The sequence below is a fragment of the Oncorhynchus masou genome, chromosome 15 (assembly GCF_036934945.1).
Source record: "Oncorhynchus masou masou isolate Uvic2021 chromosome 15, UVic_Omas_1.1, whole genome shotgun sequence".
NCBI classification, from domain to species: domain Eukaryota; kingdom Metazoa; phylum Chordata; class Actinopteri; order Salmoniformes; family Salmonidae; genus Oncorhynchus; species Oncorhynchus masou.
In genome coordinates, this window is record NC_088226.1 from 54,850,197 (window position 1) to 54,901,442 (window position 51,246).

Sequence of the window (51,246 nt, forward strand, 5' to 3'; positions counted from 1 at the left end):
TGTGTATATTTGTTCCTAACTTCCCTGAAAAGTTGTATATCACGGGGGCTATTCGATGCTAATGCAGAATGCCACAGGATGTTTTTGTGCTGGTCAAGGGTAGTCAGGTCTGGGGAGAACCAAGGGCTATATCTGTTCCTGGTTCTACATTCTATGAATGGGGCATGCTTATTTAAGATAGTGAATAAGGCACTTTTAACCAGACATCTTCTACTGACGGGATGAGGTCAATATCCTTCCAGGATACATGGGCCAGGTTGATTAGAAAGGCCTGCTCACTGAACTGTTTTAGGGAGCGTTTGACAGTGATGAGGGGTGGTCGTTTGACCGCAGACCCATTACGGATGCAGGCAATGGGGCAGTGATTGCTGAGATCTTGGTTGAAACCAACAGAGGTGTATTTGGAGGGCAAGTTGGTTAGGAGGATATCTATGAGGGTGCCCGTGTTTACGGATTTGGGAAGGTACCTGGTGGGTTCATTGATAATTTTTTTGAGATTGATGGCATCAAGCTTAGATTGTAGGATGGCCGGGGTGTTAAGCATGTCACAGTTTAGGTCACCTAGCAGCACAAGCTCTGAAGATAGATGGGGGCAATCAATTCACATATGGTGTCCAGGGCACAGCTGGGGAAAGAGGGTGGTCTATAGCAAGCGGCAACAGTGAGAGACTTGTTTCTGGAAAGGTGGATTTTTAAAAGTAGAAGCTCAAATTGTTTGGATACAGACCTGGATAGTAAGACAGAACTCTGAAGGCTATCTCTGTAGATTGCAACACCACCCCTTTTGGCAGTTCTATCTTGTATGAAAATGTTATAGTTAGGGATGGAAATTTCAGGGTTTTTGGTGGTCTTCCAAAGCCAGGATTCAGACACGGCTTGGACATCCGGGTTGGCAGAGTGTGCGAGAGCAGTGAATAAAACAAACTTAGAGAGGAGGCTTCTAATGTTGACATGCATGAAACCAAGGCTTTTACGTTTACAGACGTCAACAAATAAGAGCACCTGAGGAATAGAAGTGGAGCTAGGCACTGCAGGGCCTGGATTAACCTCTACATTAACAGAGGAACAGAGGAGGAGTAGGATAAGGGTACGGCTAAAGACTTTCAGAACTTGTCGCCTAGTGCGTTCGGAACAAAGAGTAAAAGGAGCAGGTTTCTGGGCACGATAGAATAGATTCTAGGCATAATGTACAGACAGGGGTATGGTAGGATGTGAGTACATTGGAGGTAACCTAGGCATTGAGTAATGATGAGAGAGATATTGTCTCTAGAGACGTTTAAACCAGATATATGCATATGTGGAGATTTACATTTACATTTAAGATGGAACTAAATAATTGGTTAAGGCATATTGAGCAGGGCTAGAGGATCTATAGTGAAGTAAGACAATAATCACTAACCAGGACAGTAATGGACAAGGCATATTGATATTCGGGAGAGGCATGCGTAGCCGGGTGATCATAGGGGTCCAGTGAGTGGTTGGGCTGGCTGGAGACACGGCGATTCAGACAGCTAGTAGGCCGGGGCTAGCAAGCTAGCAGAAGTGCCTTAGAGGGACGTCTCGACAGAGGAAAGTCTGTTTTAGCCTCTGTGTGGTACTAGATCTGCTTTGACACTTTTGGGAAAGGGCTCGTGAAGAAAAATCTTATTGCAAGAACTGGGAGCTCTTTAAATTTGAGGTGTCCAAATACCTTAGAAAATGTGGTAGTAATCTTGCTAAGACCAGAAGAGCTGAGGAGGAAAAGGTGATCATTAAGATAACTTCCCTTTCTCAGAGGTCCACAGCCGGCCTCTAGGGGGACGAGAAGATGGAACTGATTGAGTTACAAAATAACCTGGATAATATACACTGCTCAGAAAAAATAAAGGGAACAATAAAATATCAAATCCTAGATCTGAATGAATGAAATATTATTACTAAATACTTTTTTATTTACATAGTTGAATGTGCTGACAACAAAATCACACAAAAATTATCAAAGGAAATCAAATTTATCAACCCATGGAGGTCTGGATTTGGAGTCACACTCAAAGTTAAAGTGCAAAACCACACGACAGGCTGATCCAACTTTGATGTGATGTCCTTAAAACAAGTCAAAATGAGGCTCAGTAGTGTGTGTGGCCTCCACGTGCCTGTATGACCTCCCTACAACGCTTGGGCATGCTCCTGATGAGGTGGCGGATGGTCTCCTGAGGGATCTCCTCCCAGACCTGGACTAAAGCATCCACCAACTCCTGGACAGTCTGTGGTGCAACGTGGCGTTGGTTGATGGAGCGAGACATGATGTCCCAGATGTGCTCAATTAAGATTCAGGTCTGGGAGGAGGGAGGGGAGCAGTCCGTAGCATCAATGCCTTCCTCTTGCAAGAACTGCTGACACACTCCAGCCACATGAGGTCTAGCATTGTCTTGCATTAGGAGGAACCCAGGGCCAACCGCACCAGCATATAGTCTCACAAGGGGTCTGAGGATCTCATCTGGGTACCTAATGGCAGTCAGGCTACCTCTGGCGAGCACATGGAGGGCTGTGCGGCCCCCCAAAGAAATGCCACCCGACACCATGACTGACCCACCGCCAAACCGGTCATGCTGGAGGATGTTGCAGGCAGCAGAACGTTCTCCACGGCGTCTCCAGACTCTGTCACGTCTGTCACGTCTGTGAACCTGCTTTCATCTGTGAAGGCGAATTTGCCAATCTTGGTGTTCTCTGGCAAATGCCAAACGTCCTGCACGGTGTTGGGCTGTAAGCACAACCCCCACCTGTGGACGTCGGGCAGTCATACCACCCTCATGGAGTCTGTTTCTGACCGTTTGAGCAGACACATGCACATTTGTGGCCTGCTGGAGGTCATTTTGCAGGGCTCTGGCAGTTCTCCTCCTGCTCCTCCTTGCACAAAGGCGGAGGTAGCGGTCCTGCTGCTGGGTTGTTGCCCTCCTACGGCCTCCTCCACGTCTCCTGATGTACTGACCTGTCTCCTGGTAGCACCTCCATGCTCTGGACACTACGCTGACAGACACAGCAAACCTTCTTGCCCCAGCTCGCATCGATGTGCCATCCCGGATGAGCTGCACTACCTGAGCCACTTGTGTGGGTTGTAGACTCCGTCTCATGCTACCACTAGAGTGAAAGCACCGCCAGCATTCAAAAGTGACCAAAACATCAGCCAGGAAGCATAGGAACTGAGAAGTGGTCTGTGGTCACCACCTGCAGAACCACTCCTTTCTTGGGGATGTCTTGCTAATTGCCTATAATTTCCACCTGTTGTCTATTCCATTTGCACAACAGCATGTGAAATTTATTGTCAATCAGTGTTGCTTCCTAAGTGGACAGTTTGATTTCACAGAAGTGTGATTGACTTGGAGCTACATTGTGTTGTTTAAGTGTTCCCTTTATTTTTTTGAGCAGTGTATATAGATTAAAAGAAGACAGAGCCTTTATTAGATCTAGGAAAAAATGGATTGAGGAGGGAGAACAGAATTCATCCTATTTCTTTAGACTTGAGAAATTTCACTCTACAAATAACACTATCCATAAGTTAAACAATGATGGTGTTATTACAGGTGAATTTTACTAATTATTTTCTGAACAAGTAGCATTTCCTATTTGAAGTATTTTATTATTAAAAACAATGTTCTCCCTCCTACAATGAGTCAGGGGTTAATAACACTGATACCTAAATCTAAAAAAAGAAGTACTGCTCATCGATAACTGGCATCCAATTTGTCTTCTTAATAATGACTATAAGATATTAGCCTTACTACTTGCAAAAAGAATTAAAGAAGTCCTGGATGCAATCATTGATGAAACACAGTCTGGCTTCATGAGGAACAGACATATTTCTAACAATGTCAGAATAGTATTAGACATACTTGACTACTCAGACCTAATAACTGAGGATAGCTTCATATTATTTGTAGATTTTTATAAAGCATTTGACACAGTAGAGCATCAGTTTCTCTTCCACTCCCTTGAGAGACTTGGCTTTGGGGATTTTGTCTGTAAGGCTATTAAGACTCTCTATGCAAATGGTCACAGCTCTATCAAATTGAAATATGGCACCTCACCTAGATTTGAGTTAAAGAGAGGAATTAGGCAAGATTGTTCTATCTCTTCATACCTGTTTTTATTAATCACCCAACTTCTTGCAAATTCTTTAAATAATAGTCCTGTACAAGGTATTTCCATAGCTGGTAAAGAAATTATTATAAGCCAGCTGGCTGACGATACTACACTTTTTCTGAAAGATGCTAACCAAATTCCCATATCGATCAATGTGATACAATCCTACAAGCGTCTGGTCTATATCTTAACATGAATAAATGTGAACTCATGCCTATCAAAGATTGTGTGACACCTTCATATTATGGTATTCTAGTAAAAGAAGAACTTACATATTTAGGCATAACCATTACAAAGGATTAGAAGTCGAGAGGCTTACTAAATTTTAACCCTCTTATTAAAAAAACCCAGAAGAAGCTAAGTCAATGGCTACAGAGGGACTTATCTTTAAAAGGAAGAGTCCTAATAACCAAGGCTGAAGGTATCTCTAGACTAACATATGGCCCTCTATCTTTATATCTTGACAGTAAAATAAGCAAGGAGATAGACCAGATACTTTTCAACTTTCTGTGGAGAAACCGTACCCATTACATTAGGAAAACTGTTGTAATGAACACTTATGAGAATGGTGAGCTGAATTTTCTGGACTTTACTACCTTAAATAATACTTTTAAGATCAATTGGATAAAACAGTTCCTAAGAAGACCCACTTCTATCTGGAATTGTATTCCTCATCATGTCTTCTCTACTTTTGGTGGCCTTAACTTCATGTTGGTTTGCAAATATAATATTGACAAAGTTCCAGTGAAACTTTCTGCTTTTCATCGGCAGGTTTTCTTGTCATGGTCCTTAATTTATAAGCACAACTTTTCTCCACACAGATATTATATATGGAATAATCGGGTTATATTGTATAAAAATACTACTTTGTTTTTAGAATATTGGTTTCCCGAAATCATATCCTATTGGTGAGCCAACTGGTAAATGCAGAGGGTCTTTTACTCAGTTATAAGGTTCCTTTAACACCTAAAGATTTTGCAGTTGTCTTAGATGCCATTCCCTCGGGTGTTTCTTTATTATTCAGGAATGTGTCAAGACCTGACCCTCCGAGCCTACCTTCTATTGACCCTGTTGACTCATCAGTAGGAAAGGTTTGTTTCTCTTTTGGTCCATGCAACAACAGAGCGATACGAACCTTGTTTCAGCAGGATGTTGTATCTATACCTTATGTCATGCCTTATTGGAATGGATTTATTGATAATATCTGTTGGAAAAAGTTTGGATGTAACCTACTTGTAAACAAAATTAAGAAAGTTTAAAATTATTCATAAATATTATCCTGCCAACCACTATATGAAGAAGTTTAAGGAAAGCATCAACTCAAATCGCTCATTTTGTCACGCCCTGGCCATAGAGAGGCTTTTATCCTCTATTTTGGTTAGGCAAGGGTGTGACTTGTGTGGGCATTCTATGTTCATTTTCTATGTTTTGGATTTCTGTGTTTGGCCGGGTGTGGTTCTCAATCAGAGGCAGCTGTCTATCGTTGTCTCTGATTGAGAACCATACTTAGGTAGCCTTTTCCCACCTGTGTTGTGTGGGTAGTTGTATTCTGTTTAGTGTATGTCACCTTAAGGAACTGGTTCGTGTCGTCTATTTCACTTTGTTTTGTGTGTGTTCAGTCAATAAATTATGACGAACACTTACCACGCTGCATATTGGTCTGATTTTTCTTACTCTTCCTCAGACAAAGAAGAGATTCGTTACACCTTTTTTAATGACCCCCTAGAAACAGTGTTGCATCTTTTTTTGCATTGTATTCATGTAAGAAAACTGTGGCAAGACATCAGTAGATTTATAATTGAACACTTATATGAAGGTCTTCCACTAGTGTGCAGAGATATACTGCGTGGATTCTTTACCCACGATAGAAATAAGCTGAAACATTTTTATGCAATTAATTTCCTTATTCTTTTGGCCAAATTTCATATTCATAAATGTACATAAATGTTGCTCCCAAGTGGAGCAGTGGTCTAAGGCACTGCATCTCAGTGCTTGTGGTGTCACTACAGACACCCTGGTTCGAATCCAGCCTGTATCACAACTGGCTGTGATTGGGAGTCTGATAGGGCAGCAGCATCATCTGGGTTTGGCTTGTGTTATTTACAATAAATTCTTATTGTAAATAAGAATTTGTTCTTCTATACCAAACGTAACATATTATACGAATCATCTTCTCCGGACTCACGTTTACTATGTTACGTCTAGTCTATGAGACCAGTCTGGTTCGCTAGGCTAGATGGGAAATTTAGTGAATATCAAAAATGGTGGAAGATTCACTCGGATGTCTGCCAAATATTCAAGGAACTAACAAATGTCAACCGTTATGTATATTGCCTATCTAATTTTATAAAGAATATTCTCCCCAAATGTATAACGACAAAATGTGTAACAAAACTACATTTAGGTGTTGGGCGGGCAGAGGGGTGGATACCAAAACCTAACCGGATGCGGATGTGGACATTTATCTTCTAAACAGCTCGCTTTTCTTTGACGGTCAGCTGGTGGCTAAAGGTCCATCATTAAAGCAATATTTTCCTGCTTAACAAGAAGAACAAAGTACACTAACTCAACGGCCGAAAGCGACCCGGCGCCTTTCCTACTTCGCTTGTTTTCGGACTGTCGTTTACCGGCCAAACTGGCCAGCTAGCTACTGTAGCTGGCTATGCGCCCCAACAACTGGCTAACGAAAGAAGAGAGCTGTCAAAGGAGTAGGATATAACAACAGTCTTGCTTCATGGATATCCTCCTAATTGTTCCAGGGAAAGACCGATAGCTAGCGCCATTAGCGCTGTTTGTCGATAGCAACGATAACGTTAAAGGTTATAGCCAGTTAACGTTACTGTTGTGATAATATATATGAATTAACTAAATATATAATGATGAGCTAATTATTTGTTAGTCTAATCAGAAAGCGATAAGATTTACCTATTCAGTTTGCCAGTATTCCTGGCAGTCGGCTTTTATGGTGTCTGCTTACTCAAAAAGTCACGGATGTCAAGAAACGTTAATAAGGAAGGACAGGTTGTTTTGATTGGCTTGGGGGAATAACGTTATTCTGTCAGTATTGATTATTGTGATTGCCCGTTAGTTAGGAAACGTTAGACAGCGGGGATTAGCAGTATGTGAATCATGTTTTGTGTTGATTGAAGCTTTGCCAACGTGTTACAAGCTGTTGTAGGTCCTGGTGCCATGTGTGTCAGAGGGTGTGACCAGCAGGTGAAAATGGTTCTAAGGAACTGGACACCCAGTCAAGGAAGGAGCAAGTGTTAACGCTGCTGTAGGTCCCGGTAGAACTTTGCTGTCGTGGAAAAAGTACCCAATTGGTCATACTTGAGTAAAGTAAGGAACCTTCATAGAAAATGACTCAGTAAAAGTTAGTCATACTACTTGAGTAAAAGTCTAAATATTTGGTTTTAAATATAGTTAAGAATCAAAAGTTTTAAATATAAATAATTTCACATTCCTTATAATAAGAAAACCAGACCACGATTTTATAGTTTTAATTTACGGATAGCCAGGGGCACACTAAAACACTCCGACATAATTTACAAACAGAGTTTGTGTTTAGTGAGTCTGCCAGATCAGAGGCAGTAGGGGTGGCCAGGGATGTTCTCTTGATAAGTTTGTGAATTAGACAATTTTCCTGTCCTTTTAGGTGTCAGTGACAATCTATCGAGTAAAAAGTACATTATTGTCTTTAGGAATGTAGTAAAGTAAAATTCGTAAAAAGTATGAATTATAAAGTACAGATACCTCCCCCCAAAAACTTAAGTACTTTACACCACTGGAACTTTGTCTTCAATTATGAGACACATCCTATGACAGATCACTATCAGTTTACATAATAGCTACAGCATTCCTGCAAATGGTAAAATATATAGATTGCTTGTTATGTTAGCCTGATTTAGGATTTTAGATACAGTTGTTTGTCCAACCCCTTGTCACACCTCAACCATAACCTGGATTTGTACTGTATGACATTGGAGAGGACAAGTGAGTCATAGATGGTGTCTAAATTGGCATTAACAAGCTGATTAGTAACAGTATTGTAGGCCTTATAAACAGTAATGCCTCAATGTGGTATTGGGATGCATTCATTAACCGTTGGACCAGACAGTAACTGGGCCTGAAATGTCCCCTGGTTCTGAATATGTGCACATGAGATCTGAGTGTGTTTGTGTTTATCAGAGACTTTTGGTGTCTAGGCTTATATTAATGTGATGATAGGTTACAGTTGTACTTGACTGAGAGTGCTAGGTTGTAGCTATGTGGACGGTGTTGTGGTTCCGCCCTGCAATAATGTCAACCCTATTGTTGCTGCTATTGCTGAGCAACTTATGCAGGCTGGGACAGTCTATGTCACGAGAGGAGAAGCTCAAGCTGAGGTGAGTGAGAAAGATGTCCACTCCTGGGCTAGATGTGTGGCAAGTTCAGACTAATAAAATAGATTGAGAAAAACTGACTTATTTCTTTGTTTCCCCTCAAGGAACCAAGTGGTTGAGATGTTTGACCATGCTTATTCCAATTATATGGTAAGTCTCGTCACCACCTGCCCCCTTCACATAACTGAGAGAGTGGTTTAGCAGCAATCTAATAATGCAAAACATTTTAGATGTTCTGTTGAGATGTACTGGTACTCATTTTTATTTTTTATTTTATTTCACCTTTATTTAACCAGGTAGGCTAGTTGAGAACAAGTTCTCATTTGCAACTGCGACCTGGCCAAGATAAAGCATAGCAGTTTGACATATACAACAACACAGAGTTACACATGGAATAAACAAACATACAGTAGAAAAAAAGAAAACAAAAAGTCTACATACAGTGAGTGCAAATGAGGTAAAATAAGGGAGTTAAGGCAATAAATAGGCCATGGTGGCGAAGTAATTACAATATAGCAATAGATGTAGATGTGCAGAAGATGAATGTGCAAGTAGAGATACTGGGGTGCAAAGGAGCAAGATAAATAAATACAGTATGGGGATGAGGTAGTTGGATGGGCTGTTTACAGATTGGCTATGTACAGGTGCAGTGATCTGTGAGCTGCTCTGACAGTTGGTGCTTAAAGCTAGTGAGGGAGATGTGAGTCTCCAGCTTCAGTGATTTTTGCAGTTCATTCCAGTCATTGGCAGCAGAGAACTGGAAGGAAAGGCGGCTGAAGAATGAATTGACTCTGGGGGTGACCAGTGAGTGCTGCTATGGTGACCAGTGAGCTGAGGTAAGGCGGGGCTTTACCTAGCAGAGACTTGTAGATGACCTGGAGCCTGTGGGTTTGGTGATGAGAGTGAAGCAAGGGCCAGCCAACGAGAGCGTACAGGTCGCAGTGGTGGGTAGTATATGGGGCTTTTTGGTGACAAAACGGATGGCACTGTGATAGACTGCATCCAATTTGTTGAGTGGTGTTGGAGGCTATTTTGTAAATGACATCGCCGAAGTCGAGGATCGGTAGGATGGTAAGTTTTACGAGGGTATGTACTGACCAACTGGCAAGTGTCTTCACTGATATTTTCAATTTCTCCCTGTCAGAGTCTGTAATACCAACATGTTTTAAGCAGACCACAATAATGCCTGTGCCCAAGAACACTAAGGTAACCTGCCTAAATGTTGACCGACCCGTAACAAGTCTGTTGCCATGAAGTGCTTTGAAAGGCTGGTCATGGCTCACATCAACACCATTATCCCAGATACCCTAGTCCCACTCCAATTTGCATATGGCTCCAACAGATCCACAGATGATGCAATCTCTATTGCACTCCACACTGCCCTTTCCCAGCTGGACAAAAGGAACACCTATGTGACGATGCTATTCATTGACACGACAGCTCAGCGTTCAACACCGTAGTGCCCTCAAAGCTCATCAATAACCTAAGGACCCTGGGACTAAATATTTAGTCCCCAGGTGGTAAGGGTAGGTAACAACACATCCGCCACGCTGATCCTCAACACGGGCCCCTCAGGGGTGCGTGCTCAGCCCCCTCCTGTACTCCCTGTTCACTCGGGACTGCACAGCCAGGCGCGACTCCAACACCATCATTAAGTTTGCCACAACAGTGGTAGGCCTGATCACCAATGAGACAGCCTATAGGGAGGAGGTCAGAGACCTAGCCGTGTGGTGCCAGGGCAACAACCTCTCCCTCAAAGTGATCAAAACAAAGGAGATGATTGTGGACTACAAGAAAAAGAGGACTGAGCACACCCCTTTCTCATCGACAGGGCTGTAGTGGAGCAGGTTGAGAGCTTCAAGTTCCTTAGTGTCCACATCACCAACAAACTAACATGGTCCAAGCACACCAAGAAACTCGTGAAGAGGGCACGACAACCTTTTCCCCCTCAGGAGACTAAAAAGATTTGGCTTGGGTCCTCAGATCCTCAAAAGGTTCTACAGCTGCACCATCAAGAGCATCCTGACTAGAGGTCGACCAATTATTATTTTTCAATGCCAATACTGATTATTGGAGGTCCAAAAAAAGCCAATACCAATTTAATTTATTTATTCTTATTTTATATTTATTTATTTGTATTAAAGGACAATTACAACAATACTTAATGAACAATTAACACTTATTTTAATTTAATATTATACATAAATAAAATAAATTGTCTCAAATAATGAAACGTGTTCAATTTGTTTTAAATAATGCAAAAATACAGTGTTTGAGAAGTAAAAGTGTGCCATGTAAAAAAAGCTAATGTTTAAGTTCCTTGATCAGAACATGAGAACATATGAAAGCTGGTGGCGCCTTTTAATTAAAAAATTTTTACCCCCTTTTTCTCCCCAATTTCGTGGTATCCAATTGTTAGTAGTTACTATCTTGTCTCATTGCTACAACTCCCGTACGGGCTCGGGAGAGACGAAGGTTGAAATCCATGCATCCTCCAAAACACAACCCAACCAAGCCGCACTGCTTCTTAACACGGCGCGCATCCAACCCGGGAAGCCAGCCGCACCAATGTGTCGGAGGAAACACTGTGTTCCTGGTTAGCGTGCACTGCGCCCGGCCCGCCCTATCGGCCAAACCCTCCCTAACGACGCTAAGCCAATTGTGTTTTTTATTTTTTTATTTTACCTTTATTTAACTAGGCAAGTCAGTTAAGAACAAATTCTTATTTTCAATGACGGCCTAGGAATTATGCAACTAGTGATTGAGTTAAGATTGTTTTTTATAAGATAAGTAAAATGCTAGCTAGCAACATACCTTGGCTCCTTGCTGCACTCGCGTAACATGTGGTCAGCCTGCAAAGCAGTCTCCTCGTGGAGTGCAGTGTAAACGGCCATAATTGGCGTCCAAAAATGCAGATTTCCGACTGTTATGAACCTGAAATCGGCACTAATTAAATGCGGTCAACCTCTAGTAGTTTGTAAACATATGTCATATAGAACTTAGCATCTTATTGACAAACAGTAGGTCTAAATAAGGTTCAACTATCAAAACAACTACCACACCAAAATCAAAATTCAAGTTCCTGGCAAATAAAGCATAAATGTAAAACACTTGCCACACACTGCATTCTCTCTGGGCTCCACCACCCCACATTCATATGATTGCGTTAATGGGGTTTAGTCTTACACCTTTTCATTTAGCACTGTAATAAAAGTGATTTACAGATCCAGTTGGCACCACACTTTCAGTGTGTGCTCTGTGCTGACAGACTGTCTCCTGTTAAAGTTAGAGAGGAGACATGGGTACTCTAGGTAGTTTTGCACATTTGGATAGATGGAAGATAATCTATGCCATAGTAATCGGAATAGGCGATATCCCAGTGTGGATACAACACCTGGTTTTGGGACCACTAATTAGGAAATATTTTGATAACATTATGGGTTTCCCTGTTCATATAGACAGGGTTTAAAAAATAAATAAAACAGCGCTAACTGGTTTCTCTCGTTTGTCTCATTCCCCTGTTTTTTTTGTTTTCTGTGAATGTGATATGAGAGTTGTGTGTAAATAAGATAGACATTTGCATAATAAGATAGACCACTTCGTCACTCGGGAGGCCTTTACTAAGGCACTGCATCGCTGTGCCACTAGAGATTCTGGGTTTGAGTCCAGGCTCTGTCGCAGCCGGGAGACCCATGGGGCAGCGCATGGCCCAGCGTCGTCAGGGTTAGGGGAGGGTTTGGCCAGCAGGGATATCCTTGTTCAATCATGCACTAGTGACTCCTGTGGCGGGCTGTGCACACTGACACGGTCACCAGGTGCATGGTGTTTCCTCCGATACATTGGTGCGGCTGGCTTCTGGGTTAAGCGGGCATTGTGTCAAAAGCAGTGCGGCTTGGTTGGGTCGTGTTTTGGAGGACACACGGCTCTCGACCTTTGCCTCTCCTGAGTTCATACGGGAGTTGCAGCGATGAGACAAGACTACCAATTGGATAGCATGAAATATGGAACAATTAAAATATATTTTTTTAAAGGGTTTGTATGACCTCTGACCTAACTTTCCTTTGTGATTTGATCACCCTCACTGGAAAGCCATTTGGATAATGAATAAGGTCATTTGTAATATTGATAATTATGATGAAGTTTATACTTCTTAGCCATATTTGTGGTTGGACCAATGTGAAGAAAGAGAGGTCATTGCCTTTGGCTAAGGATAGGCTGTCTTAAGTCTATTTTACTATGACCGTATGGGTACAATTATTTTTCTTTATGGAGTTGTGATTCTAATTTGATTTTGTTATTTGAAATTATTTTGGTTTTATTTTTAACCAGTAGTAGTCTTTTTTTTATTGGTTTGTTTTACACATTACTCACATTGGGAGTCATGTTTCAAAATGGGGGAGGTAACAGTCCTCTGAGGTTTTGGATTGAAGTTTACACACCTTGAGTGATATGTAGGAGTGTATTGAGTGGTATGTGAAGGAGTGTATGGCTGTGTTGTCTGTTTTGATACAAATCTCACCAGATTAGGTCTGCTGGATTGTTGGGGTTTGTCCCGATGGGTTATAGGTCTTAACTCCCTGATCCTGTGGCTCTGCGATGAAGTTGACAATGCGATTGGGAGTATAAGCCAATTTGAAAATAGTTTCAATAGAATGTGCTGTTATTCTCTTTGACATTTGTTTAGACATTGGTATTAAATTATTATTTTTCCCAATAATTGTTATCATAGTCAATGCTTGTCTGGATTTCCTGAATCAAGCGGAACCGGAGCGCCAAGTCTAGGTCCAAGACGCTTCTAAACAGCTTCTAGCTCAAGCCATAAGACTCCTGAACACCTAATCAAATGGCTACCCAGACAATTTGCCCCCCCCCTTACACCTTTGCTTCTCTCTGTTGTTATAATCTATGCATAGTCACTTTATAACTCTCCCTACATGTACATATTACCTCAACTAACCGGTTCCCCCCTGTATATAGTCTCACTATTGTTATTTTACTGCTGCTCTTTAGTTACTTGTTACTTTTTATTTCTTATTCATATCTGTGTGTTTTTTTAACTGCACTGTTGGTTAGTGGCACATAAGTAAGCATTTCATTGTAGGGTCTACACCTGTTGTATTCGGCGCATGTGACTAATAACTTGTGATTTGATAACTATATGATAATACAATTAATGTATTAACATACTAAACTCAAATCAATCCTTAAGTTTAAAAATCATAATCAAAACCCAATTAGTTATCCAACCAAAATGTTGAATGACATTTCTCAGTGATGGGACCAATCACTCAAAACCTTCAAATTAACACACATCGACATTGGCAGAATGTACATTTATATTAACATACAGTATAATTATCCTAAAATTCTAGTATTAACTTTCTTATCATGATTATAATTACAGATCAATACCCCAATGCATTCTTATTCTAAATGACTGTACTTTTAGCAGTGTGTAGACATCTACAATCAACTTGATACCCCAAAATATATTTTTTAATACATTCTGGGCACAGTTGACGCACCCTCCCTTTCAGGCACTCAATCTTCTGACAGCTTTACATTTCAATGAAGAAGATATCTGAAGACAAAGTGGATGGCTCATGATGATGTCCCAATTTCAATGTCTCACCTGAGCCATCCCCACCCATTTATGTCTTGTCCATTTGTCAACCAGTATACCAGCAACATAAGAGATGTTTGGAACAGGTCTCTCCCCATGGTCACTCCACATGTACTCGCGTCACACTCCTGAGACAAAAGAGAAAAAAACTGCTTAGATTGAATGCTGTACACCAGTTGCTGGCTCGGACTCAGGTCTCTCAGTGGAAGTGGTTTGGAAGGGGGCTTTAGTTTGTGTAGCGACAATTTTCAAATTGGCTTATACTCCCAATCGTTTTGTCATCTTCATCGCAGAGCCACAGGATCAGGGAGTTAGACCTATAACCCGTAATGTGTAAAACAAACCAATAAAAAAAAGACTACTACTGGTTAAAAATAACAAAATCAAATTAGAATCACAACTTCATAAAGACAAATAATTGTACCCATACGGTCATAGTAAAATAGACTTAAGACAGCCTATCCTTAGCCAAAGGCAACGACCTCTTTCTTCACATTGGTCCAACCACAAATATGGCTAAGAAGTATAAACTTCATCATAATTATCAATATTACAAATGACCTTATTCATTATCCAAATGGCTTTCCAGTGAGGGTGATCAAACCACAAAGGAAAGTCAGGTCAGAGGTCATATAAACCCTTAAAATATTTTTATTTATTTAAATGGTCCCATATTTCATGCTATCCAATTGGTAGTTACAGTCTTGTCTCATCGCTGCAACTCCCGTATGAACTCAGGAGAGGCAAAGGTCGAGAGCCGTGGGTCCTCCAAAACACGACCCAACCAAGCCACACTGCTTCTTAACACAGAGCGCATCCAACCCGGAAGCCAGCCGCACCAATGTGTCGGAGGAAGCACCTGGCAAACTTGGTTAGAGTGCACTGCACCCGGCCCGCCACAGGAGGGCAAGGATATCCCTACCGGCCAACCCCTCCCTAACCCGGGAGGCGCCGCACTGCTTTTTGACACACAATGCCCACTTAACCCGGAAGCCAGCCGCACCAATGTGTCGGAGGAAACACCGTACACCTGGTGACCGTGTCAGTGTGCACAGCCCACCACAGGAGTCACTAGTGCACGATGGAACAAGGATATCCCTGTTGGCCAAACCTTCCCCTAACCCTGACAACGCTGGGCCAATTGTGCGCCGCCCCATGGGTCTCCCGGCTGCAACAGAGCCTGGACTCAAACCCAGAATCTCTAGTGGCACAGTGCCTTAGACCACTGTGCCACTCGGGAGGCCTTTATTAACTCAATTTCAGTCATCTTGTTATGCAAATGTCTATCTTATTTACACACTCACACAACACTCATATCACATTCACAGAAAACAAACAAAAAACAGGGGAATGAGACAAACGAGAGAAACCAGTTAGCGCTGTTTTATTTATTTTTTAAACCCTGTCTATATGAACAGGGAAACCCATAATGTTATCAAAATATTTCCTAATTAGTGGTCCCAAAACCAGGTGTTGTATCCACACTGGGATATCGCCTATTGCGATTACTATGGCATAGATTATCTTCCATCTATCCAAATGTGCAAAACTACCTAGAGTACCCATGTCTCCTCTCTAACTTTAACAGGAGACAGTCTGTCAGCACAGAGCACACACTGAAAGTGTGGTGCCAACTGGATCTGTAAATCACTTTTATTACAGTGCTAAATGAAAAGGTGTAAGACTAAACCCCATTAACGCAATCATATGAATGTGGGGTGGTGTAGCCCAGAGAGAATGCAGAGTGTGTGCTTTATTTGCCAGGAACTTGAATTTTGATTCTGGTGTGGTAGTTTTTTTGATAGTTGAACCTTATTTAGACCTACTGTTTGTCAATAAGATGTTAAGTTCTATATGACATATGTTTACAAACTACTAGAGGTTGACCGATTAATTGGTATGGCCCATTTTTAATTAGTGCCGATTTCAGGTTAGTGCCGATTACACTGCACTCCGCAAGGAGACTACATGGCAGGCTGACCACATGTTACGTGAGTGCAGCAAGGAGCCAAGGTATGTTGCTAGCTAGCATTTTACTTATCTTATAAAAAACAATCATTAGTTAACTACACATGGTTGATATTACTAGTTTAACTAGCTTGTCCTGCGTTGCAAATAATCAATGCAGTGCCTTAATTTATCATCGAATCATAATCTACTTCGCCAAACGGGTGATGATTTAACAAGCGCATTCGTGAAAAAAGCACCATTGTTGCACCAATGTACCTAACCATAAACATGAATGCCTTTCTTAAAATCAATACACAGGTTTAAAAAATTAAAGCTGCATATTTATTTGAAAGAAATTCATGTTAGCCGGCAATATTAACTAGGGAAATTGTCACTTCTCATGCGTTCTGTGCAACCAGAGTCCAGAACCAGGTATATGCAGCAGTTTGGGCCGCCTGGCTCGTTGCGAACTGTGTGAAGACCATTTCTTCCTGACAATGACCGTAATTCATTTGCCAGATATTTACATAATTATGACATAACATTGAAGGTTGTGCAATGTAACAGCAGTAATTAGACATAGGGTTGCCACCCGTTCAATAAAATATGGAACTATTCCATATTTCACTGAAAGAATAAACGTTTTGTTTTCGAAATGATAGTTTCCTGATTTAACCATTATTAATGATCTAAGGCTTGTATTTCTGTGTGTTTTATTATATTATAATTAAGTCTATGATTTGATTTAGCAGTCTGTCTGAGCAGTGGTAGGCAGCAGCAGTCTTGTAAGCATTCATTCAAACAGCACTTTCCTCCATTTGCCAGCAGCTTTTCGCAATGCTTGAAGCACAGCACTGTTTATGACTTCAAGCCTATCAACTCCCAAGATTAGGCTGGCAATACTATCGTGCCTATAAGAACATCCAATAGTCAAAGGTATATGAAATACAAATGGTATAGAGAGAAATAGTCATATAATAACTACAACCTAAATCATCTTAACTGGGAATATTGAAGATCCATGTTAAAAGGACCCACCAGCTTTCATATGTTCTGAACAAGGAACTTAAATGTTAGCTTTTTTAATTGGGCACATATTACACTTTTACTTTCTTCTCCAACAGTGTTTTTGCATTATTTAAACCAAATTGAACATGTTTTGTTATTTATTTGAGATTAAATAGATTTTTATTTATGTATTAAGTTAAAGTAGGTAATTATTATTATCGTCTGACTAATCGGTATCGGCCCTCCAATTTTCGTTATCGGCGTTGAAATATCATGAGCGGTCGACCTCTACACACTACCATGGATCTTTATTGGCTCCCGAGTGGCGCAGTGGTCTGAGACACTGCATCTCTGTGCAATACCTGGTTCGAATCCAGGCTGCATCACATCCGGCTGTGTTTGGGGGTCCCATAGGGCGGCGCACCATTGGCCCAGCGTTGGCTGGGGTAGGCAGTCAAATAAGAAATTGTACTGAACTGACTTGCCTAGTTAAATAAAGGTTAAATATTAAAAAAATGTATATTATTGGTTGTGTTTTCCAGGACCATGCATACCCAGCAGATGAGCTGATGCCTCTGACGTGTCGGGGGAGGGTGCGTGGGCAGGAGCCCAGTCGGGGAGACGTGGACGACGCACTGGGGAAGTGAGTGCCTGGAGACAGTCCTGCTGGCATTGGAATACCCTAACTCTCTGTTGATATCTTCTAGCCATAAGGGACTATAATTGATGCTGATTGATTTGTCTTTGTGTGTTTTAAGGTTTTCTCTCACCCTCATCGACACCTTGGACACTCTAGTGGTAGGTTTCATCTTTAGTTTGTTTTACCAACCTCCTTAGTTGGATTGTCTAACCTCTGGGTAGACAATGATTTTCATATATTTAATTCTGTGTTTACTTACAGCTCTTAAATAAGACGACAGAGTTTGAAGAAGCAGTGAGGAGAGTGTTGAGAGATGTGCGACTGGACAATGACATCGTGGTGTCTGTCTTTGAGACCAACATCCGTGTGCTGGGGTAAGAAAAATATAAGGAAAAAAGTCTGTTATTGAGGGGATGGAAATGTTATTATTTTTTTAACCAGGCAAGTCAGTGAAGAAGAACATTCTTATTTACAATAACCTGGCAAGAAGCTTCCTGCGGGGATGGGGGCTGAGATAAAAATTTTAAAAACGATGCAAGACAAAACAGACGACACAGACAGAAGACACTGGCAACAGCACAAATACAACAGCAAACAAACTGTATGTGTGATGGAACATTGCTGCAGGGACTTGCTTTCATTCAGCCACGAGCATTCGTGAGGACAGGCACTGATGTTGGATGTTTAGGTCTGGCTCGCAGTCAGCGTTCCAATTCACCCCAGAGGTGTTCAATGGGGTTGCGGTCAGAGCTCTGTGCAGGCCAGTCAAGTTCTTCCACACCGATCTCGACAAACCATTTCTGTATGGACCTCGCTTTCTGCACAGGGGTAATGTCATGCTGAAACAGGAAAGGGCCTTCCCCAAACTGTTGCCACTAAAGTTGGAAGCACAGAATCATCTACAATGTAATTGTATGCTGTAGCGTAAAGATTTAACTTCACTGGAACTAAGGGGCCTAGACCGAACCATGAAAAACAGCCCAGACCATTATTCCTCCTCAATCAATCTTTACAGTTGGCACTATGCAATCGGGCAGGTAGCGTGCTCCTGGCATCTGCCAAAACCAGATTTGTCCGTCAGACTGCCAGAGGGTAAAGGGTGATTCATCACTCCAGAGAACTCGTTTCCACTGCTCCAGAGTCCAATGACTGCAAGCTTTACACCACTCCAGCCGACGCTTGGTATTGCACATGGTGATCTTAGCCATGTGTGCGGCTGCTCGGCCATGGAAGCCCATTTCATGAAGCTCCTGATGAACAGTTCTTGTGCTGACGTTGCTTCCAGAGGCAGTTTGGAACTCGGTAGTGAGTGTTGCAACCGAGGACAGGCGATTTCCACTTCAGAATAACAGCACTTACAGTTGACCATGGCAGCTCTAGCAGGGCAGAAATTTGTTGGAAAGGTGATATCCTATGACGGTGCCACGTTGAAAGTCAGTGAGCTCTTCAGTAAGAACATTCTACTGCCAATGTTTGGTAATGGAGATTGCATGGCTGTGTGCTCTTTTATACACTTGTTAGCAACGGGTGTGGTTGAAATAGCCAAATCCATTAATTTAAAGGGTTGTCCACATACTATTGTGTGACCATTGTGACTTTCCTCATGTTTCCAGAGGGCTGCTAGGGGGGCACTCCATGGCGGTGATGCTGAAGGATACAGGGTATCACATGCAGTGGTACCAGGATGAGCTGCTCCACATGGCCAAAGACGTGGGTCTCAGACTCCTGCCTGCCTTCAACACCAGCAGTGGCCTGCCTTACCCCAGGGTGAGCCCTCAGACTATACATAAGGCCACAGCTGTTGGGATATGTCCTGACCATACACACTCATGTGTACACACACACAGCCCTCTCCAATTATGACTGCATAATTGTATTAACTACTTCAGTGCTCTGCATACAGCTGCTACAGTTTTCCGCAGCCTGGTTTTCTATGGCTGTATAGTTCACCTGAACAATGTCTTTGGACACAGCTGTGGATTTGTGTCTTTGACCAATATATTGAGTCTTTTTATTCCACTCAACAGGTAAACTTGAAGTATGGCCTCAGGAGTCCTGAGAGTCGGACGGGCACAGAGACGGACACCTGTACAGCTTGTGCTGGCACAATTATCCTGGAGTTCGCTGCCTTGAGTCGCTTCACTGGGGACCCTGTGTTTGAGGTAAAAACAGACAATCATCTCTTACTTTAAACCTTGTTCAGATCAGGACTAATACTAGTAGACGGCACGACTAGACCTTCATTGTTGATGATCCTAGATGCCAGTGTGTCTGAATGATATTGATTCATTGTATTCTACACAGGTCCATGCACGGAGAGCCCTTGACTTCCTGTGGGAGAAGAGGCAGAGGAATAGCAACCTGGTGGGAACAACCATCAACATCCACTCTGGAGAGTGGGTCCGCAGGGGTGAGAGAGGGAACCAGTCCCAGGCCATAACTGCTATCTACTGTATTGTAAAGGAGGATTTCCTTGGATTTATCCAGAGACTGACAATGTATTGGGTGTGATAGAAGTGAACGGGCAAGGCGGTAGGAGCTGATGTTCTGTACTTGTAGAAATAAGGCATGCCTGTGTTTCTGCAGTATGAAATGGTACACTGTTGTGTTGTATTGTTCCAGACAGCGGAGTGGGAGCAGGGATTGACTCGTATTATGAGTACCTGCTCAAGGCCTATATTCTCTTGGGAGATGACCTGTTTCTGCAGCGCTTCAACATTGTGCGTGACCTCACTGTAACCTTACTCTGGCTTGGATAATGGAATGCTTTTATGCCCTTATTGTTCAATCCACACAAATTATGCTGTTAACGATTCTCATCCTTAGATTGTCAAAATGTTCTCATTATTTGTGTTTCCAGCACTATGCGTCTATAATGAAGTACATCAGCCAGCCTCCTCTCCTGCTGGACGTTCACATCCACAAGCCTCTGCTGCCTGCTCGCACCTGGATGGACTCCCTCCTGGCCTTCTTCCCTGGGCTGCAGGTGAGACACTCAGCCTGGCGTCACTAACAGACCAGCTGCCTAAGCAGGGGTTTTAGTACATAGACCTGGTGCTGAGATTAGGGAGACAAATGAAGACTTTTACTCTCCTAACATTGTTAATGAATCCCCCAGGTGTTGAAGGGAGATATCCGGCCGGCCATTGAGACCCATGAGATGCTCTATCAAGTCACCAAGAAACACAACTTCCTCCCAGAGGTAAGCTCTCTTTTATGCTCCCTCTCCACCTCTTTCTTTGTTCTCACTCAGGCTGTAACCTTTAACACCCCTCTCTGTCTTCCCCAGGCATTCACCACTGATTTCAGGGTACATTGGGCTCAGCATCCACTAAGACCTGAGTTTGCAGAGAGCACCTATTTCCTGTACAAGGTAAGGACTGTGGAGACATGCAGTCTAGAAGTTGACTTAACGATACATCACTTTTTCCACATTTTGGCACGTTACAACCTTATTCTAAAATGGATTAAATTAAATGTTTTCCTCATCAATTTACACACAATACCCCATAATGACAATGCGAAAATTGGTTGGTTGAAATTGTTAATTTATATAAAATAAAAAAAGGATACCTTATTTACATCTATTCAGACCATTTGCTATGAGACTCGAAATTGTCCTGTTTCCATTGATCATCCTTGAGATGTTTCTACAACTTGATTGGAGTCCACCTGTGATAGATTCAATTGATTGGATGTGATTTGGAAAGGCACATACCTGTCTATATAAGGTCCCACAGTTGGCAGTACATTTCAGATCAAAAACCAAGCCATGAAGTTGAAGGAATTGTCCGTAGAGCTCTGAGACAGAATTGTGTCGAGGCAGATCTGGGGAATGGTACCAAAAATGTCTGCAGCATTGAATGTTCCCAAGAACACAGTGGCCCCCATCACTCTTAAATGGAAGAAGTTTGGTACCACCAAGACTCTTCCTAGAGCTGACTATCCTCCCAAACTGAGCAATCGGGGGAGAAAGTTCTTGGTCAGGGAGGTCACTCTGAAAGAGCTCCAGAGTTCCTCTGTGGAGATGGAACCTTCCAGAAGGACAACCATCTCAGCATCACTCCACCAATCAGGCCTTTATGGTAGAGTGGCCAGATGGAAGCCAGTCCTCAGTAAAAGCACATGACCGCCTGCTTGGAGTTTGCCAAAAGGCACCTAAAGACTCTCACCATGAGAAACAAGATTCTCTGGTCTGATGAAATCAAGCTTGAAATCATTGGCCTGAATGATAGGCGTCACGTCTGGCGGAAACCTGGCACCATCCCTACAGTGAAGCATGGTAGCCGTATCATGCTGTGGGGATGTTTTTCAGGGACTGGGAGACTAGTCAGGATCGAGGGGAAAGATGAACGGATCAAAGTACAGAGAGGTCCTTGATTAAAACCTGTTCCAGAGCACTCAGGACCTAAGACTGGGGTGAAGGTTCACCTTCCAACAGGACAACGGCCCTAAGCACACAGCCAAGACAACGCAGGACTGGCTTCGGGACAAGTCTCTGAATATCCTTGAGTGGCCCAGTAGTGACGCTCCCCATCCGACCTCAGAGCTTGAGAGAATCTGCAGAGTAGAGTGGGAGAAACTCTCCAAATACATGTGTACCAAGCTTGTAGTTTCTTACCCGGGGCTCCCGAGTGGCGCAGTGGTCTAAGGCACTGCATCTCAGTGCTTGAGGTGTCACTACAGACACAGCCTGGATTCAAACCAGGGTATCACAACCGGCCGTGATTGGGAGTCCCATAGGCAGGCGCACAATTGGCCCAGCCGTAGGCCGTCATTGTAAACTGACTTGCCTAGTTAAATGAATAAAACGTTTTAAAAAATACCCAAGAAGACTCGAGGCTATAATCGCTGCCAAAGGTGCTTCAACAAACTACTGAGTTAAGGATCTGAAAGTTATGTAAATGTGATATTGTCAGCTTTTAGAAACCTGTTTTTTTTTTACTTTGTCAACATAGGGTATTTTGTGTAGACTGATGAGGGGGGGTGGAACAATTTAATCCATTTTAGAATAAGGCTGTAACGTAACAAAAGGTGGAAAAAGTTGAGGGTTCTGCATACTTTCCGAATGCACTGTACATTTGATCTTAGTGGCCTTCCTTATTGCCTGATTCAGTAGGACCATGTCTAACCCTGGTCCTACTGTACCCCCTCTAGGCTACCAAAGACCCCTACTACCTGGAGGTAGGCCGCACGGTGCTGGACAACCTGAACCGATTTGCCCGGGTCCCTTGTGGCTTTGCTGCCATGAAGGACGTTCGCACCGGGAGCCACGAGGACCGGTGAGAGCCCAGGCCCAGGGGAATACCCTGGGGACGGGGAGGGATTTAATGACTAAGTGGGATTTAATGATGGGCGGTTAAGAGGTGAATGGTTTTAGTGGCTGAGCAACAGTGTGCCAGCCATGTAGTTCAATCAAAATAGTTTGTGGTGTCTGCTCTGTTGGCCTGCTGCCCCAAATATCACTAATCCTCTCTCTTCCTAACTCTTACCCTCTCAGAATGGACTCCTTCTTCTTGGCAGAGATGTTCAAGTACCTTTTCCTGCTGTTTGCGGAAGAGGAAGATCTGACGTTTAATGTTGAGGATTATATCTTCACCACCGAGGCACACCTTCTGCCCCTGTCCCTGTCCACTGCGCCTCACGCCCCCTCTCCCGCCAACGCCACGGTACAGGCTCCATCTCTGCCTCATCTCTCCACCTATGTCAAATCTCTTTGGGTGGGTGTAGTAAGATCACCTGCTGTGATCAGCTAGAATTCTAATGATAGTACATCTAATAATATTCAAATAATAGAGTTAGTCATGTTTGCTCTCTCCCACTCTGTCTTAGTCAGAGGAGGAGTTGGATGACTCTAACTTTGATTGGACCTGTCCCAACACACGCCTCCTTTTCCCTGACCCTGCCTTTCCACGGAACCTCCGAGATCCAATCAGGAGTGCTGTGGACAAGAGTTGTCCCCGTCCTGCCATTCACCGGTAAGGGACATTTATATATACACCCCCTGTGTATTTATTTGGACAGTGAAGCTAAAACTACAATTTAGCTGTATACTCCAGATTGTTGGAATTGAGATCAGATGTTTTATGAGACGACAGTACCAAATGTAATGTTTTTATTTGTTTTGTTCTTCTTACATATCTGTTTTACCGTTTATTAATGAATGCACTTTATGTACACTATATTTACAAAAGTATGTAGAAACCTCTTTTAAATTAGTGGATTCGGCTATTTCAGCCACACCCATTGTTGACATGTATAAAATTGATCACTTAGCCATGCAATCTCCATGGACAAACATTGGCAGTAGAATGACAAGAGCTCAGTGACTTTCAACCATCATAGGATGCCACCTTTCCAACAAGTCAGTTCATCAAATTTCTGCCCTGCTCGAGCTGCCCAGGTCAACTGTAAGTGCTGGTATTGTGAAGTGGAAACTTCTAGGAGCAACAACGGCTCAGCCGCGAAGTCCTAGGCCACACAAGCTCTTTGAATGGGGAGCGCCGAGTGCTGAAGTACGTAGCCTCTGGAAGCAACGTCAACACAAGAACGGTTCATCGGGAGCTTCATGAAATGGGGTTCCATGGCCGAGCAGTCTAAAATCACAAGTCTAAAATCACCATGCACAATGCCAAGCTGGAGTGGTGTGAATCTTGCCGTCATTGGATTCTGGGCCAGTGGAAAAATGTTCACTGTGGGCTAGGCCCCTTAGTTCCAGTGAAGGGAAATCTTAACGCTATAGCATACAATGACATTCTAGACGATTCTGTGCTTCCAACTTTGTGGCAACAGACCTCAACCCCATCGAACACCTTTGGGATTAATTTTAACGCTGAATGCAAGCCAGACCTAATCGCCCAACATCAGTGCCCGACCTTACTAATGCTCTTGTGGCTGAATGGAAGCAAGTCCCCACAGCAATGTTCCAACATCTAGTGGAAAGCCTTCCCAGAAGAGTGGAGGCTGTTAAAGCAGCAAAGGGGGGACAAACTCCATATTAATACCCATGATTTTGGAATGAGATGTTCGACAAGCAGGTGTCCACATACCTTTGGTCATGTAGTGTGTTTGTTCTCCCAATTTGAAGGTGTCATAAGAATTTGGACAAATTCACTTATAGTGTATTACATTTAGTAAAACGTTTAGTATTTGGTCCAATATTTGTAGCATGCAGTGACTATATCAAGCATGTGAGACTACAAACTTTGTTTTGGTTGTGTTTTCAGGTTATTTTGTGCCCAATAGAAATTAATGGTAGATAATGTGTTGTCATTTTGGAGTCACTAGCATTTTGGGGGGATTTGATATTTATGCCTCTAACTTTCTCACTCATCATTATTCATGATTCATTCATGATTTTCTGTAATCATGGTACTACCCACATGAATGTAGAAGTGTTCAGAAACATATTCTATTTTTAGAATAAATTCTAGAGTGTAGAGCCAAATTACACTTTAGCTTCACTGTCCAAATATATACATAGGGGAGTATATGTCTAATGTGAGGATCATGTTAAACAGAATATTGTTCCTGTCACAACCATACTGAATGTGAACTTTGATGCCCTCCACCCCCTTCACCCTCTCATCCAGTGAGCCGGGGATGGGTCGCCCACCTCTGAGGGCTCAGGACTTCATGGCCAACAACCCTGATCACCTGGAGCTGCTGAGGAGGATGGGAGTCAGCCTTATACACCTTAAAGATGGCAGAGTGCAGCTGGTCCAACACGCTACACAGGTAAATGATTAATTCACAGGACAAGCCGGGAGAGTTTGAATGATATCATAACCCCCCATATGAGTTACTCAGTCTCTACCCCTACTTCCCCTACCATCTACTGCCCTCTCCTCTCTTTCTCCATCTCCTTTTCTCTCTCTCTCCCCTTCCCTCGGTCTCTCTCTAGGCGGTCAGTGCTGTGGCAGCAGAGGACGGCATGCGCTTCATGCAGGAGATGATGGAGCTGTCCAGCCAGCAGCAGAAGGAGCAGCTCCCTCCGCGCGCTGTGCAGATAGTCTCCCACCCCTTCTTCGGCAGAGTGGTGCTGACTTCTGGCCCAGCACAGTTTGGCACAGATCTTTCCAAGAGCATCACGGGGGTGAGTGTCTTCAGTGTGCCAATTTCCAATGGGATGGACACCTTTGCTTGTTGGTTTTTCCTGTTTTGTCCCTAGGTGCCAGATGTTCTCTATTTTTGTCGTTCTGAGTGATGTTTTAACATGTCCACCCCCCCACCCCCCCTTCTCGTCGTCTGTCTGTAGGTTCGTGGGTTTGTGACAGTGGCTGAACCATACAGTGGCTGTGCGGAACTGAGCAACGCTGCCTTTGTACAGGGCCGCATTGCTCTGCTGCAGCGGGGCCAATGTATGTTTGCTGAGAAGGCCAGACACATCATGAAGGCTGGGGCCATCGGCGGCATCGTCATCGGTGAGGAGGACCAACTGACACAAGATCTCAATTTGAAGGAATCTTCTTCAAGAAGGCTGCACTCTAACTATAATCATACTTCTAACCTTTATAAATGTTCATAACACATTCATAATGTTTTATATAACCTTTAATAAACTGATGCATTGCTATTTATAAACTGGGTGGTTCGAGCCCTGAATGCTGATTAACTGACAGCCGTGGTATATCAGACCATATACCACGGGAATGACAAAACATGTATTTTTACAGCTCTAATTACACTGGTAACCAGTTTATAATAGCAATAAGGCACCTTGGAGGTTTGTGGTATATAGCCAATATACCATGGCTCAGGGTGTGCCTAAGAACAGCCCTTAGCCATGGTATATTGGCCATATACCACATGTCCTCGTGCCTCATTACTTAATTATAGTATCCTGTTTAACCTTGCTAATTAACCCCGTCCTCCACAGATGACAACGAGGGTAGCAGCAGTGACACTGCTCCCCTCTTCCAGATGGCCGGCGACGGCCGCAACACAGACGACGTCACTTTGCCCCTCCTCTTCCTCTTCTACAAGGAAGGCAATATCCTGTTGGAGGCTCTCAAGGAGTACAGGGAGGTGGAGGTGCTGCTGAGCGACAAGGCCAGAGACAGAGGTTAGATCTACTGGAGAGGGCAGTTGGACATTAGTGACTAAACAAATACAGGACAGTGTCTTTCCAGCTTCTGGATAGTTTTGTGGGATTTCAGCTGATTTTAGGGACTATATTTGATTCTGTAAAGATCTCAAAATGGCCAGTATTTCAGGGTTTAGTGGTGAACCAAAATAGTGGGCCTGTGGCCACTTTACAGTACTAGCCTTAGTGGCGGTAGGGGGTGGAAACGGCTCCCTTCTTTCCATTTTCCTTCCTCCTCCTCTCCTTCCCCGTGGTGGACTGTAACAGTGTATCCTCTTCTATCTTTCTTTCCCCTTCACCCTTTGGTTTAACAGCCTCTATATTCAAAGGTGAACCTCTCCCTGGCATCCTGCTGGAAAGCAGTAAGTATCGCCCTCATCTCTTTCCTCTCTCCTCCATTATTCTGTGTGTGGTAGAGCAGCTCAGTGCAGGTTAGTCGTGTGTGTATATAGCTGGCCATGTCAGAACCCCTCAGAAGAATATTACTGTTGGTCTGTTCTGCACATGACTCGTCAGTACCATTCTGTTTATTGTTCGCTGCTTCTTGTAAACCACAACACAACACTGCCCTGTTTCTGTCTGGGAATGACAGATGCTTGTGTTAAATGTACATACATAGTGAGTAGAAAACGGTGTATGGCTGTGTATGTATTGTAGGATACTATATGGATGACTGCAGGACACAGCTCATATATTGTGGTGGAAAGTGGTCTGAAAATGGACTGAGCTCACCCCTCTGTCCTTCCTCAGGGAGGGATGTTCAGGAGGAGGAGGAAGACTGTTCAACAGACCAAACTTCACCTATCCCTGCCGCAACTCTCGACCAGTTACACGTGAGGACTGTGGAGCAGGATGAATCAGCTCCCCACAATGAGGAAGTGACTCCTGAGGAAGATGTGGGACCTGCCATTAAGAGGAACCCTGAGCCAGAGGAGGAGCCTGATGTTGACAAGGACTCTAGCAGAAAATCAGTGGAAGCCATGATGGCTGATTGGCGAGAGGACTTAGAAGCGTTTCAGCAGATGGAGGATGAGCTTTGACAACTTCCACAGTTCCCCCTCCTCTGGTCTGCCCCAGCCACCGTACAGGCCTGGGGTCAGTGGACTGTGCCTCATAAAGAATAAGGTTTTAGTGGGGCGATGTTTTGATAAGGAACGGTTACCAGGGTGGAATACAGTGACTTCTTCTACAGCCCAGATATCTACTGTCTGGCAGTATGAACCTCTGATTATTCACTATTTTCTGGTTTTGTCTTATTTTCACATTGTCTTCCTCCAAATGCTTTTCCAGGTCACTGACATGTGGGAGCAGATTCCAAATGCTGGTTGAATTATAATCCACTGGTTGATTGGTTTATTTAACTGTAATGATTAACTGATAAGTTGTTGGAACATTTACTATTTTATTTTGTGGGCCTAATTTGTGGGGTCAATATTAAGCTACCTGACTGTGAGGGACTGCAGTGGCAAGCAGTCTATAAAAGGCTGATGCTGAGAATCACTTAGCACTGGCACTCTCCAGGAAGAGACAAAGTTATATGTGACTGTAAATATGTATTTGTCAGTTATTTCCACAATGGTTTAAAATGCAGTGCTGCTTTGCTCAGGTTCTGGTCGGTATGAGAGACACCGGGTACTGGCTACCCAAGAGGGCAGACAGTACCACCAGCTGACCAGCAGAGGGGATCCTTGTTTGAGACATCTTACTGGTCTGACTGGAGCTTGATGACATACTGGAAGACCAAGGAAACAAAAAAGCCAACAACATAATGAACTTTAATTAAATTGATAAGGAAATTGAAAAGTGTGTTGTCATCTGTCTCAAAAACATAATGTGTTTTATAGGCGATAGGATTATTAGACTAGAGGTTTCTCTTGGTTTTAGACTATAAGGCTACATGGCTGGACATTAGTGGAACCATACAGTCCACTCTCTTTTTGTTGATATTCAGAGCAGTATTACCATAGTCTGGTAATAACCTAAAATAACCTCTCCTTCAGGTTAAGATTTAAAAGGGAATAGAGACATTAAATAACATTTTAATTCACATGCGCTGAATACAACTGGTGTAGACTTTACAGTGAAATGCTTGCTTACAAAACTTTCCCAGCAATGCAGAGTTTTTAAAAAATGTAATACTAACTAACACGAGGAATATAATACACAAGATTGGAGAATGTGCAGAGAGAACCAGTACCAGATCAAAGAGGTACTTGAGGTAGGGTACTGTATGTTCATGAAGGCAGTGTGAAGTGACTGGGCATCCAGATAAATTATATTAATAGAAGTAAAATATAGAACAAAGTAGCCGCAGCAAATGAGTGTAGAAGTGTGTGCATATGTATTGTTTGAATTTGTGTGTGTATATAAAGTCTTGTGAGTGTGCGTAGGGTCAGTGCATGTAGTTTGAGTACCATTGATTAACTATTTAGCAGTCTGGCTATTTGGCAGTCTTATGGCTTTGGGGTAGAAGCTGTCTTAGGGCCTGTTGGTCCAAGAGTCAATGCTCCGGTACCGTTTTCCGGACGGTAGTAGAGTGAAACCATCTGTGGCTGGAGTCTGGCAATTTTTTAGGCCTTCCTCTGACACCGCCTGATATAGGGATCATGGATGGCAGGAAGCTTGGCCCCAGTCATGTATTGGGCTGTCCGCACCACCCTTTGTAGCTCTTTGCGGTCAAGATGCCCTTGATGATGCAGCTGTAAAACTTTTTGAGGATCTGCGGGCCCATGCCAAATCTTTTCAGCCTCCTGAAGGGAAAGGGCGCAGCCGTGCCCTCAACTGTGCAGGTGTGTTGGACCATGTTAAGTCCTTAGTGTTGTGGACGCCAAGGAACTTAAAGCTCTCAACCCAATCCACAACAGCCCTGTTAATTGTAGATGGGGGTGTGCTTCCCCCTCTTTCTCCTGTAGTCCACTATCAGCTCCTTGGTCTTACTGACGTTAAGGGAGAGGTTGTTGTCCTGGTACCACACTGCTAAGTCAAACCATCTCACCGTCACGTCGTCAGCAAACTTAATGATGATGTTGGAGTCATGCGGCCATGCGGAGTCATGCGGCCATGCAGTCGTGGGTGAATAGGGAGCACAGTAGTGGACTAAAGCACACACATCTGAGGGGCCCCTGTGTTGAGGGTCAACATGGCTGAGGTGTTGTTGCCTAGCCTCAACACCTGGGGCCGACCCGTCAGCAAGTCCAGGACCCAGTTGTAGAGGGAGGGGTTCAGTCCCAGAGTCCCTAGCTTGGACAGGACTATGATGTTGAATGCTGAGCTGTAGTCTATGAACAGCATTTTCAGTTATTTTCCCTCTTGTCCAGGTGGGATAGGGCAGTGTGAAGTGCAATTGAGATTGCGTCATCTGTGGATCTGTAGGGGAGGTTTGCAAATTGCAGTGGGTCTAGGGTAGGGTGTCTGGGATTATGGTGTTGATGTGTGTCATGACCAGCCTTTCAATGCACTTCATAATTACAGATGAATTACAGATGATCTTTGGAACAGGGACAATGGTGGTCAGCTTGAAACATGTTGGGATTACAGACTGGGACAAGGAGCGATTGAAAATGTCCGTGAAGACACCTGCCAGCTGGTCTGCTCATGCTTAGGGAGACATATATCAGTGGTTTCGATATCTACAGTTGAAGTCGGAAGTTTACATACACCTTAGCCAAATACATTTAAACTCACTTTGTCACAATTGCTGACATTTAATCCTAGTAAAAATTCCCTGTTTTAGGTCAGTTAGGATCACCACTTTATTTTAAGAATGTGAAATGTCAGAATAGTAGGAGAGAGTGATTTATTTCAGCTTTTATTTCTTTCATTACATTCCCAGTGGGTCAGAAGTTTACATACACTCATTTAGTATTTTGTAGCATTGCCTTTAAATAGTTTAACTTGGTCAAACGTTTCGGGTAGCCTTCCACAAGCTTCCCACAATACGTTGGGTGAATTTTGTCCCATTCCTCCTGACAGAGCTGGTGTAACTGAGTCAGGTTTGTAGGCCTCCTCGCGCACACTTTTTCAGTTCTGCCCACAAAGAGCTTTGTCAGAGCTGTCAGAGCTTTGTGATGGCCATTCCGTATATCTTGATTTTGTTGTCCTTAAGCCATTTTGCCACAACTTTGAAAGTATGCTTGGGGTCATAGTCCATTTGGAAGTTCCATTTGCGACCAAGCTTTAACTTCCAGACTGATGTCTTGAGATGTTGCTTCAATATATCCACATAATTATCCAGCCTCATGATGCCATCTATTTTGTGAAGTGCACCAGTCCCTCCTGCAGCAAAGCAGCACCACAACATGATGCTGCCAGCCCTGTGCTTCACGGTTGGGATGGTGTTCTTCGACTTGCAAGCCTCCCCCTTTTTCCTCCAAACATAACAATGGTCATTATGGCCAAACAGTCCTATTTTTGTTTCATCAGACCAGACATTTCTCCAAAAAGTACGATATTTGTCCCCATGTGTAGTTGCAAACCGTAGTCTGGCTTTTTTTATGGTGGGTTTGGAGCAGTGGCTTCTTCCTTGCTGAGCGGCCTTTCAAGTTATGTCGATATAGGACTTGTTTTACCGTGGCTATAGATACTTTTGTACCAGTTTCCTCCAGCATCTTCACAAGGTCCTTTGCTGTTGTTCTCGGATTGATTTGCACTTTTCGCACCAATGTACATTTATCTCTAAAAGACAGCATGCGTCTCCTTCCTGAGCAGTATGATGGCGGCGTGGTCCCATGGTGTTTATACTTGCGAACTATTGTTTGGAAGGATGAACGTGGTACCTCCAGACGTTTGGAAATTGCTCCCAAGGATGAATCAGACTTGTGAACGTCTCCAATTTTATTTTTGAGGTATTTTCTTTTGATTTTCCCATGATGTCAAGCAAAGAGGCACTGAGTTTGAAGGTAGGCCTTGGAATACATCCACAGGTACACCTCTAATTGACTCAGGCTAATTGACATTTATCAGAAGCTTCGAAAGCCATTACATAATTTTCTGAAATGTTCCAAGCTGTTTAAATGCACAGTCAACTTAGTGTATGTAAACTTCTGACCCACTGGAATTGTGATACTGTGAATTATAAGTGAAATAATCTGTAAACAATTGTTGGAAAAATTACTTGTATCATGCACAAAGTAGATGTCCTAAACAACATGCCAAAACTATAGTTTGTTAACAAGAAATTTGTGGAGTGGTTGAAAAATGAGTTTTAATGACTCCAACCTAAGTGTATGTAAACTTCTGACTTCAACTGTATGTTTTTAATATTATACAATATTTATGAATAATTTCTGAGGCTCAATCTGCATGGATCATGCTGTGTAATCCTATTATCACATTTAATAGAATGTTTCTGTCGTTCTGCCAGTGAGGGGGATAACATTTCTTAGGGCTGCCACTATATTGAAATGGGGCCCCTATGGGTCTATTGATTTTATACTGTGCTAGAGTCAAGGGCTTACATTTTCTCAGAGCTTCCACTTGTCTCTCCAGAGAACAACTACTGAGCTTGTATGGTTGAACTATAATTCTCCATCCATGATCTTGGTCAATTTTGAGAAACAAATGTCATGCATTTTTGAGCACTTTTAATTTGGACACAGTACTACATAAAACATTTACATGTCAATCTGTCATTTCCTAGAAAAGTAGCCCCTCTCACATATGCCACTGATTTCCTGTTGTAAAAGTAATGTTTTTTTTGTTGCCACGAATAAATATTATCTTGAGTTCCAAAAAATATCTGCTTTATTTTAATTGCCAACAAGTAACCCGGATATTTACATTACAGTAAAGTCCTCAGCAAGATGGCTGCATTACTGCGCGAAATAGTGGCATCCTGGTAAAACGACGCAAACCAGAGTTTACGTTCAGTGTGGTGGTCATACGGTTCCCAGCCACTCCACAGCGTCAGCTCCCGCCCGACTGTCCGCGTGAACCTCGGCGAATCTAAAGTGGACCGAGCGGAACCGGTTCAGTAAAGTAAGTATCTAGCTACGTTAAAAAATACTCGCTATTAGTTTCAACAGGTTATTAGCTGCGTATAATTGACATATTCTGTATTTCTGTCGTAGTCTTATCTTTTGTTGTTGTTTCCTGAGTCGGGCTGTGATTGCCCGGCGCTTTCCTTCCTGTGTCTTGGGTTCGGCTCTCGGACATGTCTGTGTTTACTACATGAGTCAGGAGTGGACTCAAGGAGAAAATAGTGGAAATGGAGTAGGAGCCGTGTTTTGGTTATCTTTAAGCATACTGTTCGATCTCAATGCGTTTACCAAAATGTCATGTTTTTAATCCTCGAGGCGCTGCCCCCCTTGCCCCGTCGCTTTCTCTTTCTCTCCTCCCTCTCGTTTGTTAGGCCGTTTGTTTCTGGACTAAAAGCAACAAAACATGAGAGAACACCTGGGCTGGCATAAAGACAGACACGTTTGTGTAGAAACTATTCTACTATGTGTATCTGTGTGTACACACGTAGAGCCGCTACTCTCCCTTTCCCTGCGGGAAACAATGCGCCCAGTGTCTCTCTGCAGCGCAGCTGGACACAGCTGTGTGTTCAGAATAGCAGCAACTATGCCCCGACAGGCTAGACCTCGGTCGCCCGCTCTGCTGTCACTTGGTTCGTTCTTAATTCACACACATTAACACACATGACTTGAATCGAGATCTTACGGTTCCTCTGAGAGACTGAAAGTTGACTCAATAGGGTGGATTGGGGGTTATTGTTCATGTCCACTTCTGTCTGTGGCTACATGGCAGTGGCTAGCATATCTCGTCCTCGAGACAGCGACAGCTCAATATTATCTGGCCACAGATTTGCTTGTATTGGGCAACGTAGGATACCTTTCAGTGTTTACGTTACATCAACATCTCCGTAAGAATAGAGTCTTCTGTTTAACATTAACATAACAGTAGTCTGTGCACCTGTTATACTGATTTGCTGGTCAATGGCCAGATTCAATCCCCTGCTGCTAGTCCACTGCAATAGCTGGATCAATACACATGCATAAATATGGGTGTAATTGCTTAGCCACTATATCTGGCTAGTTGAACTCTTATACATTGGGTAAAATACTCCTTGAACTCTTGTGGTTGGATGATCAGCCTGCCCTCTTCCCTCCTCCTCTATTCTACATTTCTGTCTGGCTATATCTGTCTGCCTGCCTCTCACCCCGTCTCTATCCTCCATAAATGCGATGTTTATTATTTGCAGCTCGCTTATGGCTTTAGATCCGGCGGTGAATTAAGACAGAGCACAGCTCGCTCTGAAGTTAGCGTCTTCCAGGCACCATGTGAAAGCGAGATCAATCTATTATTAGCCGTCCAGTCCTTGCTCATCTGCCCATCTCTCTGCCTCTCAATCTCTCCATTTGTGCTCTCTCACTCCATGTTCTCACTGTCTCTGGACCTCAGGTTGTGATTTTGGCCTGTATTTGGCAGAGGGAGAGTGCAACCCTAATTAAGATTGATATGATGCAATGTCAATGTGACATCACTCTGAGGAGGAGGCAGGGTTTCCATAGTTACTGGGAGGCCTGTGTGTGTGTGTGATGGTGGGGGGACTGTGTTATTATTGGGGTTGTGTTTGTGTCCTGACTGCGTGTGTGTTAGTACCTTTGCACATGCTGAGTGTGGTGGTCTGTCCCTGCACATTGGCATTGCTGAGTGGCATTAGGTGTCAGGTGCAGTGTATAAAGCACAAGGCCAGCACAACCTGATCCCTCTAGGTACTGACTCGCAAAGCTCACACATTGCAGGCTGCGTGATTCACATTGCTGTGTGTGTTTCTCTCCCCAAATCTGAGTCAGTGTGTACATAGTGGTACATATGGACAGACCAGGGTATGTTACTTTGTTTTGGACAGAGGGACTTGGCACATATTGCTTGCTGCTGAAGCAGGAGACCAGCAGTGCAGAGAGTGGTGCTAGAGAGGCGTTGCATTGGGTGCCCAGAACAGCAGATGGGTGTTGCTCTGTTGAAGGCCAGATAACCTGGACCACACTCAAAGATATGGATCTCAGAGTACAACCAGATAAGAGAACACAGAACACAGCATTGTACAGTGAGAGGTGGAAAAAGTCTGTACTCGTTTGCAGTGCAAGGCAGTGAAAAGATCTTCTTGCCGAATGAATTATGACCTGGAATTTGCTCGTTTTCACTCATGTTCCAACTCTGTTCCATTATTCAGGGTTTCTACTCTGCAAATTAGGTCCAATACAATACAAACCAACCCTGGTCAGTCACACACAGGAAAGTGCTTCACCAATTATCCTACAGCAGAGACGCAATTAGATCCCGATTTTTAAAATATATTTGGTGCAGTGGTAATGATTGCTAATGAATATTCATGGTAATTCTGTATTTGTCCGCTAAGCAGAGAGAGAGAGATGGGGGAACAACAGGCGTGGTTGACCTGAGCTCTGCTGTTTGTTGAGCTGGGAGGGCATGTCTGAGAGGGAGCAGGGAGTAGGTCTAGAGAAGGTGATAACATGGTGAATGAGTAAAGAAAGACACAGAGATACTACTGTACCAGGACACTGATACAGTCTGACACACAGGCCAGGCCACTGTGATACGGCAATGAATAGGGTCAGGAGTGTTACCCCGACCATGTGACATGAGGAGGGGAAAACCCTGGGTCCCTACTATAAAACTCCTGGCCATAATCCTAAACACTGCCCTGTGTGAACATCTGTAGAATAGTTGAGGCTGAAGCAACTACCAATGCTGTATGGTTTTCTCTGTCATTGTGGTTCTCCTAGTTTTCCCTTTTATGAACCTCTGTCTTAGGAAAATGTCCAAAGTCGTATTTCGTATGGCTCCCTGGGGCTGTGGCTGAACACTAGGTTAAATTAATCTAAACTTTAAAGGGATACTTGGGGATTTTGGCAATGAGGCCCTTTATCTACTTCCCCAGAGTCCGTTGAAATCATGGATACCATTTTTATGTCGCTAGAGACAATTATGAAGGAAGTTAGAGGTAGTTTTGTGAGCCAATGCTAACTAGAGTTAGCGCAATGACTGGAAGTCTATGGGTATCTGCTAACAATGGTATCCACTAGTTCATCTGACTCTGGGGAAGTAGATAAAGGGCATCATTGCCAAAATTCCGAAGTATCCATTTAACTCAACATTCGGGTTCAATTACTCTTCTGATTAATTAAAGTAACAGTAGCCTTCTGAGCTCTACTCATTGACACTTCCCTCTATGGCTCTTTCCTTCTTTCTCTCATTCCTTCTCTCTCCCCCTCTGTCTTGCCCTAAGCCACAGAGGAGAGACCGAACAGGAAATCTAGTGAGCCATGCAGACATCTAATTTCCAACTCAGTTGGCTTAATTGGCCTGACAAAAAAACATAGTTCTGTCCTGGTGCCAACGTGTACGTAACAACATGTCTTGAATCTTCTCTCTCGTCTCACTCCCTCCCTGCCTGTCTGTATCTGCCTCACTCTGACTATCTCTATGCCTCAGTGTCTCTCTCTATCTGCCCATCTCATTGTCACATGACAAGTTCTCCCAAACAGAGGAGCTGTTATTTGTACATCCTCCTCCTTCCCCCCAGCCACTTGTGCCCACTACAACAGAGGGAGAGTGGAAAGAGGTACTCACAGCAGAACACAAGAGAGTGGAGACATGCACAAGGAACAGTAACACCACACTCAGAACAGGTCTTCCTTGTCGGAGTGTACAAGGCTCCAAGCGCACGCGTGTGTGTGAGTGTTGGCACGGCTTGCCGGCTTGTCAGGCTGATGTAGTGTTTAAACTGGGACAAGGAAGAGAGAAGAGGTACAGGGGTTGCTGCTGGCTAGTGTAAATATTACGGTGCTTTGGCTGAGTGTCCTGTTATGTCAGAGAGAGACACAATGCAGGGTCTATCAGTCTCAGCCCTTGTCCAATTGCTGGCTCTATTCCTGTCACTATCATGGCTGACGATGGGTCTCAGAGACCTGGCCTTTGATCCCGACTTCCCTGAAAGGCTCGGCGAGCCCTTCCTCATTCTTCTTTCTCCTTCACTCCCTTCTTCTCTCATTCCCTTTCCAGGATAGGCGGGCCCACAGCCAGTTTTTCAGGCTCTGCGGTGGCTCAGATAGCTTCTGGCACAGCAGTGTGTTTGAGAAGGTTCACACTACTGAGCCTGTGTGTGTCTTAGAACGTAGTGGACACACTACGGAGCTTGTTTACGCATGTGTTTACGCAAGCACACTTGTGCATGTACACATATCCCCTCAGTGTTATCTGAGTTCAACTACTCAGACCTGCAGGTAGTGTGTGTTTGTGTGTGTGTGTGTGTGTGTGTGTGTGTGTGGTGTGTGTGTGGTAAAATGCTGAAATGTGGCTTGCAGCATTTTGCTGATCCTTGAGTAAATAAGTATCTATGATGTAAGCAATCTAATAGTCTTTTCTTAGTGTACAGTAGCTGTAGACTTTTGGTATAATGTAGGGATAAGCCTAACGGCAGAATATTTAGAGTGGGTTTGCAACTTGCATGTTTGTTTGTTAGTTAGGCATATCTCTGCCCATGCACCTTGGCATAGATTCTACAAGTGTCTGGAACTCTATTGGTGGGATGCAACACCATTCTTCCATGAGAAATACCATCATTTGGTGTATTGTTGATGGAAAATGCTGTCTCAGGCACCACTCCAGTGTTAAGTGTTCAATTGGTTTGAGATCTGGTGACTGAGACACACACCCTTTAAACCCCCTATGCTCCTTTGAGACCACTCTTTCAAAGTCCCTGAGATCTCTTCCAGCCATGCTAGCCAAAATACTTTTTATACATGACCCTAAGCATGATGGGATGTTCATTGTTTAAATAAGTCAGGAACCACACCTTTGTGGAAGCACCTGCTTTCAATATACTTAGTATCCCTCAATTACTCAAGTGTTTTTCCTTTATTTTGGCAGTTACCTGTATCTGTGTATTGATATCATCGTGTGTGTGAGTGAGTGCTGGATCCGGCTGGTGTCAGGGTCTTAACTGGTAGCGTAAGCTTGTCCCATTGACACACTTCCACATCTGTTCCTAGCTGACAGGCCTGCATTGTACACATGCCATCTGTGCTAACTCAACGCTCTCTGCTTTAACACACAGCCCAAACACCATTAACACTGACCAGGCTAGGATTCTACACAGAAGACGGAGAGATTCCTAACTAGACATCCATTCATGCAACTGGACTTTTCAGAATGATCCCGTATGATTCAGTCAGAAGGAGAGCTAGAAGTTCACTCACTCACTCAAGGATCAGCACGGCTGCAAGCCACTTTTCAGCATTTTACCCCTCACACACACACCGTCTGCACTCTCAGAGATGTGTCCAGACAGACTCCATGGTCTGAGCCATAATTGAGTTGCTCCAGCTCTGACACAAACAGACAGTCCACAGTGCCTAAGCAGCCTGGGCTGCAGGGGAAGGCCTCACCGTCAGGCCACAGATAACTCTGTCAGACACCGACCCATCCTCTGTAGTCAGGCAGGGTCGGGCTGTTCTGGCCTGATCTGTCTGAGCTCCTGCCAATGAGATAGCCGTGTGTCTGTGTGCAAGCGCGCATAGCCAGCCCCCAGAAGAATCCCTAGACACTCGCTGTACCTTTAAGAAAGACCCGTGTAAGCTCACATCAGGAGATTCATGTTATTTAGCCAAGAAAGCTGTGAAAGACACACATCAAAACTACACACACAAATTTCACAAACCGCTTATACACACATGCAAACAGAACAGACACCACAGTGCACACACGCTCCCACTCAAAATTCAGTCTACACACAGACACACACTCCTCTCTGCACACCTGTTGCTTTGTGCAGTGGAAAGCCAGCTCATAGGGAGGCTGGCTCTGAAGTGGACACTGACCTCCTGTCAACTTCAAACGAGGGGAAGAAAATAGAGGAGGGAGGAGGAGTGTCGGCAGCCTGTTGATGCTCTGGAACATTTCTCTCTACTCATCTATTCTCTGCCCTCTCATTGTTCGCTCTCTATTTTACTCTACCTCTCCTTCAACCTGTTTCTTTCTATTTCTTCCTCTCTCTGTCTCAGCGACAGGGCTCAGGGCCTCTTATTGGACTGCCAGTGGCTTGGTCTGAGGTGTCGGTGGTGCCTGATGCTGCCTTGTTCTGAGGTGTGGGTGGTGCCTGATGCTGCCTTGTTCTGAGGTGTCGGTGGTGTCTGATGCTGCCTTGTTCTGAGGTGTTGGTGGTGCCTGATGCTGCCTTGTTCTGAGGTATAGGTGGTGCCTGATGCTGTCTTGTTCTGAGGTGTTGGTGGTGTCTGATGCTGCCTTGTTCTGAGGTGTTGGTGGTGCCTGATCTGCCTTGTTCTGAGGTGTGGGTGGTGCCTGATGATGCCTTGTTCTGAGGTGTGGGTGGTGTCTGATACTGCCTTGTTCTGAGGTGTGGGTGGTGTCTGATACTGCCTTGTTCTGAGGTGTGGGTGGTGTCTGATACTGCCTTGTTCTGAGGTGTGGGTGGTGTCTGATACTGCCTTGTTCTGAGGTGTGGGTGGTGTCTGATACTGCCTTGTTCTGAGGTGTGGGTGGTGTCTGATACTGCCTTGTTCTGAGGTGTGGGTGGTGTCTGATACTGCCTTGTTCTGAGGTGTGGGTGGTGTCTGATACTGCCTTGTTCTGAGGTGTCGGTCGTGTCTGATGCTGCCTTGTTCTGAGGTGTCGGTCGTGTCTGATGATGCATTGTTCTGAGGTGTGGGTGGTGTCTGATGCTGCCTTGTTCTGAGGTGTGGGTGGTGTCTGATACTGCCTTGTTCTGAGGTGTGGGTGGTGTCTGATACTGCCTTGCTGTGTCTGTTATAATCTATTGCGTGTGTAACACTGACAGTCTGCCTGTGACAGTGTTTTCCTTTGTGCCTGTGACAACAATACTGTGTGTGACTGACAGTCTGTGCTTGTGACAGTGTATTGCCTGTGACACTGTGTGCGTGACTGACACTCCTGCTCCACAGTGACAGGCTCAGAGGCTGCGATATTGTTGGTTTGTCCCAGTCGTCACTAAAATATAATGCCTGTGTTAACCAATATAGTTATCTCTCAATAGCTGCTATGGACTTTAACCATATCTCTCTCTCGCCTCACCTCCCTCTCTTTTTATCTCCAGGTGAGAGTGCCATGAGGAGAGGAGCCAGAGAGTGAGGCGATGGGCTGCACCTCGGCTAAGCAGGTGTCGGCCGTGCCCAGTGATGAGGAAGGCCGGGGCAAGGCCTACAGCAACGGAGACCTCTTCTCCGGTCAGTACACACTATACACACCTATATTCTCCCTCTATTCTAACCCTGGCTACTTTCAACTGTAAAACATCCTTCCCACCTGAAGGCTATTATTTGGAAATATAGTGACATGCTATATGATATCCTTCCTGTCTACTCCACACACACTGGCCCGCTGGCTATGTTACCTGTTATACCTCTCCTCTAGTCTCACTCTATTCCCAGTCTCTAGTCTGCAAGTATATTATAATTAGCTATACATTTTATTAGCCAATGCCAAGTTTCCAAACTGGGCTGCAGAGATTTTAGGGAATATTTGTATCATGTTTCCCAATCTATTCCTCCTACCCTGTGTGAATACTACTTAGTGCAGTAGCCTCTAGGATAGCTGAGTGGTTTTGGTGTTGTGTGTCCTCTTAGTACTTCATGTTTTAGAGCTTGGACATAGAGAGAGGGTTGAGAAAGTGTATCTAGTTAACAGCATCAATTATAGCTGCATGCTGGACAGGCTGGGAGAGAGAGAGGATGAGGGATTAGCGACAGATTTAAGAATTAGGAGCAGCACGCTGGAATAACCACACAGGAAATGGCAGATGACGAGCCACAGGAGGCCTCGTTCTGTTCTCCCTCTGGTGCCTCTCACTCTTCCTCCCTCTCTCTCTCTTTTTCTTTATCCCTCTCTCACTGGCTGTCAGACCCATGAGTCTGGCCTTATTTGTGCCCCTCCCACTCTCTCTCTCGTTTTGTCTGTCCCTCTGTCTGTCTTGCCTTCTGACCTTCTCTGACCCCTCCCTGGAGGGGGAGAGGGAATGTCCCTTGAGAGAGGAGGATGACGTGGGTTAAAGATTCAAGTTTACCCCCTCCTTTTTTCATCTCCTCCTCCCTTTCCCTTCCAAGGCCTCACTTTCTTGCCTTCCTTTCTCTTTCTCCGTATTAGACCATCTCTCCTTCCTTTCCACATCCTTCCCAGCCACTTCGCCATCTCTCTCCCTTTCACTCCCCATCCCTTTTTCCCTCCCTCTCATCACAGCATTTGGTCACGGCCTTGTCCCCCCCCCCTCCATCACTCTTACTCAGTGTGTTATGTGAATGGTTGGTGACAGCTCATCTGCTAGACTGCAGCCTGCCTCCCACTAGAAGATGGTGGTAGACGTTAAATGGGTCTGTGCTCTCTCTGCAGCACAAGTGGGCAGGGCATGGAGGGTGCTGGATAGATGATTCTATCAACTGTCTGTTTGATGTTGATGTTCACAGAGAGGGAGGAAGAGAACTGTTGACCTGGATACTGTCTGTGGATTACAACCGACTGCATAACCACAGCACGTTGATTCTCTCCGCCGCTCGTTTCTTTTTCTCTCCCACGTCCTTCTGCTCGTCATCCCTTCTTCCCAGTTCAGCTCATTAGGCTCCTATTGATAGAACAGGACGCTTAGTGTGTCTGATAAAATGAGCAACACTCATATCAATCACAGTGATCTGATCCAACAGATTGTGTGCCAGTCAAAATGTGTCATTGTTTGAGCGCCTGGTGCGTGTGTGTGTGTCGCAGTTAGGAGTGTTGAGGTGACGGCAGTCTCCTGCTTATGCTCCTTTGCTCCCTCGCACAATAACAGGAAAGGCTGAGCTCCCTTACCCAAACACCAGGGGAGAAGACAGAAAATAGCAACACTTTCTGATTGCAGCCTGTTTGAAGTTGGTTTATAATCAGAGTAGTAGCGTGTGTGTCTGCTACAACGGAGTGTGTTACCTTGTTTGTTGTAGCACGTCAGTTGTTGTCTTGTTGCAGTTTTGCGATTTGATTTGTAGTTGGCCAGACTGTTGTGAGTGGGTGTATTGCTTGTATTGTAGTGTAAATATAGTCGCTACTTCCAACGGAAGTATGAGGCCTCACTACACTATGTATTTCAGAACTTATCTAACTGATTTTAGATGAAATGTGAATAAAAAACTTTCTTTAGACTTGAGCTGTAATGTAATATGAGACTAATCTTTCCTGCTATGAAATTAAATGAAGCCCCTTTACTTTCTGAACTCCTACGAAAATAGTGGCATAGTCCCAGTGAGTCGGTGGACTAGGCCGGGCAGGCTGAGGGCAGGGCAGTAATAATGACTTTTGGGCTGACATTAGTATATTGTTATTTCACCAACACAGGCAGGGCGGGGCAGCGGCAATGTAAATGTCATATCTGCTGAGGCCTTTGGAGAGAGTCAGGGCTGGAAGGGAGCCAGGCAGGAGGCTCTGACTGCAGGAAGGGTAGAATGACACAGACTGCCCTGGCCACTCCACTCAGCCTGACTGTGCATGTAGTGCACTCAAATGGACACACTCATGCTCAAATTGACTCAGACACACACTACTTTCAACTGACAGAGCGCGAGGATTTTCACAGAGATATCCTGAAGGTCGACACAGGGTCCTGGCTCCTAATGATAAAGATGTCCACATCAGAGAGACCTTTTTCCTGTCTCTAAAATGTCCTTTGCCCCAAAATCATCATGATGAAGCAAGCAGCCATGTCGCCACAGTGGAAATTAGTATCTCTTTTTCACCCCATCATCTGTCAGTCAGTGCCAATGGAGACACACTCACTGATGCACATCCTCTCCAATATGGCCTACTGTATCCTGGTCCCAGATCTGTATGTGCTTCTGCCAACTGACTGTCATTATTATTGTCATGCCATACAAGCACATACCTGTACAGATCTGGGACCAGGCTATGACAGATCGATCCATTGTATAGATCCTTTTTTGTATCCATGAAATATTGTCATTTTTCTTTTTCCTTTTATAGGCTCATCTTCAGTGTGTTTACGTGCCTTTGATGTCTGCTCAGTGTTAGTTGTTTTTCTCCTCCGTTACCTGTCTCTGTTACTAAGCCACAGTGACTGATAGCTGGCTTAATTCTGTGTGTGTGTGTGTGTGTGTGTGTGTGTGCCGGCCGGCGTGTGCAGGCGTGTGCAGCCAGGCTGCTTTGCTCTGACATGTTTGCATTCCCCAGGCAGGCAGCAGTAGAGAACACCCCTCTCTCTCTATCTCTCCTCCCCCTCTCGGTGCCAGGCCTTGCAAACTATCACAGATTACAAAGGGAAACCCAGCTGCGATCTGCCCAGTGACGCGAGCCTACCAGAAGGCTAAATGCCTTCTATGCTCGCCTCGAGGCAAGCAACACTGAACCATACATGAGAGCACCAGCTGTTCCGGACGACTGTGTGATCACGCTCTCCGTAACCGATGTGAGTAAGACCTTTAAACAGGTTAACATTGTGGTAGGCCTGATCACCGACAACGATGAGACTGCCTATTGGGAGGAGGTCAGAGACCTGGCAGTTGTGATGCCAGGACAACAGCCTCTCCCTCAATGTTAGCAAGACAAAGGAGCTGGTTGTGGAGTACAGGAAACGGAGGGCTGAGCACACCCCCATTGACGGTGCTGAAGTGGAGTGGGTCGAGTGCTTCAAGTTCCTCGGTGTTCACATCAATAAGGATTTATTATGGTCCAAACACACGAACACAGTCGTGAAGAAGGCACGACAACAACTCTTCACCCTCAGGAGGCTAAAATGTTTTGCTATGGGATCTCAGATCCTCGAAAGTTTCAACAGCTGCTCTATTGAGAGCATCCTGACTGGCTGCATCACCGCTTGGTATGGCAACTGCTTGGCATGCGACTGCAAGGCGCTACAGAAGGTAGGGCGTACGACCCAGTACATCAATGGGGCCGAGCTCTCTGCCATCCAGGACCTCTATACCAGGCGGTGTCAGAAAGGCCCTAACAATTGTCAGACTCCAGCCACCCAGGTCATAGACTGTTCTCTCTGCTACCACACGGCAAGTGGTACCGATGCACCAACTCTGGAACCAACAGGACCCTGTTAAGCTTCTACCCCCAAGACTACTAAATAGTTAGTCCGGTTAGTCCATTGACCCTTTTTGCACTAACTTTTTTTGGGTGCAAAAAAGGAGGAAGAGAGTGAGTACGACAGTGAGAGTCTGATATGAGTCATCAGTCTGATATGAGTATTTGAGAGAGAGTGTGAAATACACCGAATGGAGCAGATAAGACAGTGGCCGTTTTATTAGCGGTGTGTGTCAGTATTGGTGGGTGAGTGCTGCTTTGTCAGAAAAACCTAGGCAGCTACTCAGAAAATAAAGATGCCTGTTATGTCCACTGTTGGGTGGGGTTCTCTCTGTGTGTGTCTTTTCAGTGCCACTGATATGCAGGAGTAGTTCTTTATTTGTCTAACTGTACTGTTTTTCTCTCTCCGTACAGACGAGTACAAGATGAAAGGAGTGGAGGAGGTGAAGTACATGCGTGGAGAGGAGGACCGGGTGAATGCACGTAACCAGGAGAACCTGGTGAGAGAGGAGACACACACACACACACACACACACACACACACACACGTACAGTGGGGCAAAAAAGTATTTAGTCAGCCACCAATTGTGCAAGTTCTCCCACTTAAAAAGATGAGAGGCCTGTAATTTTCATCATAGGTACACTTCAACTATGACAGACAAAATTAGAAAAATATCCAGAATATCACATTGTAGGATTTTTAATGAATTTATTTGCAAATTATGGTGGAAAATAAGTATTTGGTCACCTACAAACAAGCAAGATTTCTGGCTCCCACAGACATGTAACTTCTTCTTTAAGAGGCTCCCCTGTCCTCCACTTGTTACCTGTATTAATGGCACCTGTTTGAACTTGTTATCAGTATAAAAGACACCTGTCCACAACCTCAAACAGTCACACTCCAAACTCCACTATGGCCAAGACCAAAGAGCTGTCAAAGGACACCAGAAACAAAATTGTAGACCTGCACCAGGCTGGGAAGACTGAATCTGCAATTGGTAAGCAGCTTGGTTTGAAGAAATCAACTGTGGGAGCAATTATTAGGAAATGGAAGACATACAAGACCACTGATAATCTCCCTCGATCTGGGGCTCCACGTGAGATCTCACCCCGTGGGGTCAAAATGATCACAAGAAGGGTGAGCAAAAATCCCAGAACCAGACCTAGTGAATGACCTGCAGAGAGCTGGGACCAAAGTAACAAAGCCTACCATCAGTAACACACTACGCTGCCAGGGACTCAAATCCTGCAGTGCCAGACATGTCCAGGCTCGTCTGAAGTTTGCTAGAGAGCATTTGGATGATCCAGAAGAAGATTGGGAGAATGTCATATGGTCAGATGAAACCATAATATAACTTTTTGGTAAAGACTCAACTCATCGTGTTTGGAGGACAAAGAATGCTGAGTTGCATCCAAAGAACACCATACCTACTGTGAAGCATGGGGGTGGAAACATCATGCTTTGGGGCTGTTTTTCTGCAAAGGGACCAGGACGACTGATCCGTGTAAAGGAAAGAATGAATGGGGCCATGTATCGTGAGATTTTGAGTGAAAACCTCCTTCCATCAGCAAGGGCATGAAACGTGGCTGGGTCTTTCAGCATGACAATGATCCCAAACACACCACCCGGGCAACGAAGGAGTGGCTTCGTAAGAAGCATTTCAAGGTCCTGGAGTGGCCTAGCCAGTCTCCAGATCTCAATCCCATAGAAAATCTTTGGAGGGAGTTGAAAGTCCATGTTGCCCAGCAACAGCCCCAAAACATCACTGCTCTAGAGGAGATCTGCATGGAGGAATGGGCCAAAATACCAGCAACAGTGTGTGGAAACCTTGTGAAGACTTATAGAAAACGTTTGACTTCTGTCATTGCCAACAAAGGGTATGTAACCAAGTATTGAGATAAACTTTTGTTATTTACCAAATACTTATTTTACACCATAATTTGCAAATTAATTCATTAAAAATCCTACAATGTGATTTTCTGGATTTTTTTTTTCTTGTTTTGTCTGTCATAGTTGAAGTGTACCTATGATGAAAATTACAGGCCTCTCTTATCTTTTTAAGTGGGAGAACTTGCGCAATTGGTGGCTGACTAAATACTTTTTTGCCCCACTATACGTCTCTCGGACTGTCCATCAACATGCAACAAACAGTTCTCTTTGACAGTCCATCAACACATACAAACAGACAGCTCAATGCACACCTCCACATAACCCCCCCCAAACACACACACAGATGCACACACTACACAAATGCAAACACACACACAGCCGTGGTGCCTCCCGAGCAGGTAGAGACAGCGTGTTGGCGTGAATGGAATGTAGAAGTTTCATAAGGTTGTTTTGACCCTTTCCTTCATGGTCCAATATCTATGATTTAGTCTTTCCTACAAATGCTGTAAAATAACCAGAAAAGTGCACACCCATTTGGATGAGGTAACAATTGAAGGAAAAGAAAGGAATCAAAACTCCAAAGAGAAAAGAAAGTCCTACCCTACTGTTGATTGTCATTGCATTCTCTTTATTCCACCATTGCTGTGACTGTGCTGCCGTCGTCATAGTGGCATTAGTTTCCTCATATGCCACAGTTGGCTTAAAACATGCAGCAGAACAAATAACCTCATTTTCAGACGTGACCTTTAAAACATTTTGACAGATTAACAAAAAGTACTCACAGGGAACCGTTTCTCACAGACGCACATTTAATCCTGCAGAGTCAAAGTGCGCACACACACACACACAGATTTATGTGTGATGCTACATATCCATGAAATGCCTTTAGTTAGCATGCATGTCTTGTTCCTCCAGAGCACAGCCAGCACCTCTAATGATCCAGCCCAGTGAGGTCTTTCCCCTGGTCAGGCCCCCTGGCCTACCAGTCTCCTAGCTTCCCTGCCAGCATGTACAGGGCCTAACTCTACATGACTCAGTCACAGGCAGCGTCTCTCTTCCCAGCTCCAAGGCACCAACAGCAGGGGTAGGCAGCCTCTCTATCCTCAGCCTTAGGGCCACAGCTGGGCCAGGCTATTCATCCTTAGGAACCACGCTGGCAGGGGGCAGGTAGCTATTCTCTCCCCAGCCTCTAACCTACTACATGAGTTCCCGAGGCTCTCTCTCTGTAGTCTCAGGGGGGGTAGGAACTGTGAGCTGATTATGTATGTGTGTGTGTTTTTAGGAGAAAAGCTCTGTACAGTACAGGGGCAAACAGCCGAAAGAAGGCTCTGGAGCCAACGCCAACAGGACAAAGTGAGTCATAATGTGTGTGTGTAATAACACTGTATGCGTGCTAGAGGTCGACCGATTATGATTTTTCAATGCCGATACCGATTATTGGGTGACCAAAAAAGCCGATGCCGATTAATCGGCCATTTTAACAAAAATATTTATTTATTTATTTGTAATAATGACAATTACAACAATACTGAATGAACACTTATTTTAACTTAATATAATACATCAATAAAATCAATTTAGCCTCAAGTAAATAATGAAACGTGTTCAATTTGGTTTAAATAATGCAAAAACAAAGTGTTGGAGAAGAAAGTAAAAGAGCAATATGTGCTATGTAAGAAAGCTAACGTTTCAGTTCCTTGCTCAGAACATGAGCAAGGATGAAAGCTGGTGGTTCCTTTTAACATGAGTCTTCAATATTCTCAGATAAGAAGTTTTAGGTTGTAGTTATTATAGGACTATTTCCCTCTATACCATTTGTATTTCATTAACCTTTGACTATTGGATGTTCTTATAGGCACTTTAGTATTGCCAGTGTAACAGTATAGCTTCCGTCCCTCTCCTCGCTCCTCCCTGGTCTCGAACCAGCAACACAACAACAACAGCCACCATCGAAGCAGAGTTACCCATGCAGAGCAAGGTGAACAACTACTAGAAGGCTCAGAGCGAGTGACTTTTGAAACTCTATTAGCGCGCGCTAACTAGCTAGCCATTTTACTTCGGTTACACCAGCCTCATCTCGGGAGTTGATAGGCTTGAAGTCATAAACAGCACAATGCTTGACGCACAACGAAGAGCTGCTGGCAAAACGCACAAAAGTGCTGTTCGAATGAATGTTTACGCTCCTGCTTCTGCCTACCACCGCTCAGTCAGATACTTAGATACTTGTATGCTTGTTTATTTATTTTTTATTTCACCTTTATTTAACCAGGTAAGCTAGTTGTGAACAAGTTCTCATTTGCAACTGCGACCTGGCCAAGATAAAGCATAGCAGTTCGACACATACAACAACACAGAGTTACACATGGAATGAATAAAACATAGTCAATAATACAGTATAAAAAAAGAAAAAAAGTCTATATACAGTGAGTGCAAATAAGGTCAAATAAGGGAGTTAAGGCAATAAATAGGCCATGTTGGCGAAGTAATTACAATATGGCAATTAAACACTGGAATGGTAGATGTGCAAAAGATGGATGTGCAAGTAGAGATACTGGGGTGCAAAAGGAGCAAAATAAATAAATACAGTATGGGAATGAGGTAGATAGATGGGCTGTATACAGATGGGCTATAAACAGGTGCAGTGATCTGTGAGCTGCTCTGACAGTTGGTTCTTAAAGCTAGTGAGGGAGATGGGAATCTTCAGCTTCAGTGATTTTTGCAGTTCGTTCCAGTCAGTGGCAGCAGAGAACTGGAAGGAAAGGCGACCAAAGGAGGAATTGACTTACTGACTTACAAAAATACTGAGTTCCAATTGTTGTGAAAACTTGAAATCGGCCCCAATTAATCGGGCCAGACCTCTAATGCGTGCACACGTTATCACCTAGTCATCGTGTTACTTAACAATCACTGCACTGCAGTGGTTTTATACAGCATGTATAAATTCTATCAGACAGTGTGATTTATTATCATTGTAGTGTCGCTGAGTGGTTAGTGTCTCTTGTTTCCAGACGTGTAATGGGGGTCTATTTCCTGTTTGGTGACATTGGGTGCTGTATCAGTATTTAGTTTCTTTGGATTATAGACTCCTGGGTGAACTCTCTATAAAATGATTATTCAAATTCCTCCACAACCACAAAGGCTCTCGCAGAGGCAGGGGTTTAGAAATGTGTGTGTTTGTGTCTCCTGTGTGGGGAGGTGTTATGGAAAATTCTTGTGGTGTGTTTGTTGCCTCCTGTTTCCTCCCCCTCTAACTTCCTTTTTCTTTCTCTCGCTCTTTCTCATTCTCACACTCTCGCTCGTTCTCACTCTCTCCCTTTCCTTTACAGCATCCACACGTCAGAGAGCCAGCAGGAGTTCTTCAGGATGCTGGATGAGAAGATTGAGAAGGTGGGGGGAAGGGGAGGGACTGGGCAGCAGGGCCTGAACATTTAAAGAGACAGTCTCCTGTGGGATTGGGGGCTGCTATAGGCTGGATCTGACTAGCAGGAAATACTTCAACTTGAGCTACATCCAGATTGGGCCTTTAAAAGACACTACATTATTCCTATCCACTTCACCCCTGTCTTATCTCTCGTCTCCATCTCTCCTACAGTGATGCTATCTGTCCTCCCTCTATCATCTCTCTTCTCTTGGTCTCATCTCTCATCTGTGGTGTGTCCACAGGGACAGGACTACTGTTCGGAGGAGGAAGAGGCGGAGGATGGGACATAGCACACAGGCCCCCGACTCAACCCCCTACAGAGAGCCTCCCAGAGTGTGTATGGGTGCATGTGAGAGAATCTGTGTGTGTTTGTGTATGTATGTTTGACTGCCTTGTGATTCTGTATGTGTTGGTGTGAGCTTGTATTTTGTGTGTGTGTGTGTGTGTGTGAGAGAGAGAGAGAGAGAGAGAGGATGCTATCCTCAAAGACTGTTGCCTCCCTCTTGGCCCTCATCACAGTGGGTCCCTTAGTGGATTGCTGGAGGGAGAGACGAAATGTGGACTCACTATAGCCAGGCCAGTGTTCCTGCTCCCCTGCAGGACTATGGAGAGATACTACCCCACCCCTCTACCCAAACTACCACCCAAGTGAACTGTACAGTGGTCCCTGGTCCAATTCTGTGTATACCACCACCTCATGACTCGTCGTCGGCATCACAGTCTCGGGAGACCATAGATTTCTTGTGCCTGGGTGTTAGGTCATAGCGCAGTGTCTGCTGTGGAGTCCAATCCGTCTGGGAGACACCCTCCTGGTTTCCACCCTCCATGGCTCTGGCTGTTGTGCTTCGCCTGCGAGGAGCAGAGATGTGGATGGAGATAGAGGGGGGGCACTTCTATAACCCCCACCAGCCCTCGTCACAGAACTGAGGCTTGCTGCTAGAGTGAGCCGAGTAGGAGGGAGGGAGGGAGTGGGAGGGAAAAGAGAACCCCTGATATTTTAATAAGAAAAAGAAGAGTGAGTGGGTTCTTTTGGAGCTCTGAACTTCTGCCCTTTGACGGACCTTTTTCTTTTTAAAATTCTGTTCATCCAGTTAAGTTTTTTATTTTATTTAATTAGAATTTTAATGTTTTTTTTTTTAAATATATATGCCTTCTATCATAATGCATCACCTCCTGCAGGCTACAGCTCTATAGGCCAGAGCTCCTGGGTCTCTACACAACCTGTCCTCTTAAATATACCCTCAACACTACTACACTAGACCCTGGCTTTGTGAGACGAAACACATACTGTACACACATCTCCATACACTCAACCTCATATTCATAGATGCACTCATATATTCACACACACACATAAGTACAGACCAAAGCAGCTGGACACAAACACACGGAGATGCCATTGTATTCCTGTCATTTTGTTAGCCCAGTGTTATGTAAGTGTGTTAGGCTGTGGTGTTGATGGGTTTGGGTGAATGTAGGAACCAGCAGCCGTGGGTTGTTTGGTTCCTGCTGCTGGACTTATTCATGTGCACCTGCAGTGTTCATTACTCTTTCCTCTGCATTGGTCGCTCACTCGCCGCTTCTCTTCAACTCAGTAGTATTGAAGCTTACTGGCAGAGTGGAGTCACCCTCTGTTGACACACACACACACACACACACACACACACACACACAGAGCCTTTCATGGACTGAAAAGTGGGTTGAAAGGAAAAGAGGTACGGTTGCCTGGGAGACACAGCCCTGATCATGCTTATGTCATCATCATTAATGGATCCTTTCTTTTTCATTTGATTTTTCAATACTTTTTGTTTTTCTATTAAAATTACAAACACGGGAGCTGTTCATCTTCTGTGTGTCTCTCTCTGTGTGACTCAGAGGTGGTGTGTTGTTAAGTTTCAATAAGGAAAGTCCTGTCATGCTTACATCACCGTTGGATTGAAAAGTCGTGATGATTTTCCTCTGGTAATGGTCCCAAAGCCATGTTGCAGTTTCTACAAACGGTGACGGACCACTTCAGGTCAAGACTGATGCTTTGCGCAGTCTGGTGGTAGAATATCAGA

At 44.2% G+C, this 51,246-nt stretch overlaps 2 protein-coding genes across 4 annotated transcripts; both read left to right on the plus strand.

The window, feature by feature from the left end:
• The first annotated feature begins 6,383 nt into the window (after positions 1–6,383).
• LOC135556471 (ER degradation-enhancing alpha-mannosidase-like protein 3) lies at positions 6,384–28,610 on the plus strand. Of its 3 annotated transcripts, none has more exons than XM_064989704.1 (20): positions 6,384–8,504; positions 8,606–8,651; positions 17,625–17,725; positions 17,841–17,880; positions 17,984–18,096; positions 19,336–19,489; positions 19,750–19,884; positions 20,027–20,132; positions 20,345–20,442; positions 20,583–20,708; positions 20,841–20,924; positions 21,012–21,095; positions 22,880–23,004; positions 23,223–23,442; positions 23,555–23,700; positions 25,315–25,459; positions 25,626–25,817; positions 25,980–26,145; positions 26,601–26,786; positions 27,558–28,610. In XM_064989704.1, exons 1-20 carry the CDS (start codon positions 8,386–8,388, stop codon positions 27,845–27,847), a joined length of 2,676 nt encoding a protein of 891 aa, XP_064845776.1. In that variant the 5' UTR covers positions 6,384–8,385; the 3' UTR covers positions 27,848–28,610. The 3 variants fall into 3 exon arrangements, with proteins under 3 accessions (XP_064845776.1, XP_064845777.1, XP_064845778.1); XM_064989705.1 differs by having other exon boundaries at positions 23,223–23,391; XM_064989706.1 differs by lacking the exons at positions 6,384–8,504; positions 8,606–8,651 and adding an exon at positions 8,715–9,337.
• A 4,056-nt stretch (positions 28,611–32,666) lies between these two features.
• Positions 32,667–51,022, plus strand: LOC135556473 (uncharacterized protein C1orf21 homolog). Its single transcript, XM_064989707.1, has 6 exons — positions 32,667–32,783; positions 39,907–40,036; positions 44,289–44,374; positions 47,048–47,118; positions 49,092–49,152; positions 49,429–51,022. Exons 2-6 carry the CDS (start codon positions 39,946–39,948, stop codon positions 49,474–49,476), a joined length of 357 nt encoding a protein of 118 aa, XP_064845779.1. The 5' UTR covers positions 32,667–32,783; positions 39,907–39,945; the 3' UTR covers positions 49,477–51,022.
• The last annotated feature ends 224 nt before the right edge of the window (positions 51,023–51,246 follow it).

Excerpts from the sequence above, each read along its gene's own strand:
- LOC135556471 (XM_064989704.1), top strand. The coding sequence starts at position 8,386 with ATGTGGACGGTGTTGTGGTTCCGCCCTGCAATAATGTCAACCCTATTG. Across the intron at positions 8,652-17,624 it reads ATGCTTATTCCAATTATATG|GACCATGCATACCCAGCAGA; the intron begins GTAAGTCTCGTC and ends TGTGTTTTCCAG. Across the intron at positions 17,726-17,840 it reads GTGGACGACGCACTGGGGAA|GTTTTCTCTCACCCTCATCG; the intron begins GTGAGTGCCTGG and ends GTGTGTTTTAAG.
- LOC135556473 (XM_064989707.1), top strand. The coding sequence starts at position 39,946 with ATGGGCTGCACCTCGGCTAAGCAGGTGTCGGCCGTGCCCAGTGATGAG. Across the intron at positions 40,037-44,288 it reads CAACGGAGACCTCTTCTCCG|ACGAGTACAAGATGAAAGGA; the intron begins GTCAGTACACAC and ends CTCTCCGTACAG. Across the intron at positions 44,375-47,047 it reads CACGTAACCAGGAGAACCTG|GAGAAAAGCTCTGTACAGTA; the intron begins GTGAGAGAGGAG and ends GTGTGTTTTTAG.